We start from the raw sequence: 72089 nt of genomic DNA, 5'->3' as shown, positions 1-72089 counted from the left end.
AAGATGTAACCTGGTAGACAGAATATATAGGTCTTGCTTTCTAATTCTAAAACTTCCAACACAATGTTGAATAAATCTGATGATAAGGAACATCTTCGTCTAGCTCCTGTTATCAGGAAGAATGTTTTCAGTTTTCGTCCATTGAGCATGAGGTTGGCCATTATTTTTTGTATATGGCCTTTATTACATTGAGAAGTTTCCTTTCTATTCCTATTTTGTTGAGTGTTTCTTTTTTTAATTTAATAAATCATTTCATTGGAGGATCTTATAATAATCCATAAATCCATTGTGTCAAGCACATTTGTGCATATGTTTCCATCATACTTTTCAAAACATTTTCTTTCTACTTGAGGCCTTGGTATCAGCTCCTCATTTTTTTCCTCACTACCCCACACCCCTACTCTCATGAACCCTTGAAAAATTATAAATTATTAATATTTTCATTTCTTACACCATCCACTCTCCCTTCATCCAGGTTTCTGTTGTTCGTTACCCTGGGGATAAGGCTTGGTGTGTTGGTGGTAGTTATATGTCAATCTTTGTGATCAGTTCTTCCCCCCATGTCCCCTCACCTTCCACCTACCCTCCTGGTATCACTACTCCCACTATTGTTCCACAGGGTTTTTTCTGTCCTGGATTTTATGTGTCGAGAATTAATCTCTGTACCAGTGTACATGCTCTGGTCTATTCAGATTTGGAAGGTAGAAATGGGATCATGATAGGTGGGGGTGGGGAAAGCATTAAAGAACAGAAGAATGTATGTTTCATCAGTACTATACTGCACTCTGGATGACTTATCCCTTCCTTGAGACCCTTCTGTGAGGGGATGTCCAATTTTCTGTAGATGGGCTTTGGGTCTCCAATCTGACCCCACTCTTTTGCATCTATATGATTGTTTGTTTTGGGTCTTCTACTGCCTGATACCTGTTCTTCTTGACACCTCGTGATCACACAGGCTGGTGTGCTTCTTCCATGTGGGGTTTGATACTTCCCAGCTAGATGATCGATTGTTTATCTTCAAGCCTTTAAGACCCTAGATGCTATATCTTTTGATAGCGGGGCTCCATCAGCATTCTTCACCACATTTGCTTATACATCCATTTTGTCTTCAGTGATCATATCAGGAAGGCGAGCATCACAAAATGCCAGGTTATTAGAACAAAGTGTTTTGTGTTGAGGAAGGACTTGATTGGAGGCCCAATATCCATCTACTACCATAATACTTAACGCATAATTATATGTACATAGACCTATATCCCTTTCATTATGTATTCATATATTTACATATGTATGTGCCTGTACTTATACCTCTATGAATGTGTTCTGCTTCCTACTTCTTTCCTCTATTTCCTTTTACTCTCCTCCTATCCCACAATCATGTTCTAGCTTCCTTTGGCTCTCAGTAATTCCTCTCAGCTACATTGCACTTGATCTAATCTCACCAGCCATTCTACCCCCACTTTGCCATCGATTTGGGATCACTTATTTTTCCTTTGTCCCTGGGTTTGTTGTCTCCTCCCTTCCTTTCCGCCACCTCCCCCTCTCCCATGTCCTCTCAGAACCATCAGTCCCATGGTTTCCTCCTCAGGATTGATTATCCTGGCTATCTTATATAGAGAGATATGAAAAAGAAAAAAAGCGCATAAATAGTTCCAGGTCTGTCTGTTGACCTTTATGAATGTTTTCTGATTGAGTCTTATGAGGTGCCAAGCCCTACCCCTGAAGTCTATTTTTGGTATTTCTCTGGGACTTCATTGCTTTGCTCCCCATGCTGCTCTGTTGCGCTCCCTTCGTGTTTCACCCAGGTGGGTGGGGGTGAGGGTGTGTCAGACCGGGTGCAATTCCCGCACTGTCTCCAGTGTTGTCACCATAGGACTTTGGGTCAGTGAGGGGACGCCAAATCTTGCAGTGGGACCCTATGGTCCTCTCTGTGCATTGGTTGCTCTGAGCAGGAATATTGTCCTCCAGATTTGGGTCAGAATGTGGTTCTCTCTCTCCTTCTGTCTTTGTTTGCACCGGTGTGTTCTGAGAAAACCTTTCTCTCTCCCCAGGCTGTATCATCATTGCTGTCCTCTGTAAGGTATTCTTCTGGGGAGGGGGTCAACATGGCTGGGATTGGGGCTGGCCCCACAAAACCTCTTTGTTAGTTCACTGCTTCATGCCAGTATGTTGCCTTCAAGTCTTGGCACACCAGGTTGAGATCTGGTCCCTCTCTCCCTTTCCTGTGGAGATATAAGTTTTATCAGGAATGGGTGTTGGATATTGTCAAGTGCCTTTTCTGCATCTATTGATATAAATAAGTGGTTCTTGTTGTTTGTCTTGTTTATGTGGTGGTTTACACTTACTGTTCTTCTTATGTTGAACTATTCCTGCATCCCTGACATGAATCCCACTTGGGCATGGCATATTGTTGTGTTTATATGCCATTTTATAGACCAGAAGAATCTTGTTGAGAATTTTTGAGTCTATGTTAATGAGGGATATTAGTTTGTAGTTTTCTGTCCTTGTGGTGCCTTTTCCTGGTTTGGATATCAGGTATATGGTTACTTCATAAAATGAGTTTTGGAGTTTGTTGTCAATTTCTATGTTTTGGAATAATTTGTGTTGGTGTTTGTTCCTCGCTAAAGGTTCAATAGAATTCCCTGAGAAGCTCTCTGATTCTGGACTTTTCTTGGTTAGAAATTTCTCAATGACCATTTCTATTTCATCTTTTGTTAAGGGTCTATTGAAGTTTTCTACTTCTGTCTTTGTTAGTTTGGGTAAATGGTGTCTGTCTAGGAACTTTTCCATTTATTCTTGGTTATCAAACTTGCTGGAATATGGCTTTTATTATTCTTTTTATTTCATTTGGGTCTGTTGTGATGTCAGTTTTCATGCCTCATTCTAGGTAGGTTCATCTTCTCTCTCACTCTTTTTTTCTTTAAGGAAAGGAATATTTATTTCTCAGGTAAACAAGATTCAATGTATAGTGGGGCCCTTATAATTCTGTGTCTATAATCATGTGAAGAAAACCTGCTAATAGAAGGGCAGATTATAGCATTTGTTCAATGGGAGATGCAATTTATGTAGTACCCCAGGCAACATAATAATCTCCTAATCTTGCCATCTTTACAGATCCCAAACTTTTCCATTATGGAGACAGCCCATAAAATGTGTAAATTAAGAAACCTTGACCTTGACAGAGGAATCTTACTACCATCACTGCTGCCAGCACCACCACAGGAGGATATGACCTACAGACACTTGCCCAGAAGGATCCGTTAACCCCACAAATGAATCTTGAAATTATGCTAAGCAAAACAAATCGGTTACAAAAGTACAGACATATCGATATGTCCTTTATATGAAATAAGTAAACACATAGAAGCCAAATATGTCTGGTGTCATAGTGAGTTATGAATTGGACTGGTGTTGTAGTGAGTTATGAATTGGACTGCTAACTGCAAGGTCAGCAATTTGAAACCACCTATGTACTCCAAAGGAGAAAGATGAGGCTTTCTACTCCCTTAAAATATTACAGTATTGAAAACCCACAGAGGTGGTTCTACTCTGTCATTTATAAAGTAGCTATGAGTTGGAATCAACTGGATGACAAGTGAGCTTGTTTGTAGGGTTGTTCCTTTTTAGGGATGGGAGAGAAGGAGCCTGGTGGAACTGTGGGATAGATGTTGGCTTGCTATCCACAGAAATGTGGGGAGGATGTTGGCCTGCTATCCATAAGACCAGTGTTCAAGAGAAGCCTGTCTGCTCCCATGAAGGTTGAGAATCTTAAAAAACTCTGTATAAGGCTGCTATGAATCAGTGATACGGTGGCTGGAACAATGTGATAAACATAATGATTGTGAGGATGATACGAAACCAGGCAATCTTTTCCTCTGCTGGACATAGGATCACTGTGAATCAGAAGTGACTCCACAGCATCTAACAACAACATGAATCAGAAGTGACTCCATGACAGTGGGTTTTCACTTTTGTTTTATTATGGATGAGAGAGATTAAATAGGAGATTTTGCTTGGGAGACATTAGTTTATGTGAGTGGTAGTGGAATGTTTTGAAGATAGCAATTATGTTGGCACAACAACAACAAAAAATTAATCAGTGCCACTAAGTTGTTGAGATTTGCCACTAAGTTGTTGAGATTTCTTGGAAAGCCCTTGTTGATCTTCCCTGAAAACACATGTTGACTTGGGTCACTGGATTGCCCACACTTTAATTCTCACTCTTAACACAGACCAGTATTTCATCTCCCTTTCTACTAAATTGATAGCTGAGCCTAGACAGCCCTCACTTCTATTTGACTCTAAATCCTGAGTGTCAACATCTTCAGTCCACTCTTCACTTCATTTTGCCTTGATACTTTTCTTTAGTTTTTTCAACTCAGTGACTAATAAACACTTTGCCTTACTATATAGCTTGGAAAGGAGTGCATATAAATAAATTCCTATGAGATTTAGAAAATCCCCTGGGAATGCAGTCAGTGATCAAAGAATATTTTATATACCCTTCTATATGAAATAGTATTTTGCTGAGAACACGTTAGTGTGTATTAAAAATATATTTGAAATCCCAAATATTGCACATGGTTTGTTGACCTAACGCCTTATTATACTTAATGCAGGTCACTGTGAATGTATAAATACTTGTGATTTGTTTTTCTATTATTAAATCACTTAAAAACAATTCAAGGCAGGAACCATGGGGGACTTCATTAATATAACTTGTTTTTATATTTGTCCATTACTACAAATGTATGGACCTCATACAGGATTGCCCAATTGTATTTAGCACAGAAAAACATATCCTCCCCCTGGAAAGTGAAACTGTCTTTTCTGTGATATTACTCTTTCTTCCCTTCCTCCCACTTTTAAAAGGCCTTCTCTGTCTCCTTTGATAGTATTTTTCTTCACTTGATCTTCCCTTAAATATTAATGTTTTTAAAGAATTTTGTCTATGATTTTCAAATGTCCATACAATTCTATCACTTTGCATGATTTAGTTTATACCATAGATTTAACTATCATTAACATGTAATTGATTACTATATATAGCCAAGAGCTTACCCATGAACAGACTCATAAACTACAATTTATTTGATATGCACATTTGATTGTCACACAAAATATATCCAAGTTAGTATGCCCAAAGTTATATTAAACTGTCCTGCATTCCTGTCCCAAACTTGTCTTCTTTCAGATTTTTTTAAATTAGGTAACATCAACCATCCATAACTAATGTAAGTGTGTAGCTATTGATTATTCCCAACCATTCAGTATGTATTTTTATTGTTCTTTTATTTTGTTTAGTTTTTTCCCCCCAGCATTTTTTCCTGAGATAAAATTGACATGCTCTACATATTGAGGTAAATGTTGAAATAAAATTCAGTTGTGAAACCATTATTATAATTGCTATAATAAAAACATATTATAATAAACTTAATAAATATAATTATCACTCCCAAAATTTTCTTTAATGTGGCTTTATAATTCCTCATTCTCTACCTTCCTTGCATGTGAACATCTATAGACATAACTGATGTTTTTTCTATATATATTAATTTTATTTTCCTACAATTTTATAAAAATAGAATTAAACAGCATGTACTTTTCTTTTCTGGTTCCATTGACTCAGAATTATTTTCACATTAAAAATTTATTTTATTGGGGGCTCTGACTGCTCTTATCACAATCCATACATATATCCATTGTGTCAAACATTTTCTTTCTACTTGAGCCCTTGGTATCAGCTCCTTGGTTTTTTCCCCTCCCTCCACCACCTTCCCTCCCCCATGCCCTCTTGATAATTTTTTTTCATGTCTTGCACCAACTGCTATCCCCATTCACCCACTTTTCTGCTGTCCATCCCCCTCAGAGTGGGGCCCTGTGTCAATTATTGTGATCATTTCCCCATTTCTCTCCCCCACTCTTTACCCTTCGAGTGTCGCTGCTCCCCTTATTGATCCTGGGGTGGGTTATCTGTTCTGGATTTCCTGTGTTGGGAGCTCTTATCTGTACTAGTATACATGTTCTGGTCTAGCCAGATTTTCACATTTTTAAGGTATTAGTAACTCCAAAATCAAAACCACTGCCACTCAATCAATTTTGAATCATAGTGAGCCTATATGGGGTTTACAAGTCTTTAAATGTTTATGAGATGGAGTAGAATGCCTCATCTTTCTCCCATGGAAAAGCTGGTGGTTTTGAACATTCCAATTCTATATTATTGCCAAGTAGTTATCCACTGTTTGAAGAAAATACAATTTGGTTACTCATTCAACTGTTTATGGACTTTTGTATTCTTTTCAGTTTAAGGATATTAAAATAATAATGCTATGAACATTTATATACAACTCTAATGATGCTATGAACATTTATGTACAAGTCTTTGTAGGAACTTATTGAATGTATTTCCTGGATAAGTATAAAATATATAGATTAACTGAATCATGTAGTAGGAATCTGTGAGTTATAGTCAAGTAATATGACCCTTATAGCAATAACTCATTTTGTGATATATTATAATCCTGGACTTTATACTTCTGATCCTATAGTCCCATTTTGGAGAGCATTCTTTACTAAAGAGCAGAAATAATGTGGAATTAAGACCTGATCGTATAACAGGAGTAACGATTCCCTGAAGGTATGAGAAGAGAGGGGAGAAGGCGGGTGAAGATGGAACTGATAGTAATGATGACTGTATAATCCTACTTCAGGGGAACAAATAGTAGAATTGCAGATGAGCGTATACTTTGGATGGTATAAGATATGGAAAAATACTACTACTAATATATAATAATAAGGGCTCCTGGGAGGTGGGCTGTTGGTTGGAGGGGTTAAAGGGGAGCTGATAGCAAAGAGTTCAAGAAGAAACTTTTGAAAGTGATCATGCTAACAATTGTAAAACTATGTTTGATCTAACTGAATTATGTATTGTTAAAATATCTGTAATAACTTCCAATAAAATGATTTATATTACTACTAATGATAAAAATGCAACCGCATGATAAATGAAGAAAGTGTTTTTTGAAAAAAGGACCTGACCTTAGTAGGGTGTGGTCCACATTGTTTGTTGCCTTCATGACATTGTTAAGATTCCACCTTATAAAAGGAAACAGCGTAAATATCTAGGAAGAAAAACTATGGATATAGGTACAAACCAAGGTGTGTACATATGTAAATATATTAATTCATAAAAATAGAAGTATTGGCTTATGGTACATATATTTATATGGCAATAGATTGAGGTAGTGGACAGATTTTGGGCCTCTACTCAAGCCCTCCCTCAATGCAAGAACACTTTGTTCTAAAAATCTGGCTCACCCTTTGTGATGCTCATGCTCCTGGCACAATCACTGAAGACAAAATGGGTGCACAAGGAAATGTGGTGAAGAAGTTGATGGTGCCTGGCTATCAAAAGATATAGTGTCTGGTTTCTTAAAGGCTTCAAGTTAAACAAGCAGCCATCTAGCAGAGAAGAAACAAGCACACATGGAAGAAGCCTGTGGGATCATGGGGTGTCAAAGGAATTAAGTAACAGACATCAGACTACCCAAAACAAACAAACAAAAAACATATTGCAGACAATAAGGGAATTTGGAACAGAGACCTAAAACCAATCTGTAGACAATTGGACAACTCCTCATAGAAGGGTCACAAGGAAGGGATGAGTCAGCCAGGGTGCATTATAGCACCCATGAAACACACAATATTCCTCAGGTTCCTTGAGGTTTCCTCATCCCCGCTATCATGACTCTTGTCCTGCCTTTCACTCAGGCTAGACCGGAGCATATACAGATAAGAGTTCAGAACACACAGAATCCAGGTCAGATAACCCCCTCAGGAACAGAAATGGGAGCAGCCATACCAGGAGGGTAGGGGGAAGGTGGGGAGAGGAGGTGAGGAAGGGGCAACAGATCACAATGAACGACACATAATCACCAACACCCCTCAGGGGGACAAACAACAAAAAACTTGGGGGAAGGGATAGAGCTGTCGGTGTAAGATATGAAAATAGTAATGATAGTTTATAATTTATCAAGGGGTCACAAGGGGGAGGGGAAGAGGAATTGAGAACAAAGACTCAAATAGAAAGTAATTGCTTATAAAATAATGTTGGGAACATATGTATAAGATTTTTTAAAGATTCCACCTTAGAACTTGATGTGAACTGGACCACATTTGTTATTTTCTTTGATACACAATCCCACACAATCACCTCACCTTAAAGCCAGACCTCTATTTGCCTGACTGAGCTTTGGTAAGAAACAAAAAGACCCACTGTGGCTTTTGGACCTTTGTGGCTTCTGGCTCTGGACACTGCAATTTGCTCATTTCTGGCTCTACACTTGGTTTTCCTGTGGCTCTGGACCCTGAATTTGACTAGCTTCCATTTGACCCTCAGATTATATTGAACTGCACTCACTACCACATGAGACATTTCCTCACAGTTTCATCAGTTTCTGTGGGCGTTGCTATAAATTGCAGAACCCAGGATTAGGAGGAAATATGTTCAAAGGAGAAGCAGAGGAAAAATGGAGCTGAGTAGCATTGTGGAAGAGCTGGAGATCTGGGAACATAATCGATTAACTCCTAGAGACTAGTCTGCTAGTCACACTTCTAAAAGAGCTTATTACCAAAACCTGAGTAATTTTTAACAAAAACTTGGTGTATGTGTTTGTTCACCTGTATTTTGTGGTGAAAATGTACACAACAAAATATCCACCTACAAAACAATTCATTTACAACTGAATTGATTTTTTTCATGTTGTCCTAATGTTATCACTATCCTCATCCAAAACATCCAACACAGTCGTTCTCAACCTGTGGATCGCGACCCCTTTGGGGGTCAAATGACCCTTTCACAGGGGTCGCTTAAGACCATCGGAAAACACATAAATATTTCACAGTATATAATTACATATTGTTTTGTAATCACTATGGTTTAATTATGTTTAATTTGTAACAATGAAAATACATTCTGCAATCATATATTTACATTATGATTCATAACAGGAGCGAAATTACAATTATGAAGTAGCAACGGAAATGTTATTTATGGTTGGGGTCACCACAACATGAGAAACTATATTAAAGGGTCACGGCATTAGGAAGGTTGAGCACCCTGTCCTAACACATTAACTTAAATTCAATGTCTCCCATTGGTCAATATGCAACTATTTCAAGATCAAGACCTGATGGTATTGAAGGAAGAAATTAAAACCACACTGCGACATCTTTGATCTTTCACATTTATCTAAAGAGATCCTCTGCAACAGATTTTCCTAATGCAATGTTTGATTTCTTCACTGCTGCCTCCATGAGCTTTGATTTCAGATCCAAATAAAATTAAATCCCTGACAATGTCAATATTTTCATCAGTTCATTATGATTGGTTATTGAACCAGTTGTGATGGTACCATATTTATTTTCTTTATACTGAGATGTAATCAATGCATATTGAAAGCTGTATTCACTGATTTTCATCAGTAAGTGCTACAAGTTCTCTTCTCTTTCATCAAGCAAGGTTTTGTCATCTGCATATCAGACATTGTCAATGCCGATGCTCTGTTATTCTTCATATAGTCCAGCTTCATGGCATATTTGCTCAACAGACAGCTTGAATAAGTATGATTAAAGCTGATAAACATCTTCTCTGATTTTAAGCCATGAATTATCTCCTGTTTCTATTCGAATGGCTCCCTCTGGCTAGATGTACAGTTTCCTGATGAGTCAAATTATGTGTCCTGGAATTCCCATAGTTTGTAATGTCATCCATTGTTTAATATGATTCACACAACCTAAAGCTTTTGCACAGTCAATAAAACACAAATAAACCCCTTTCTTATATCCACTGCTTTCAGTGAAGATCCTGTTCATTTCAACAAAAAATATCCCTCACACCATGATCTCTTTGGGTAAATCTGATGTAGAATATGTTTTAAAATATTGAGAAGCACAGAGGTTACTTTGAGGACTAAGATGCACCTGGCTTAAGCCATCATATTTTCCATTGCCTCGTACACATGTGAAAAGTGGGCACTGAATAAGGAAGACCAAAGAATTGATGGGTTTGAATGACGGTGCTTATGAAGCCTATTGAAAGTGTCATGGGCTGCTAAAAGAACAAACAAAGCTGTCTTGGAAGAAGTTTACAGAATAAATTTTTACCTTGGTTCAATTCAGAGCTAAACTCAACCACAAAATCTTTGTATGTATACAAAAGTGGGAATTTGTTTGTATTCATGTAACATAATTATCCTTTAAATGAGTGTTTCCAATGGATCAGGTTAGCAGAAACACGTTCTGTGACAATTCCTTTCCAGAGTTTACTCTGAAAAAGTCAGTTCCATGAACTGTGACTACATATTTATAATCTAAATTTAATAAATGCTACTAATCCCATCAGAGCTGTGATGACCTAAACAAAATCACAGCAATATCAATGTGTTAGCCAGGGTTCTCTAGAGAAACAAACCAGAATGCTAATACTTTTATATATTTTTACAGATAGATAGATATATAACATAAGACATAAACAGTTAACTAAATTATAAAGCAGTACAAATGACTCAGTGCAACTCACTCCCGTGAGACAGTTGTGAGACACTGGGAGTCCTTCAAGTCTTGAAAGCCACCAGGTATTCCTCTGTAGAGCAATTCAGGTTATCTGGGTACAGGCAGCAAACCGCAAGGCAGGTCACCAACAGTCAGCCATATGACAGGGTTGGACAGTCCCCAGCTCAAGAGATGTAAATTCCAATGGTGTGGTGAAGCAAGTCTTGAAGGAACTTCAAATTACAGTGACACAGTCCACAATTTAGGCGTCCCACAGGTAGTGTAGCTTGCAAATTGAGGCACAGAACAAGCAAGGCAGCCATACACTTATACGATGATCAAAGAGCAAGAGACAAGAAAGGTGAGGCTCACTGAGCCATTTATCTCTCCGCCCTGCAATTAATCCCACCTGTGTTTATCGGCCAGGTTGGCACAATAAACTAGCTATCTCACTCAATTATGGGGTGCTACACTGAATTTCACTGAGAACCTTTACTATAACAGTCATGCATCAAACATAATAAATCTTTGCATTACCATAGTTATCAGGTATAGAAGCAGAAGAATCAGTTTTTATGGATTTATACAAAGAATTTTGGTAAAATGAGAGTTGAACAGTGATAGGTCTCCTGAATCAAAATTCTTCCCACCTACCTCAAAACCACCACCACATCCCACCCCAGAGCATACACTTATACCCTTTCTCCATGACACTGAAATGTCTATTTTGTAAGAGTGCTGGTATGAAAACCTTTGTAAGTTGATATCTCTGAAAATTCCTCAGACATCCTTCCTCATTCTTTGAGAGTTACATCTGTAGTTGATGTTTTCAAATTTACTTAACTTGATCATGGTTTCTAAATATATAGTCTCCATAAAATCAGGAGAAGAGACAGAGAAACAGAACCAGGTGTGTTTGTATGATTTTAATAACTTGGCTTCCATAATTGTGGGAGGCTGTCAAATCCAAAATATGTAGATTTTGTATCAGCCTAGAGAGCCCTTTGATCTCACCACCACCACCACCCCAAATCTGTAGGTTAAGTTCAAGAAGAGTGAAGAGAGGAAGAGATATCTATGTATAATCTGTGATGGTGGCAATGTTGGAAAAGCTAGGTAGAATCTGTTCTAGGAAAAACTACATTTTTATCCTTAAGGTCGTCACCTGTTTAGATGAAGACCACTCATATTATGGAGGGAGATTTGCTTTACTTATGGTCATCTAATCTAATTGTGTAACTACTTCATGAGGCAGCTTGTGATTCAATGGTAGAATTTTCACTTTCAATTTGGAAGGCCCAAATTCTATTTGCCAGTGTACCTCAAGGGTAAGCACCAACCATGTTACTATAATCCTGAACAGATTTCAGTGAAACAGCTTTACTAAGATGAACTATAAAGATAAACCTGGTTCTCTACTTTTAAAATGAGTCAAATTAAATCTTCTGGACCATAATGGTCAAAGCTAGGCTTGATTGTGAAGATGGTACAGGACTCGGAACATTTCATATTAACAATATCTGAGCTAGTAATTTATCAAGCTACTGATTACCATAGTGTAGCCAAACTGGCAAAACTACTCATTATAGTCCATCCTGGGTCAACTTAAAGCTTCTAGATATCTCCTCAAACCATACTTAATGACCTAATGACTTTGCTGTTCTCTTTATTGGGGGATTACCATGGTTTATTATCATGGAGAATAAAAATCAGCCTGACACATTACAGCCTCTCTGGGATATGGGTTGGTGAGTTTAAGTAATATACAGGATGGTTGTATCATTGGTTGCAGTGGGTTATGTGTTGTACTGCTAACCACAAGGTCTGCAGTTTGAAACTACCAGCTGCTCTTCAAGAGAAAGATAAGGCTGTAAAGATTTAGTCTTGTAAGCACAAAAGGACAATTCTACTCTGTCCAATAGGGTTGTTATGACACAGAATAAATTCAATGGCAGTGAAGGGGTTTTTTGTGATGTAAAGGTAGTGCACCTTATGTTTCATGATGAGTAATATGAAAGAAAAGAAAAAGCAAAGAATATATATGTATATATATTTTATATATAGGTATGTATCTATAAACACGCAATGATTTTAATAATAAAACAATGAAGAAATATTTATAGCAATTACTATCTTGATTTTTGTAGCTGTTCAAATGGTCATGGTTAGTATTTATAACGATCTTCTTCAGTATATATTCTCTATTCCTGCTGTCCTCAGCAAGTACCTCAGCTAGTAGTGGTTGTTTGCCTAGTGGGATAATTCAAATCCTCATCCCTGAAAGGTCTGAGCCATTATAGCCTTAATTGGATTGTTGAAATTTTCCATTCATTGATTCAATCACAGAGTATGGTAATACTAAGAGATACTCCAAGTAATTGCTTGTATTCTAGACATAACTTTTATTATTTCTACTGTGTTACGACAGCTCTTGTTCCCTTGGTATTCAAGATCACAACACATCAGCCAGTAGAGTAATTCTTTTCTTTGTGTGTGGAATAAGAGGCATGAAGAATCCCAAATTAGATCTTAAATTTCAATTCAAAGGAAAATTTTTGATGTCTCTCTTGTTGGGAACAATCCTCCCTTTGGTACTAAGACCTCCAGACCAGCACATCATAAGGTGACACAGGTATTAAGTAAAATGTGTCTTAGTAGATTACTAGGATCAATGTTATTGTTATTTTTATATCAAATGCAGTAGAGTTTGTTTCAACTGAGCAACTCTGTGTACAACAGAACAGAAAACTGCTCAGTCTCAAAAATTGTTCTTATATTTGAGCCCATCGTTGCAGTCAACACTGAGTTATTCCATCTTGTTGAAAGCCTTCCCCTTTTTTTGCTGCCCTCTATGTTATCATTCATGATGCTCACCTCCAGGGATTTGTCTCTCCTAACATGTCCAAAGTAAATGAGATGAAGTTTTGTCATCCTTGCCTTTAAGGGGCTTTCTAACTATACTTCTTCCAAGATAGATTTGCTTGCTATTTTTTGAGCAGTGTATAATTTTTTCAATAGTCTTCACTAGCACCATAATTCAAACATATAGCTTCATCTTTGGTCTTCCTTATTCAATGTCCAATTTTCATATGCATATGAGATCATTGAAAATACCATGGTTTGAGTCAGACACACCTTAGTCTTTAAAGTGACACCCTTGCTTTTCAATGCTCTTAAGAAGGTCTTCTTTAGCAAATTTGCTTAATGCAGTGGTTCTCAACCTTCCTAATTCTGTGACCCTTTAATATAGTTCCTCATGTTGTGGTGACCTCCCAACCACAAAATTATTTTTGTTGCTACTTCATAACTGTAATTTTCCTACTGTTATCAATCAGGCAATCCTTGTGAAAGGGTCTTTCGACCCCCAAAGAGGTCATGACCCACAGGTTGAGAAAACCACTGGCTTAATGCAACTTGTCTTTTTAACTCTTGATTGCTGCTTCCATGAGCATTGATTGTGGATCCAGACAAGACGAAATCCTTGACAACTTCAATCTCTTCTCCCTTTATCATGATGTAACTGATTGGCCCAGTTGTGAGGATTTTTGTTTTCTTTACATTGAGATGTATTCCATATTGAAAGCTGAAATCCTCGATCCCAATCAGCAAGTACTTCTCACTTTCGCAATCAAAGTTGTTAATAAGACTTCCTTCAATCCTAATGTCACATTCTTCTTCCTACAATCCAAGTTCTCTGATTATTCGCTCATCATACAGATTGAATAAGTATGGTCAGAGGACCAATTGTGAAGCAGTTTTCATGATTTTTTTAAAACTCATTTTATTGGGGGCTCATACAATTCTTATCATAATCCATATGTGCATCCATTGTGCGTCAAGCACATTTGTATATTTGTTGCCCTCATCATTCTCAAAATATTTGATTTCTACTTAAGTACTTGGTATCAGCTCCTCATTTTTCTCCTCCCTCCCCACTCCCCCTTCTTTCATGAACCCTTGATAATTTATAAATTGTTATTAGTTTGTCATATCTTACACTGTCCAATGTCTCCCTTAACTCACTTCCCTGTTTTCCATGCCTCAGGGAGGAGGTTATATATAGATCCTTATAATCAGTTCCCAATTTCTACCCCACCTTCCTTCCACCCTCCAGTATCGCCAATCTCACCACTGGTCCTGAAGGGATCATCTGTCCTGGATTCCCTGTAGTTTTCATGATTTTAAACTATGCAATATTCCCTTATTCTGTTTGCATAACTTCCTCTTGTTCCATGTAAGAGGGTGACACCCCTACACACACACACACACACACATACCCAAAACAGAAAAAAGCACCATTAGGTGGAACTTTCATAGTCTATTGTTTTTCCTGCTAGCTGAGCACCTAGCAACCCACTCTGAGCTAGAGCACCCAGTGGCGTCACCTGGAAAGGTTCTCTCGGGTCACAGTGAATTTTTTTTTCATAAAAGTAGTTTCACTCAAATCTCATTTTTTGTGATGGCCAATTTAAGAGAAAAGAGTGCAGCTGTGGAATTTTGTTTTCTGCTTGGGGAAAATGCAGCAGAAACATGTGATGTTGAACACAGCTCACAAGGATGGGGCTGTGGGAAAAAATGCAAGTGTATGAGTGGTTTTCTCCTTTCAAATAAGGTGAAATGTCAATTAATAACAAACCGCCTTCTGGACATCTGTCAGCTTACCGAAAGGACAAAAATGTGCCACAAAATTGGTGCACTAGTCCTCAAACACTGAAGATGGAAAATTTAAGAGATGGGGAAATTATCTGGATTATTTTGGAGCTCTGTTCAGTAAATTTTAACAGAAGATTTGGGAATGAGAAGGGTCTCTGTGAAATTTGAGCCTCAGGTCCTCACTGACCAGTAAAAAGAGAATGTAGTGGATGCATGCCAAGCTTTGAAAGAATAACTCTGAAGTGACCCAGACTTTTTCCCCAGGGTCATTACTGGTGAAGAGACATGGTGCTGTTGTTATGACCCTGAAATCAAACATCAATCAAGTCAGTCAGTGGAAGATGCCATTGTCACCTCACCCAAAAAAAACGCTCGTCAAGTGAAATCAAAGATCAAGGAGGTACTCATTTTGTTTTTGTTTTATGTGAGGAAGATAGTATATTTGGAGTTCATTCCACCTGGACAGACTATTAATTAAGCTTTCTATTTAGAGGTTTTGAAAAGATTGCATAACAGTGTATGACCAAAAAAAGGCCTGATTTGTAAGGACTGGTTTTGCCACCACAACAATGCACCTGCTCACACAACCATCTCAGTGAGCCAGTTTGGGGCAAAAAACAGCATGCCTCTCTTGCCTCATGTACTTTAATCATCTAGCTTCTTTCTGTGCACCTTGTTTTTGTTTCCATGAATGAAGAGGGACATGGAAAGGCAGTGATTTGACAATGTAGAACAGTTGAAGGAAAAAACCGAGGGAGGTGCTGCCACCCATCCAAACAAAGGAGTTTGAAAAATGTTTCCAAATTTGGAATTACAGATTTTACAAATGTATAGGTGTAATGGAGAGTACTTTGAAGGTGATAAGATAGTTTTGTAAAAAAAAAAATTAAATACATAGCTTTGAAAAAAATTCCATTTTTTTCTGAGGGGTACCCCTTGTATAAGTTCCACATCTGCACAATGAAATGCTCTGGAATTCATATTCATCTCAAGATTATCTATAACTGTTGTGATATACACAGCCTTAGCATAATCAATAAAACACACGTAAACATCTTGGAGGGATTCTCTGCTACAATCCAAGATCTATCTGACATCATCAATGATATCACTTGTTCCACATCCTTTTCTGAATCCACCCTGGTCCTCTAGGAATTTCCTGGCAATGTACTTATACACACATTGTTGGATCATCTTCAGCAAAAGTTACTTGCATGTGATATTAATAATATAGTTCAATAATTTGAGTATTCTGTTGGGTATGTGTACAAATATGGATGTCATCCAGTCAGTTGGCCAAGTAGTTGTCATTCAAATTTTCTGGCATAGACAATTGAGTGATTCCCGTCTTTCATCAACTTATTGAAACATTTCAATTCCTGGTGCCTTATTTTTGGCTAATGCTTTCAGTACAGCTTGAGCTGCTTCCTTCAGTACCATTTATTTTTGTTTGGTTTCTATCCCAAACAGAGATTGTATTTATTAAATACCAAGTGTCAAACAATGCCGTACAATGAGGAAAGCTGCAAATGAATACACATGACTTAACACACACACATATGTGGCTAAAAGAAAATAATTTCCATTTTGCCAACACCATAAAGAAGAGGCGCAGTAAATGTTGTATCAGACACTTCCTAGGACAATGATTATAAGCACAGAGGAAAGAACAGTGTCGCTGATCACAGTCCCCAGGTAGTGTCCATGCCCTTCTCAACCCCACCACCGACACTTACTTCTATCGTAAGCTCATTCCCGTGAGTCAGTTCTGATCTCTCAGAGAAAAATGTAGAGATCATTCAAAACACAAGTAAAAGTGAATGCCTGAGAGTTAAACAGGTGTCATGAAGAAAGACTTGTGCTGAATGAATCTGCTAAGAGTCAGCATTGAAAAACTGTTATTAACTTTTTGTACTCGGTTATGTTTCAAACAGCAAATATACTATTAAAATACCTTTGCTCCACTAGTAATGCTGTACATTATTGACATTTTAACACCTTAAAGCCACATAAAATTTTATACTCTACACAAGCACTTCTCAAGTATCTACAAACACTTCCATACTAATTTTTTTAAGTTATTCAGTCCACTTCCTGGAAAAACTGACAAGCAGCAGTCATTTCCCATAAAAGTAGAAACCACAAGAGGATATTTATTTTTTGTGAAAGCTAGATTAATCATAGAGGCATTTTATTGGACGTTTTGTGCAAAGCAACTCAGTTTTTCAGTGGGGAAAATTAGGTCAATATTTCATATAAATTATATACACAAAACAAAACAAAATACTGAATTAAGATGAAAAAGTTAGAAATGTATTGTCCAAACAAAAACAAACAAAATACTCATGAATATTAAAATACAGAATTTTATTCTTCCTATGGCCAAAATTTTTATTTACAGCGAACTTATAGGTAAATTGGTAATTTAAAAGGTCAACAAATTTAAAATGCTTTATTTCTTTCTTCCATTAGTATTAATTTGTAGGATCTTTTCAGGTTTTATCTGAAAGAATATAAAAACTTGAAATCAGGGGGAGAGGGAGACAAGTGCAAGTTCAAGAATAAATTATTGAGGACAAACTCTATAAAGCTTGACTTCACTTATGACACATGGGTAGAAAGGGCAAACTGTCTTCATTTTGTTCCTCAATATTTGCTCTTGGATTAAGAGGTAAAGACCACTCTCTTCCTGAAGGAGTATCTAATAGAAAAGGTGAATTACTAGCAGCTCCTGAAGATCTTCTTGTGTTTATCTCACTGGTAAGGTGAGACAGTACTTCATTTCGAGCTTTCTGAAATAGATGCCTCAATGGTTCTCTTCCCTCCTTCAGGCCATGTTTGGAGATACAGGCGATACTGTCAAAGAAGTAGAATTCACACAGACAAGTTTCGGGTGTTCTACCAACTACAGCAGTTTTCCATGAGCCGCCATACTCGTTGATTCAGTTCTGCAATCCGTTCCTCCATACTACTTGCTAAAGGTTGTGCCACTAGAAAAGTCATGTTGCTCACGCTTTCCTGTTTGCTTAACTTCTGAGGTCCGTTCTCCTTGTTCTTCCCCTGAGCCAATAATATTATTCCAATGTGCCTTGATAGTGGAATTCTGCAGGGTCAATTCAGCAATCCATGTCATTTTGTCCTTTCTTTGTACCAGGGTCTCATTTGTTCTATGCTGTTGCCCATCTCCCAACACAGGAGGCTCTTCTGAGGAGAGGAGAGTTCTAGACTTCTGAGGGTTTCTGGGCGAACCAAGAGGGTCTGTGATAAGTTGACAAAAGGAACCTAGTTTTTGTTCTCCAAATCTTCTCCTATGTGAGAAGCCCTCCACATCTGAGTGAGGAGACAATTCTCTTCATTTGAATTCTGGAAGTCTGTAGCAGCAGATAAGATATTCTTTTCCAGATTTTATTCCTTCTCAATGATTTCCACCTTTGGAGCAGGGAAAGTTTGAACAGTCCTCCTGGATTTATCCTGCAGAGGAGAGAATTCCAAGTTGTTCTTTTGCCTGGTTGGTGTTAGCAGTAAAGCTGGCTCAAATATATGTGCTGGGAAACTAGGGGCCAGACCCACACTATCTGGCGGCTTTGGCACCTGAGGCAGTTTACCAGGCTGCTCCTCCTGTGGGTATTCAATGCTTCTTCCCCTCTGAACATCATTGCCATGGAAACAATAGCATTTACTGGATTGTCCATAATTCTTCTACATATGACTTCCATTTCTGATGCTTGACTTTCTTCTGTTGTGATTTATCACAGGGTAATTTTTAAATAATTTTATTAGGGGTTCTTACAGATATAACAATCCATAAATCAATTAAGTCAAGCGAACTTGTATATATGTTTCCATTGTCATTGACAAAATATTACCTTTCTACTTGAGCCCTTATTATCAGCTCCTCTTTTTCCCTCCCTCCCCACCTTCCCACATTTGTGAACCCTTGATAAATTATATATAAGTATTTTCCTATCTTACACCACCTGTTGTATCCTTTCACCCACATTTCTGTTATTCATCCCCCTTGGGGGACACTACACATCCAACATTGCTATACATTCCCTTTTCTCTACCTCCCCCACTACCCCTAACCTCTTGGTATCGCTATTCCCATTACTGTTTCTGAGGGGTTGGTTATCTGTCTTGACTTCCGTGTATCGAAAGCTCTTATCTGTACCAATGTGCATACTCCAGTATAGCAGGATTTGTGAGGTAACACTGGGGTCATGATAGTAGTGGTGGTGGGAGCGGTGGGGGTCGGGGGGCAGAGAACCAGAGAAATGCTGTGTGTTTCGTTGGTGCTATACTGCACCCAGCTGAATAGTCCCTTTGGTGTGACCCTTCTGTGAGGGATGTCCAGCTTCGGGTCTCCACTCTGACCGCTCTCCTTCACATCAATATAATTGTTTGTTTTTGATCTTCTAATACCTGATCCTGTTGACACCTCGTGATCTCACAGGCTGGTGTGATTCTTATATGTAGGCTTTGTTTCTTTCCTGCTAGATGACCATTTGTTTAATTTCAAGTCTTTAAGAACCCAGGTGTTATATCTTTTAATATCCTGGCACCATCAGCTTTCTTCACCACATTTGCATATGCACCCCTTTTTGTCTTCAGCAATTGTGTAGGGAAGGTGAGCATCACAGAGTGCCAGGTTTTTAGAACAAACTTTTCTTGTGTTGAAGAAAGATTTAAGTAGAGGCTCAAAGTCTGTCTGCTAATTTAACATATAAATATATGTACGTAAATCTATACTTGTATTCTTATATATTAATATATTTACATATGTACATGCCTATATGTTTTCCTCTATGTATGGATTTTGCCTCCTAGTTCTTTCCTCTATTTCCTTTTACTTTCCTCCTGCCCCGCTATCATGCTCACTCTTAAGTTGGTGCTCCATAATTCCTCTCAGCTACATTACAATTGATCAAACCCCATCAGGCATTCTATACCCTCTTCACCATCAATTTTAGATCCCTTGTTGTTTCCTTGTCCCTGAGTTTGTTGGCTCCTCACTCCCTTTCCCCTGTCTCCTCTTCCATGCCCCCATCCCCACCCCCTGGAACCATCAGTCCTGTTACTTTCCCCTCAGGATTGTTTACCCTGCTTATCTTATGTAGATAGACATATTGAAAGAAAGTAAAAAAGAAAAGAAAAGAAAGCCTATAAATATGTCCAGGACTATCTGCTGACTTTTATGAATGTCTTCCAACCAGATCTGATGAGGTGGCAAGTACTACCTTCCAAGTCAGAGGTCTATTTTCGGGATTCCTCTAGGACTTCGTGACTTTTCTCTCCTTGCTGTCCTGTTGTGCTCCCATCGTGATTCACTCCACTGTGAAGGGGTTAAACTGGACTCACTTCCTGCACTGTCTCCAGTGTTGTCTCCCTGTTATTCTGTGGACCAATGAGGAGATGTCGTATTTTTTGTTGGGGCCGGCCCTATGGTCCTCTCTGTGCACAGATTAGGAATGGTATCATCAAAGCTTGGTGGACCAAGATGAGGTCCACTCTCTCTCTTTCCCTCTTAGTTTGTTCCCATGTGGTCATGACAGACTGGCCAATCTCCCCAGACTATATCTTCAGTGCTGTCCTCTGTATTATATTCTTCTAGTGAGGGTTCAATATGGCTCAGACTGGGGCTGGCCCCGCAGTCCTCTCTGTTAATGTGCTGCTCCGTGCCGGTATGTTGCTCTCAAAGCTTGGTGCATCCGTATGAAGCCTGGTTTCTCTCTCCCTTTCCTGTGGAGGTATAAACAATACCCTATCCGTGGGTGGATTGGTGCTCACAGGACTATTCTTAATGGCATGTGTGAGTGATATAATTTGCTCATCTGTTGTAACCATGTACTTCTGAAGTCTTGACTGTATATTAGTATTTTCTTCTCTAACAAAGAAGAATTTCAATTTCCAGTGCACCGATATGATCAGCCAATATTTGTTCCAGTTCGTGCCTTGTCTCGACTTCTTTAAGAAGTTGCATTTCACTCTCTCGAAGGTAACCTTCGCTTGAAGGTACTGGATCAGGTGACAGAGGGAGCTCACCAAAGATAAAGTAAAGCCCGTGAGACCCTGACTGTCCTGTAGTCCCTTGAGTTCACATTGTGTCCACCACTGATATTCTTCCATTTCATGCTCCACTTCCTCTATCATGTGAGGATGTTCAAGCTGCAATTATTTTTATTTAGTAAGTCTGCAGCGGTTGTACTTGTTGATTACATGTTCTTCTGCTGCTTGTAAGAAGCACACAAATCTGGTTTTCTTTTCAATTTATTTAACAGCTCCTTTGACTTCCTGGCACGCAGCACTTGTCCCGCAATATAGCTTGAGTCTAGAGTCTTGGAAGATTCTTCAGGCGGAAGCCTCATGTGGATTATCTTAACAGCATTGGTAGCATTTAGACCAGCTAATGGAGTGGCAGGTAGTGAAATTCCCAGACGGGGCATTCTCTGTGACTGTTGCTATTTTCTGCTGCATATCAATTCATAGTTGATTAACTAGCTCAAAATTGTCTTCCTTTAGTTGAAGAAACCTATCTGTAATCATGTCAGACTCAGAGTTTAGAGTGCTATCCAGCTCATTCTTGCTTTCTTCCGACTGGCTATTAACAGCTCCTTCTCTTCCTTCATCGGCCACTTCATTAACAGTTTGAGGATCTATTCATTCGGAATAAACTGGGTAACAAGGTCTCGATTTACTCTGATGGGCTTTTGAAAGTAATCAGGAAACTCTGTGTGCCTATGAGGAAAATCAACAAACAGATCGTTTGCTGTAGCCATCAAATGATCACATCTTCCCAACCCATCCTCCATCTCCTTCATGATAGCCTATCTGCAAAGTTTATTTTAATATTTTACCTTGTCTTCTCAAACTTCCCTTTGACATATTCTGTCCAATTATTTGACTTCCTCATATCTTCCATTTGCCTTAGCTATTTTATGATAAAGAGCAAGTTTCAGAGTCTCTTTGGATATCCATGCTTATCCTTTCTTTTTTCCCTGTCTTTTAAAATACCTTTTGCTTTCTTCATGACTACTGAACTTATATATGAGCAAGTGATGGTCTGTTACACAATCAGCTCCTAGCCTAAGTTTATCTGCTGATATTGAGATTTTCCATTTTCTCTTCCCACAGGTGTAGTCCATTGATTTCTGTGTTTTCCATTTGGAGAGGTCCATGTGTAAGACCTTTCATGTTTTTGTATAAAGGTCTTTGCTATGAAGAAGCCATTGGTCATGAAAAATTCTATCATGTCATCTACAGCTTAAATTCTGTCACCAAGATCATATTTTCCAAATGCTGCTTCTTCCTCCTTGTTTGCAACTTTGCATTCCAATTGTCAATAATTATCAATGCATCTCGATTACATTTTTTATCAATTTTTGACTGAAGACATTGGTAGAATTTTTCAACGTCTTCATCTTTAGCTTTAGCAGTTGGTACCTACATTTTAAAGATAGTTCTATTTAGTGGGTTTCCTTGAATGCAGATAGATATAGTCCTATCACAGACAGCATTGTACTTAAAAATGGATTGTAAAATGTCCTTTCGACTGTGAATGCAACATTTTACTCTTGATTCTGTCATTCCCAGCATAGTAGACTTCATTACTCTGATAGAGCTTGATCTCATGTATACATATCACTTCTACTTGCTGATGGAGTACTTCTGTGCACCTTCAGTGTATAGTTTTGTTGGTCAGACAATACCCAGTTCATGATACACATCTCAGTTTGCATGATAACTTGGTGGGCCATGGTCAATCAGTCTCTACTTAGACCCAAGAGTAAGTCAAAACATGTTTCTAAAAGGGGGAATGGTTGTTTACAGGGAATTGCAAGGTTTTTGTGGTAATCTGGGTTGACTAGAGAAACAAATCTAGAGACACTCTTGCGTGTATAAGAAAGAACGTTATATAAAAGAGTAATTGTGTATTAAGAAAACATCCTACCCAGTCCAGAAGTCTGATATTAGCCCAATTGTCCGATACCAGTCTGTAAATTCCTCGTCAGACTCTCGCAACACATGCAATGACACTAAGTGCAGGAAGATCACAGGACAATGGGTGGAGTCTTGTGGATCCAGTGGTGGTAGAAACATCTTACCATGGCTCCTCCAGCTACAGGGCTCTGGCTGACATCAGCATAGCTCCAAGTGGCTTATCAACAGGAATCAGAAGCAGAGAGAGTTTATGTGCCCTCCATGAACTATTTATCTCCGTTGCACCTCCAAATGAGGTAATCAAGATGCGACCTGATTGACAAGCTAGACTCCAACCCTTCCTCAAGTTGGCAGTATATTATGTAACTGCCACAGTTGTCCACCCAAATTCCAAGGGTCTACATTGTGATTCACTTATAGAGGATTGCCAAAGGCTCCAAACAGCATCTCTATCTGCCACTGATGAGTCAGTCAGGCATCATTGACTATGGCTGGATAATATGGCCCAACTTTCAAACCAGCTTTCATAGCTGCCAGTTCCTGCTTCCGATTCTTTTCTTGTTCTAGGTGCCACTCAACCGCAGCAGCTCTTCGAGTGACTGAGTAAATTAGCTGGAGCGGTACACCCAAACGAGATCAAATAACCCCCCAAATCCAAAGATGGTCTCTAGGCATTGTGCTTCCTTTTTGTATTTCAGAAGGAGCCAGATAAGAAAACATCCTGCACCTTAGAAGGGATATATTCCCATGCACAGAAACTGGATTCTAAGAAATTCCATTAAGGTTGAAGTCCCCTGAATGTTTGGGGGGCATGCAAGTGTCTTAAAAATAAGTCCGTAGTAATGACTACTTCTTGCTCCCTAAGTCCATTCAGCATGATGTCATCAATGTGATAGACCAATGTGATATCTTGTAGAAAGGAAAGCCAATCATGTTTGCTACAGACTAAATTGTCACATAGAGCTGAAGAGTTTATATACTCCTTAGTTAAGACAGTGCAAATGTATTGCTGGATTTTCCATGTGAAGAAAAGTAGGTTTCTGTAATTGATAAAAAGTCTTTTTCAGTTCAATAGCTGCAAATCCGGAGTAGGACACGTATTAACTTATTCAAGCAACAAAACTGCATCTGGAAGAGCAGCTGCAATTGTAGCTACCAACTGACTACGTTTACAGTAATCTGGTGTTATTTTCTAAGAGGCATCTTTTTATCTGAACAAGCCAATTGTTGTGAGGTGCCATTGAGTTGGTTCTGGCCCATGGAGATGCTGTGCACAACAAAAAGAAACACTGCCTGGTCCTGCACCATCCTCCTAAGTGTCCCTGTGTTTGAGCCCCTTGTGGCAGCAATGATACCAATCTCCCTAAGAACTTTTCTCTTTTTGTTGCATTTCGACTTCACCAAACATGATGTCCTTCTCCTGAGACTGCTTTCCCCTCACAATATGTCCAAAGTATGTAAGCTGAGGTCTCACAATACTTGCTTCTAAGGAGCATTCTGGCCATATGTCTTTCAAGACACATTGTTTGTCCTTTTCGCAGTCCATGGTACTTTCAAGATTCATCTCCAGCACAATGATTCAAATGCATTGTCTCCGGTCTTCTTTTTTCAAGGTTCAGCTTTAACAAGCATTTGAGGCAATTGACAATACTATGGCTTGGGACAAGTGCATCTCAGTCCTCAAAGTAACACCCATGCTTTTCAATACGCTACAGAGGTCTCATGGGGTAGATTTGACTAATGCAACTCATCTTTTTATTTCTTGACTGCTGTTTCCATGAGTATCGATGGTAGATACAAGTAAAATGAAAACTTTATGCACACCTTTGAACAGGCCAATTAAACAAGTTGAATAGGTATGTGGTGGGAATCATCACTACAACCTTCTTTTAAGTCTTTGAGTGTGTCACTATGCTCTGCAATCTTTCCAGGAACATAATATCAATTTTGTTTTATCATTTATCTAGATACAGATAGTTCTACTGGTTTCCATTAGTTCATTCTTCCCAGAAGGTCCTTCATTCACGTGTCAGGAAACTAATGTAGGGATTTTGCCTCTCGTTGAGATTTTTTTTTATCCCTAGTATAAAATCTAAAATTATAGAAAGCAATATAGGATGTCTTTTGACCCCAATGGACCAAATTAGATAAACTTGACCTCTGATTGTCGCTACTTTGACTAGTGAATAACAGTGATAGTTGGGTCTACTGAGACTAGTGCTAGTTTAGAGACAACTTACAGTAATTCCTAGAACTTCTGATTATTTCCCTTTATCTAATGTACAGTAACTCTGGTAAAGGCATTAGCTTTATTTATTTTTATTATGATAAAACGTATTTAAAACATGTGATACTCCAACTATTCACCATAAAGTGCAATCACCACCATTATCCAATGTCAAATTTTCCATCATCCTTAACAGAAAATTGCTAAACTTTAAAATACTTCCATATGTCTTCCTCCCTAATCATCCTTATAAACACTAATATATTTTGATATTTTTGCATTGGCCTAATCTGGATATTTCCTAATTGAGAATGCCCAATATGTGTCCTTTATTTTCTAACTAATTTTTCTCAGCATAAGGTTTTTATTGTTCATCCATGCTGTACCTGTATCAACACTTCTCTTCTCTTTGTGGCTGAATATTATTCTCTCATATGTATGTGCAACATTCTATGTATCCACTTTTCTGCTGTTGAATATTTGGGGTATTTCCATCTTTTTCATTTTAGTATCTCTACTTTCAACTCTTTTCAGTATATAACTAGGAGTGAAATACAGGATAATATTGTAATTAAATGCTTATATAGTTATTTATTTTTAAACTTTCATACTATTTTCCACACAGCTGCACCACTTTACAATACCACCAGCAGTAGATCGGGTTCCTATCTTGAAAATTCAAAAATGGTTTCAGTAGTACATCAAACTGAGTCTCCAGAATTCAAGGCAGGTTCAGAAGATGATGTGGAAAGAGGGATATCATTGCTGATGTCAGATAGATCTAGGTTGAAAGCTGAGAATACCAGAAAAATGTTTACTTGTGGTTTATTGATTAAGAAAAACACCTTACCGTGCGGATTATAACAAACTCAGGATAGCATGGAGAAGAAAGAAAATACCAGAAGATTTCATTTTGTTGATATGGAACCAGAATGTGAAAACACTGTGTAGTTTACAATCAGGAAAGGAGTAGATCAGGGTTGTATCCTTTCACAAAATTTAGTAAATCTGTATTCGGACCTATGAATCCAAGAAGGTGCATTAAATAAAGAAGAATGCAGCACCAAGATTGGACGGAAATTTATTAATAACCTGTGATATGTAAATGACACAACCTTACTTACTGAAAGTGAGGAAGGCTTGAAATACGTTCTGATGAAAATCAAATACTATGCTATTCACTATGGGGGCTCAATATAAAGAAAACTAAAATCCTCACAACTGAACCAATAAACAAAACCATGATAAATAGGGGGGGAGGGGGAATTGGAATTGTCTAGCATTTAATTTTACTTGAATCCATGACAAATTCTCATGAAAATGTCAGTCAAAAAATCAAATGATTAGTTTCAATGACCAAATCTGACTGTACAAGTGCTGAAGAATAAGGATGTTATTCCCTGCCCCCACCCCACACACACCTTTTTTGCTAGGGTCCCAATTACTCAGGATCAACTTGATGATAGTGAATTCGGTTTTGGTTTGGCCATCTCTCTCTTTGATGTTTTCTAAACCATTTTAATAGGTGTTCATCCAGATAGCATGCCATTCCATAGCAGTTCAATCATATCAAACAGTGTTATAAAATCACTGCCACAATCAGTTTCAAAATATTTTTTTCCTTCTTGAACTCCTTGATATAAGCTCCCTCTTACCCACCGACTTCCCTTGCCATAGCCTCCAGGAACATTTAGTCTAGTTATTGTCACTGTAGATTCACCTATTCTGGGTTTCATATACCAAAAAACATGGAAAGATACATAACAGAAAGCCAAGAAGTCTACCAACAATGACAAAATTCAAATTGAATGTGAAGAAAAAACTCACAAAAACACTAAAAATCAGATCAAGAACAATGTATACCCAAAAGGAGAACAAGTGACAAATTTTAGCTATTCCAGTCAGATTTATCATTTTAATCTACTTTAGAATGTCACTTTTAGGACCGAGATAAACCTAATCCAAGCCATAGTATTTTCCATCACTTCATATGGGAGATAGTTTATTGTGCCAACCTGGCTGATAAACACATGCGGGGTTAATTGATGGGTGGAGAGATAAATGGCTTGGTAAGCCTCGTCTTTCTAGTTCTCAGGTCTCTTGCTTTGTAATCATCAGACCAGAGCACAGCTGCCTTTGCCAGTTCCCTGCTTCAGATGGCAAGGTTCACTTCCTGCGAGACATCCCTGAGAAGCCGCATGGACCTACCCTGATGCAGCCCTGGGTGCTGGAGAAGCCATGTAGAGACCCCTGCCAGCGACAAGATGTTTACACGTTCACTGATTAGGCTTTCCTCCTGCAGTTGGCATCCTTGCATGTGTTTTGTGAGAAGGAGGAGAACTTTGTGGATTGGTGTCAGACATATGGGCTACTGTTGGATTTGTGGGCTTGGGCAGCACTGAATTGGGATGTTTTCTTGATTTGCACTTATCCTTTATAAGAAACTCTCTCTTTTACATATGAGTTTCTGTGGATTTGCTCCTCTTATGTACCCAGAATAACACAATATGCATGGGAAAAGGTGGGCATTGAATATGGAAACCCACAGAAGAATTGTTGTATTTCAATTGTGATGTTAGCAAAGAATATTGAAAACACTGTGGATTGCCAGAACAAACAAATTTATTTTGAAAGCAGTACAGCCAGAATTCTCCTTAGCCTCCAGGATGGTGAAACTTCATCTCATGTACTTTACACATGTTATCAGAAGAAAACAGTCACTGGAAAAAGACATCATACTTGATAAAGCAGAAAGCCATCAAAAAAGAGGAAGATCTGTACCTTGCAGCTAGCAGCCCAACACATAAACACTACATTGACACAGCTGCAATAAAACTGTTTAAATGAAAACAAACAGTGAGACTGCACGCTGCCAAAAGTGGATCCAGTAAACTAAGATAATCCAGTCAAGTCTCATTTCTCAAAGGTTTCCTTGTATAGTATTCTTAAAAGTACTGTTGGACCAGAGCAAGATGGTGACCATATAGCACACATAGGAGAGACTCCACAGAAACTAGCCACGAGGGAACTTGGCGAGGGAAATCCTACACTTCCAGACCATAAGATTCTCAGCATGAACATAAGTAGACATAAATTTATTAAAATAAAAGAGCAAAAAATGTTTTAATTAATTTTTTTTAAATTTGAAACAATAAAATAAAAGAGCAGCAACGTCTGCCAATAGACTTCCTTTGCCATCAGCCCATTGCACACGCAGGCTGAGAGCATATCCCCCAACTCTCCTGTCTGACTGCTCCCCGTCCAGGAGCTAGCTAGTGTGGTTGACCAATTGAACTGCAGGGACATAGCTTTATGTGACCAGCCTGAGGTGGATATAAGCACAAATAGGCTTGGCTCTCAGCTCAAGCCAACCTCTGCTCTGATACTCTTTTAGCCCTACTTCCCCAATAGCAAGGATAGCACAGCCTATGGGCCCACCTGGGGATAACTCTACAGGGCATCCTGGAGCAGGCATAAATAGTGAATAAACTAACTGGCCACACAAGCTCGGGAAGCTCCTATCCTCTCAGCAAAATCAATTCCCTGTCCCTAAGCTACAACTCTAAACAACCCACCCCATGTTAATGCCCAGTCATTCATGGGCTTTAAAATTTTTTCATTTCTTTGATTAGCAGATAACACACACCTAGCCTATTAGCAATGCATCAGCATAAAATACAAGTAGAACCTGTAACAGTGATTTTACAAACCACGGACAGGGAGTTTGGGTTTAAGAAAAGGATTTTAAAGCCTCAGGGCCCAGAAGCCCCTCTCTGCTGGCATACCGCATAATTATCAAGGGTACATGAGGGAGAGGGGAGCGGGGAGGAAGGGGAAAATGAGGAGCTGATACCAAGGGCTGAAGTAGAAAGCAAATATTTTGAGAATGATGAGGGCAACAAATGTACAAATGTGCTTGACATGCAATGGATGCATGTATGGATTGTGATGAGAGTCTTACGAACCCTTAATAAAATGATTCTTTAAAAAACACCTAGCTATTAACTAGCAAGACACTAGACCTTAGCCAGCACCCCAAGGTGTTCAGATAAACAGCTGACCCTCTGAGTAGGCGATTGCTTCATTCTTCCTTCCTAGATCATCTAGGCAGATGACAGGTATAGACAGCCCTTCCCCCACCCCCACCCCACACACGCAACTTGGTCTCCTATATCCTGCCAAAAGAGCGACCCTTCTTCCCTCTTACCCAATTGATTAGAAGTCTATACCTTCAAAATAATAAAACTAAATCATAAGAACACTGGGCTCTCAGCCATGGCAGACACCAAAAATCATTCCTCTAGTCTTAATCTCAATCCTACCCTGGCATCCTAAAAGACCTGAAGGTAGTAAAACAACATAATACCAGACACTGTCCCCCAAAGCTCAAAAGACCTCTGCTCCACACAGTAGTGGTTTCCCCCTGAACAAGGTCTAGATGCTAGCTGTTCTTTTGTTGGCATTATTGTTGCGCTGTGCTCTATCGTTCCTATGACCTACCTTCTTTGGAACAAAGTCATGCACTATAATTATAATGCATCCTTATTCAGGACTTCTCCATCTATTGGTATATGTAAGGATGGGGCGGGGGTGTGATTAGTTTACTTTTTTGCTTCAATTGCTTTTGTTTGCTTTCTAGTCCCTCAACACATCATCAATCCAAAAGTTAACACTCACATCAGAGATGAAGCTCCTGGGAAAAGCTTAGAGCCCAAACAAACATACACTAACTCCTGCTTCTTCCTGGAGAATTCTATTTTCTATTTCTTTTTTTGAGGTGTTTGTCTCTTGCCCTTTTGTCTTTAATTTGAATATCTACACTTATTTTCCAGCCCTTTTTACCTAACTTTATTCTTAGTTATTTTCTTCTCATTAATCTTTCTCTTTCCTTTTCATCCTCAAAAAACCAAAAGCTGACACTACTTTTACAATTTTTTTCTATTTCGTTCAAATATTAATATCCTTATTTGAAAAGGCATTTTTGTCATTTTCCATTATTTTAACCCTTCAATAAACACAATTTGATCTCTAATTTTTTCTTGCTTTTTCCTTTATTTCTCCACTGTAACACTTCCTCTTCCATTTTTTGATCTCTGCAAACCTTTATTCCAACACTATCCCCGGGATACCACCCCATTTACTGCATTATCTAACAGAGGTAACTGCTCCTACATAATGCCACCCCTTCTAAAACCCGTAAGAGCTGCACTAAGGTGTCATGCAAACAACAGAAGATATCAGTTCATACTTTAAAAAGAAAGACTGACAAAAATAACCCCAAACTAGTCAGAACTAAATGAAATGCCTGAAATTGCATGTGCTATGGAATTACAAAAAAAGAATATGAAAGAATAATGATTGCACTCATACAATCTATGAAGGAAGGGTCTGAGGGGTAAAGTGAAAAAATAGAAAAGCTAGAAACCTCACTACATGACTTCCAAGGAACACTTCAAACAGAAGCACAAAAGGCAAACACTACAATAGCAGAATTACACAAAACTATAAAAGAACACTAGAAACAGAATTGAAGAGATGTAAACCTGGATTAGGAAGCTTGAAGAAAAATCTAGACACCTATCTAGAAGAAGAACAAATAACAAAAAAATTCAGAAAAGACTGAGAAAACTTTGAGAACAATGTGGAGCACAATCAAGAGGAGTAATCTATGTCATATAGGGATTCCAGAAAAGCAAAAAATCCACACAGAATAGCACAAAAATTCTTGCAAGTAAATATTCCTTAATACCTAACAGAGGAAGCTGAAAGAACCTCAATCAGGAGATATCTCAAAAGGAAAACTCCCTGGCATATTGTAGTTAACAGCAAGGGAAATATTCTAGAAACAGCCAGAGAAAAAGGAGCAATTACATACAAAGGATCAGCAATGACACTAACTTCATATTTTTCAGCAAAAACCATGCAAGAAAGAAGACAATGGAGTGTTGCATACAGAGCCCTAAAGGAAAAATAAAACAAAAACAAAACTGTCAATGTAGAATCTTGTATCCTTTGAAAATATTACTCAAATATAATGGAGAAATAAAAGTATTCCAAGAGAAGGAGAAACTAAAGAAATTCACAAAAATAATACCAGCTCTACAAAAAATACTCAATAAAGTACTATGGCCAAAAAAATTCAACAAGAACCACACAAACCTGAAAGAAACATACAATTCTTCACAAAACCAACAAACAGCAAAATCCAGAGCAATGAAACAATACAGGGAGATCAAAGAAACTAAACACAACCCAGAAATATACTCACACATGACATGTAGAAATATAAAGATGTAACAATGTTTCTGACAGTCCTTTGACTAGTCAGATACTTTTTTAAAAGATTTTTTGTTGTGAATTGGATTGTGTTAGGCATGGTTCTCAAGAGAAACAAAACCAGGACATTTATGATAAGATATAGTGAGATGGAGAGTGATAGAAATAGGTTTATACAGCACAAAAGAATATAACTGCTAATTAGCCCACACAGGGTTCAGTTCAACTCACTTCCTTGGAACAATTAATACACTGGAAGTCCTTCAAATCACCAGGTCTGCCAGGTCCAAGGTCAACGAAACAGACAGCCGAGTCTTCCCTAGGGAAATGCAGGGAAAGTCCTGGGGAAAGTTTTTAATAATGACACATCAGAAAAAGGTCTAATTACCAAAATATACAGAACTCTACAACTGCTCAATAAGAAAATAACAAATGTCCCAATTACGAAGTGACAAAAAGACATGAACAGACAATTCTACAAAAATGAAGTACAAATAACTAACAAACACACGAAAATGCTCACAATCCCAAGCCATCAGGGAGATGCAAATTAAAACCACAATGAGATACCACATTACGCCCACAATGCTAGCTTAATTTTAAAAAAAGAAAAAGAAAACAACCAATTCCAGAGAGGATGCGGAGAGATTGGAATTCATATACACCATTGGTGGACTTGTAAAAAATGATCTGGTGATATTTAAAGCAACTGGGAATTGAAATCCCATATGATCCAGCAATACCATTATTAAGTAATAAGAGACACAACACGAGTGGATGTATACTCTCCCGTGTTTGTTACAGAACAGTTCATAATAGCAAGAAAGTTGAAGCAGCCCAAATGCCCAACAGTGGAAAAATGGTCTTTGGACCTTAGATGAGACCCCTGGATTAGTGGGTATCCAATGAAAGGGGAGCCAGAACCACCCCATATTTATTATCTCAACGCTCCCCCTGCGTAAATATGATAGGTTTTAACCCAAGAGGCAAAGATCTGCGCTTGTAATATATTATACAGAAAATTTTCTGCTAGCAACAACTCCCGTGCTCAATGCAAACAGCTCAATCAACTAAGAAATCAGTCTGTAAAATTCACGGATTGCAATTGGGCTTCGAGGGGGTACCAATACCCCCCAGGCTCATTTGTTGTTTTGTTTCTCTGTGTGTGTGATAGTGCATTTAGAGTTCATACCACCAGTTTATACTGTTAATCAAGCTTTCTCTTTAGAGGTTCTGAAAGATAACATAATAATGTGCGAACAAAAATGGCCTGAATTGTGGCAGACGGGGTACTGGTTTTGCCACCATGACAATGCACCTGCTCACGTAGCCATATCGGTACACCAGTTTTGGGCCACCACCACCACCCCCCAAAAAAAACCCCAGCATGCCTCTTACCCCACACACCTTACTCACCTAACTTCACTTGGTTTGACTTCTTTTGTCTCTGCAAATGAAGAGGGACATGAAAGGACAGCGATTTGACAACATAGAAGAGGTGACGCAAAAAATAAGGTGCTCTCAGCCATCCAAACGGATTAATTTGAAAAATGTTTCCAAGAATGGGATTGAAGATTTGACAAATGTATTAAGTGTAATGGAGAGTACTTTGAAGGTGATAAGGTTGTTTTGCAAAGAAAAATAATGTAAATATATAGCGTTGAAAAAAATTCTGGGTTTTTTGTATATCCCCTTGTGTATTTCTTGAATAACTCACTCTTAACCATAAAAGAATTTACAAATACTTCACGCAATTATCAGTTCTCTCAATCTAGCTCTATTACAACAAATGTTGTCATTTACTGAGTATCTCTTATGTGCCAAGAAATACACTGGGTATTAAATTAATCTCCCCACTGTATCTTCAGAGCAATCCCACAAAGTGGATAACTACATTTATAGATAAAGAAAATGGAGTCCAGAGAGATGAAATCTCTTGTTCAAGGCCACATAACTACCTACATAGCAGCACTGGGTGTTAGGTCCAGACATATCTGACTAGAAAGTGTATGCTCAGTTTGAGCTCTGGTTAATAAAATCCAGTTCTGGAGGATATAGACTCTAGAGAAAATAAAGAGCCCTCTAAACTACTTCCTTCTCACACTTAGTTGCCAGACGTCTTAAATCAATTTAGAAGAAGCAAACCCAATGGTTCTTGCCAGCAGGAGATACTTTTCTTTAGAAAGTGTCATTGGATTGTTTTCCTATTGTTTGCTTTTCCAGTCCAGGACTTACTTGACTACTTCCCAAGGAGTTAATTTGAAAAGCATTTGGAAGAATGAAAGAAGAAAAATCTTGTCCTTTCCAAGGTACAAAATCACAGCATTTCCTTCTTTTGCTCTTTCTAGCTTCAGCTGATGATGGTGGGTGTAAATTATTTAACACTGCCATAGGCCTAAGAACCATAAGCCACAAGAAGTGGGAAGCACACCTAGCCTCCCTTGTATCGCCAAGAAACCTGCCCCTGAAACTCCACTAATTTGGTGCTGGACGGGATCTGGGCAATTGCTGAGACCAGTTTCTTCCTTTTACCCAAAAGAAAATCTGAATTCAAAATAGGGAAAGAACTTGTGCAGCATCATGCAACTATTTAGTGCCAATGTCTACACAAAAATCCACTTTTATGACTACCAAGTTTGAAGATATTGCTAACATATCTCTGATCCTTAAAATGGTATCCTTAGAATGGTATCCTTAATGATAAATATTATCAAATATTTTCATTTTTAAAGAGTAAACTGTACTTCATAAGAGTCCATTAATTATGCAAACATTAGATAAGTACTAAATGAAAAATATGAAGGTAGAATTCACTATGTCTGATTTGCCCTTACCACTATGATTGACTGCCTCCTGCCTGGTTGTAAATTAGCGAGCGTAACCTTCTGGGAAAAAAAACAATAATTAGTGAAACCAAGTAATCTATTCTCACTGGTTGTTCCACCTAGAAGCAAAGTGATTATCCCCTTCTCCTACCCAACAGAAATACCTTTGCCAACTCAACAAAGTCGCTTTCCTATAAGTCAAGAGAGCCTGATATTTCAATGGTAAGAATGCTCAGTCGTTAACCAAAAGGTTTGGGCCCAAGAGATGCTGTGTGGGAGAAAGATCTGGCACTTTGCTTCCTTAAGGATTTACAGCCTTGGAAACTATATGGGCCAATTCTACTCCATCCTGCAGGGGTACTATGAATCAACTGGACAAGAGTGCAATCAACTGGAATCAAGTTGGAATCAACTGGACAACAGTGGGGTTGTTTTTTGTTTGTTTGTTTGTTTCTTTTTCCCATAATTCATTGTCTTGGCCTTAGCTATGCTTTTCTGGAGTGAATTTTCCATAATAGAGGCATTCCTTGTGGAGGGATTTGATGTATAGGCAAAGTACCTCTATAACTCATCCTGCAAGAAAATGTATATCTTATTGACAGTTTATGACACAAATGCCACAGGTGAAAAACAATTTTGCAGGAGATTAAAACAAAACATTTTTATTGCTGGATCTTAAGGATGTTCTGTGTATAAGTTCACATCACCTGCAAATACAGAGAATTTTACTTATCCTTTAACAATTTGCATTCTTTTATTTTCCTTTTAATTCTTATTGTTTGCCATAGTATATTAACATTTGTCTTCTTTAACATTCCATGTCTGTATTTACTATATGATGAGGCTTCAAAAATTTGTGGGAAAATTCCATTTTTTAAATTCTATTTTTCAGTTAACTCTTTGAAACCCTCATATAAGATAGGGGAGGGAAATGGGCAAGTGTGTGAATAAGAGAATAAAGGGAATATTCAAGCTTTCTATTTTTATTTTTACATTTCTATGCTTTGTTGGTGTGTATATGTGTGACTATACTTTCTCCTTGAACCACTCAAATGGAGAAAAGATCATGTTTACATAATCAGAACTATACAGACACTTGCTTCTCATGAAGCATCCACTTGAAGCTATATGATGAGCATTTCACTTCTCCTGGAGGGGTAAACAGTGGACAAACAGTAGAAAATCATGGATTATTAATATAAGGGAAAGGAATCCAATAACAGATTTTGGATAGACGGTAACTACTGCTTTTTAGAATTCTTGCCCATTTATAAAAGTCATATCATTTATAAATGCCTTCTACAGAGAAAAATAGCAGTAGCTGATTTTTAGTGGTCCAGCTCTCCATCTTTCTGTACTCCGCTATCTTGGTATTCCCTGATTCACAGTAACATTTAGAAGCAAGCAAATGCTGGCTACAAGACACATACTAACATTTTAGACTATTTGATATGGTAGCAGTGCAATATTGAGCTACAGAGTCCAGGAGTGCTCTGCTTCTTTTGAGATCTCCTTTGATGTTCGCTACAAGGATAGAGCAAGGTGCAGTTCATATTTTATGGTACTGAAATCTGAATGACAGTACTTGCTGACAATATGTCATTTGAAGCCGTAATAATGGGTATCATCTTGAGCACTGCTGAGAACCTTCTGAGCTCTAGACTCAAAAAGGGGGATGTCTGTTGTGGAAAAGGCAAACATAACTCCCTTCAAAGTGGGCAGAGGAGAGAAAACTGTGAGTGCAGTCTTTTTTTTATTTTAATCAGGAGCACTGGTGATAACAGTGGGTTAAACACTATGATGACACAGCATTGGAAATCCTATGAAGAAGTTCTACACTGCCTTAGAAGGTCTACTAGGAGTTGGAATTGCCTAATTTGCTATAGGTTTGGTTTTGGGGTGGGTTTATATCAATAATTATTGGAGTCACAATCTGACATTTTCTATTTTACTCATCAAAAAAGCATTTTTAATAGGCTTTGTGCTAGGATATGGGTCAACAGAAGTAAATATGAGAGAGCTTCAAAGGGTTCACTGAAAAATAGAATTTAAAAATGGAATTTTCCAGGAACCTTTTGAAGCCCATCATATAGTAAATGCAGACATGGAACATGGAAGAAGACAAATGATAACATATTATGGTAAACATTGAAATAGAATTAACAGAAAATAAAGGAATACAAATTGGCAAAGGGGAAGTAAAATTCTCTCTGCAGGTGATATGAATTTATACGCAGAAAATATCTAAGATTCAGCAATAAAATTACTGGATCTAATTGAAAAATTGCTGGCACAGTACAAGATCAACATATAAAAATCAATAGAATTTCTTTACTTTAACAAAACTATCTTTGAAAAGGAAAAAAATACCATTTACAATACCTATCCAAAAGATGAAATACTTAGGAATAAATATAGCCAGAAAAACAGAAGACTGAAACAGAAAAAAAAACACTGCAAAGCACTGCTGCAAGTTACCTACAAAAATGGAAGAATATACATGCTTATGAATAAATAGGAAGACTTAACTGTGTTAGGCTGGGTTGACCAGAGAAGCAAATTTACAGACACTCATGTGTATAAGAAAGAGCTTTATATAAATGAGAATTCGTATATTGAGAAAACATCTCAGCTCTGTCTAGATCAAGTCCATAAATCCAATATTAGCCCATATGTCCTATACTAATCCATAAATTCTTCTTTAGACTCACACAGCACATAAAATGATGCTGAATGCAAGAAGATCACAGGCCTGTTGGTAGAAAGTCTTGTGGATCCAGTGGCAATGGAAGTATCTCAACTCTGGCAAGGGTCTCCACATGTCTCCTCCAGCTCTCTAAGTGTCTCAAGAGCATGAAAGGGAAGGCAGAAATCCTGGGTCTGGCCTCCAGCTATTTATCTCCCTTGCACCTCCAAATGAGTTCATCCAGCTGTGACCTGATTGACAGGCTAAACCCCGCCCTTCACTCAAATTGACAGGAGGTTATGTAACCACCACATTAGCGTTGTGAACATTTGAATTCTACTCAAAGCAATCTACAGATATAATGTAATCCCAAACCAAATTTCCACATTATTCTTTTAAAAGATGGGAAAACTATTCACCAATTATATATGGAAAGGAAGGAGACCGTAGATAACAAAGCACTACTAAATAAGGAAAAAGTAGAAGGTACCTTGCTTTTCAATCTCTAAACTTACTACACAGTCACAATAGTTAAAACAGCCTGGTATTGATACAATGACAAGCACATAGTACAATGGAACAGAAATGAAAATCCAGTAAATCCACCCACCTATGGACCGCTGATCTTTGACAAAAGGTTTAAATATATTAAAAGGGAATAATCTCGTCAATAAATAGTTCTGGGAAAACTTGATACCATTTTCATAAAAAATAAGTTGGGCTCATATTTCATACCACACAAGAAAAATGAACTCAAGATAGATCCTTTCCTATCAGTGGGAGAATGGATAAATAAACTTTGGTACGTACACATAATAAATAAAACATGAAATATTAAAGTATAGCAATGAATCTGAACTTACCTCATGACATTAATGGACCTGGAGGGCATTAGGCTGAGACGATTCAATCAATAAAGAAATGAGACAGCAGACCTTGGCCCTAGCCAGGTGCTCTCGCTGTACCTCACCAGCAAGGAGGCACTGGCACTGGCTCAGTACTCTCTTCATGCCCCAACTACAAGCAGGCCCCTATCTGGTACTTTCTTTACCTGGCCAGATCACAAATACCCTAAACACATACCTGGTGCCATCATGATCTTGAATGCTCACACTGACTGCAGCTCAAAGTTCCTGGGCCAAGGAAATAACGCACTCAGAGACTCTTTGTGTTTTATTGGTAAATCCCTTTTCTATACATTTTTTTCTTTTTCTGACTAGTAATTTTCTTTTGTTCTTTCTCTTTTCCTTTCCTTTAAAAATATTTTAATATCCCTATTAAATTTATACCTCTTCTGAATTGCATTTTATTATTTCTATAAAAATTTTAGTAGTTTTTCTCCTGTTCTTTCTTTCTTTTTTTAAAGTGGGAATTAATACACATATCATATCATTACATAGTTCAGTCTCAACAAGCAATATTGTACAATTGCTACCACAATGGTTCTTTTTTAAAACTCTCTCTTTTTCTTCTCCCTCTTCCTTACTCCCCTTTCATCTTCTTTAAGTTTTGTGTAGCCTCTTAAGCCCTTCCTGCACCACTTGACAAAGTCAACTCCCCCCATATGACAGATCTGACCTACAACCCCACAAACTGCATCATAATGATGCAGAGACAGGAGAAAATTTGATGCACACTGAAAAACAAATACACACAAGTGAACAATACCCCAAATCAAAGGAATATTGTGAAGAATGAAAAGCTCTACAATTATCGGAAAAGTAATTAAGTAGAATGATGCTCAGATACTTAAAGAGACCCAAGGGGCTAAGGAAGAAAATAAGAAAACTACAAGCCCTACAACAAAAAGACTAAGTAGAAATCCAGATGATTAATACTAAGATAACCGAATAAGATGACACTAAAAATGGAGTGGAATAGAATTGAAGAAATAGAAGGCTGAATTAGGGAGTTTGAAGACAAATTCTACACCAGCCAATGAGAAACAACCAACAAAAAGAGACATGTCCAAAAAAAAAGCCACAGAATTATGTGAGACACTAGCAAGAGGAAAAATTGATATCTAATCAGGATTACAGAACAGGAGGAAAATATACAGAGAAAACAGTACAAGAAATCATGCAAGAAAACTGACCTAACAGCAGAGAGAAGAAAACTATTCAAAAAGCTGAGTGGTATATCTCAAAAGAAAACCATTGTGACATATGATAGTCTAACTACAGTATCAAAGGCAAGCAGAGAATATTGAGAGCAGCTAGAGAAAAAAATAACAGTTACTTATAAAGTAAAATCAAAACAAATAAGCACTTTCTCAGCAGATACCATGTAGGCAAGAAGTCAATGGTTTCAAATATATAAAACCATAAAAAAATTCCCTGTCGATCAAGAATTTTTTAATCATTTTACTGACATATGATTTACTTATCACATACTTCCACTGTTCAGTCACACTAAAAAGAGTTGCACAATCATCACTATAATCAGTTCCAGAACATTTTCTTCCCTCTTGTATTCATTGGTAGCTTCCATTTCCATCCGGCCTCTCTTTAGCCTGCATGCCATGCCCACAATAAGCCTCTACTCCAGTACTGTTTTTATAACTTCACTCATCCTGGAATTCTCATTGTGTCAAGGAATGAATTTTTTTAAAGTTCTGGAAAGGATGAAAAGACAATATACTAAGGCTTTACGACACAGCCAGTGTGAGACTCAAAGTGCATTTTATAGCAATAAATGCACACATGAAAAAGAACCCAAATCAGCACCTTAACTCAGCATCTTCAACAACTAGAACAAGAGCAGCAAAATAAACCCTCAACTACCATCATAAATCACAAATATTAGAGCATAAATAAATGAATCAGAAAATAGAATCAATAGAAAAAATAATCAGCAAGTCAAGGAATAGATTCTCTCAAAAGTTTGAGAAAGTTGACAAATCAATGACAAATTTAACAAAAGAAAAGAAAGAGAAGATCCATATATCAAGAATAAGAAATAAAAGGGTGACATCACAACAGAACCAAAAGGAACTTTAAAATAACAATAGCACATTACTATGAAAGACTGTAAAAATGTTTAAAAGATTGAACCAAATTAGAAAAACCTAGATAAGATGGATCTATTTCTAAAAAATACTATCTACCCAAAATAACACAGACTGACATACAAAACTTCAACAGTACCCTAAGAAAAGAATAAAATAGACCAAGTCATTAAAAACTTACAATAAAAAAGAAATTCAGGTCCAGATGGCTTCACCAGGGAATTCTGCCAGGCATTCATAGAAGGTATCAAGGAAACAATACCATTTACAATAGTCACACAAAAGATGAAATACTTAGGAATAAACCTATCCAGAGAAACAAAAGATATGTACCAAGAAGACTACAGAATACTACTAAAAGAAACCAAAAGAGACTTACATAAATCTCTTTTATGGGAGATTATTCCATATTGATAGACAGGAAGGCTTAACACTGTGAAAATGTCAATAAAACCAAAATAATCTCTAAGCACAACAAAACTCCAATCCAGATCCCAACTGCAGTCTTTAAAGAAGTGGAAAAATTAATTACTAATTTTATATGGCAAGGGAAGATATCCAGAATAAGCAAAGCATTTCTATTTTTCATTATTACTTTTTATTTTTATAAATCATTTTATTGGGGCTCATACGACTCTTTTTTTTAGGTACAGTGTACTTTATTGATGGTGCATAACAAGGTCGGGCTCTCTAAGCCCCTCCCCTTCCTTCAGGGGGTTCCGATGTTATATTCTCAGTATGTTGAGGGATTGAATTAGGGGCAAAGACTCCCCAGCAACCGAGAGCCTCTCTTCCTCCAGTGCTGTTGCTGGGGCTGCTGGTCCAGGGGGGCTCTTACTCCTTGGAGGCCATGTGGACCATGAGCTCCACCACCCTGTTGCTGTAGCCAAATTCATTGTCATACCAGGAAATGAGCTTGACAAAGTGGTCGTTGAGGGCAATGCCAGCCCCAGCATCAAAGGTAGAAGAGTGGGTGTCACTGTTGAAATCACAGGAGACAACCTGGTCCTCGGTGTAGCCCAGGATGCCCTTTAGGGGACCATTGGACGCCTGCTTCACCACCTTCTTGATGTTATCGTACTTGGCAGCTTTCTCCAGATGGCAGGTGAGATCCACGACGGACACATTGGGGGTGGGGACACGGAAGGCCATGCCAGTCAGTTTCCCATTCAGCTCCGGGATAACCTTGCCCACAGCCTTGGCAGAGCTAGTAGATACAGGGATGATGTTCTAGGCAGCCCCACGGTCATCGCGCCTGAGTTTCCCAGAGGGGCCATCCACGGTCTTTTGGGCGGCAGTGATGGCGTGGACTGTGGTCATGAGTCCTTCCATGATGCCAAAATTGTCATGGATGACCTTGGCCAGGGGGCTAAGCAGTTGGTGCAGGAGGCATTGCTGACAATCTTGAGGGAGTTGTCGTACTTCTCGTGGTTCACACCCATCACAAACATGGGGCATCGGCAGAAGGGGCAGAGATGCTCACCCTTTTGGCACCGCCCTTCAAGTGAGCCCCAGCCTTCTCCATGGTGGTGAAGACACCCGTGGACTCCACGACATACTCGGCACCGGCCTCGCCCCACTTGATGTTGGCGGGATCTCGCTCCTGGAAGATGGAGATGGACTTCCCATTGACAATAAGCTTCCCACCCTCAGCCTTGACAGTGCCATTGAACTTGCCGTGGGTGGAATCATACTGGAACACGTAGACCATGAAGTTCAGATCAGTGAAGGGGTCATTGATGGCAACAATCTCTACTTTGCCAGAAGTGAAAGCAGCCCTGGAGACCAGGCGCCCAATGCGGCCGAATCCGTTCACTCCGACCTTCACCATCGTTGTCTCGGGGATGCAGCTGGGACTGCACGGGAACGGGAGAGGCGGCTGTCTGTCGCACGAGGAGGAGCAGAGAGCTCATACAACTCTTATCACAATCCATACACACATCAATTGAGCAAAGCATTTCTTTAAAAGAACAAAACAGTAGGAGCCCTGTAACTTCCCAACCTCAAAACACAAGCACAGTAAACAAAACAGCCAGGCACAATGATATATATTGGGATCTTCAAGGGTATATACAATGGTATATAGATCAGTGGAGAAGACTAGATAACCCAGAAATGAATTCTTCCACCTGCAGACAACTGATCTTTTTTACACAGGACTGAAACACATTAGATGGGGAAGAGACAGTCTCTTCAACAAATGGTGCTGGCAAGATTGGATTTCTATCTACAGAAGATTGATAAAGGATCCAAACCTCATCCTGTGTCCAAAAATGAACTCAAGATAAATCAAGACTGAAATGTAAATCCTAGAGCTATAAGGATCATCAATGAGAAAGCAAACTGAAGGGTCACATATATTATGGAGGAAGTACATATAGTAGAAGACAAAATATATGGGACCTACTAAAATAGACTGGGATGTACTGAAAATAAGAAACTTGTGCTCATCAAAAGGCTTCATGAACAAAAGAGTAAAATGAGAACCCACAGACTAGGGAAAATGTTTTGCGTAATGACACAATGGATTGATGTCTAAAATCTACAGAAATTTGCAATGTTTAAATATAAGAATAATCCAATTAAAATGGGCAGAGAACACCAAGGATAACATCCAATTGGCTAATAAATATTTGAAAAATGCTCACAACCATTAGCCTTCTGGGAGATGTGAATGAAAACATTGATAAAATGTCACTTTGCATGGACCATTACAGCCAAATTTTTTAAAAGGTAACAGAAAGCAAGGAATATTGGAGAGTATATAGAGATATTGGAATTCTCATACACTTCTAGTGGGTCTGTAAATATGTACAACCATTGTGAAAAGCTATATGGCCCTACCTCAAACAACTCAGAATTGAAATGTCATATAATACAGCAATATCTCTGATGTACATAAACTAAAAGGTAAGAGTCATAGCATGAACAGACATGGCACATCCATTTTCATTGCAGTATGATTCACAATAGCAAGAAAAGGAAACAACCCAAATGCCCATCAGTAGATAATAGATCAAGAAACTTTGGTATGTACACATAATGAAATGCAGTACATTGCTAAAAAATGATAAAACCATAAAGCACCTCATAATATGAATGGATCTGGCAAACATTATACTGAATGAAATTAGTCCACCACAAAGGGAAAAAATATTTTATGATACCACTACTACAAAGAAGGAATACAACTCAAAAACTTGAATATCAATGGGAATAGATTTTGAACGCTACCAAGTGATGAGGGAGATCAAAGGAGGGAAAATGAAGCAATAGGCTAGGTGTTGACTTGGATGAAAGCGAGAATGGAGGCCCACAAGAGGGAAAGGGGGAATCAGGGGATAGGAAGTGGAATAGGCTGCTAAATGTAGAGTTAGTGATCAGAAATGAACCCCCCACCTAATTCCAAATAATAATAATATTTTTAAAAATCGTATGGCTAGGAAAATGGAATAATAGCCCAAACCATGGTTCCTAAGAAACTGAGCATACCAGGCAGCTGAGCCATGAATGCTAAGGATCTAAGGGGAGTGGGGGTCGCAAAGCAGACCAGGGCACAAAGTACAAGCTATGAAAAGGGCGTGAAGGAGAAACCGAAGGGAGAAAAGGGCTGCTGTGAAAGGAGGCTCGGGATTAAGCTGCAGTCTGACATCATCTCCCTCCCCAATATGCCCATTCTGTGCACTGGCCTTCTGCAGCCTGAGCAGGACAGGAGCACTATTCCAATCTGGTGCATGACTGTAGAAGTAGAATGTGCCTTGTTCTGTGGGCTCTAGGTACATGACTTGCTGACGAACAGGGCTAGAGAGTGGTGTAGGAAAAGGCTAGGAGGTGTTCTGGGCAAGAAAAATGAGATGACGTCAGTGAGGAGACTCCAAAACCTCAAAAGAGGCTCTTCCTGCTGCTCAGAGAGCGGTTATACAGAGGTCCAGTGCCCTGGACTGGAGTGAGAACTAAGACCCTTAACACGACTAAGATGTCTAACTAGATTCTGGGCCGTTTCTCCGCCTCATTAAAAATTGTCATTGTATCTTTGATCTAGAAACAAGTAGTTCTTTTGCAAAATGAAGATTTACTTACCTTACTCACATAGGTGTTAAAGAAAACAAGTTGTGATTAAATGCTGGCGTAATGCACAGAGAGGTAAAATAAACTAATGTTAAATGGATGCATGTTAAATGAGCATAAATATACTTAACATTTTTACTTGTGACCATTTTATTCTTTCAACAAACTCTTTGCTTTTTTATATTTTTCTCCTCCAACAGATTTATACAATATAGATCTAACTCCATTATGATTCCCGTGACCTTTTTAAAAAAAATCATTTCAGCTTTGTTAACTTTAGAAGTTGGTGTACAGGTATCTAGATGATCAAATGTGCGAGGAAATATGTGGTTTTAGTGATTGGCTGAGTCTCAGAAAATGCTCCTAGACCCCTTTTTACCTTTAAATCTATGTTTCAAATGATTCCATAGAGCCCATAGTCAACCAAAATCCTGTTACCTAGAGCCATCCTCACAAAGGAAATCAACTACTGCAAAAGGAGGTCAACCGGAATCCTGCCACCTTCAGCTTGTAACTCTTATCTAATCGAGTATACTTCAATGTACCCCCCACTCAATCAAGGTTTTCGTCTTTATTAACTTCTGTAACACGTAGCTATTTGGATAGAGCACTTTGTCAAAAACTAGTTTAATGGCAAATATTTTATGAGATCACTATTGTAAAAGGTCCAGAATGCATTTCCACACTGGTAGTTACATAATTTCATGTCAACTTTTAGATGCATAAACGTGTAGAGGTGGTATTCAACCTGTCAATCAGATTACAGCCAGATGGTGCCTCCTTGTGGGTGTGGCCTTCTCATAAGGAGGTTCCTGGGAAACTTCCCCTCTCTCTTTGCCTTCCTCTTCCTGCTGCCTGACCCTGATTGCTGCCAGAGCCCTGTGTTGTGGCCACCACCATTCAATCCACATGACATTGCACCCACTGGCCTGTGAATATTTCTGCATTCTGCATTATTGCATATGGCTGTGTGAATCTGAAAAGGGACATAAGGACTACTATCTGACTTACGGATTTGGGTAGGATGTTTTCTTGATATACAACTACTTCTTGATATAAAGTTATTACATCTATGGGTGTAACTGGATTTGTTTTAATAGTCAACCCGCCCTACCACACACACTAAAGGAAACATTCTTTGTTGGTTACCAGGAGTGGAAGCGGAATTCACTGGCAAGAGGGTAAAACCAAACAAACCTCTATTATCAAGTTGATTATAACCCACAGGGACCCTCTGGAGCAAAACAGAACAAGCACTGTGGGTTTCTGTGGCTATAATATTATATAGATAGATAGATATGATATATAATATATATATAAAGGTTTAGCTTTTATTTGTTTCTCAGCCATCCTCCAACCACCCACTGTCTCATCCTGGTCCTTTTCCCAGTTCCTTTTCCCAGTCTAATAATACATGTAGCAATTAGACAAAGGGATTGGGCTGGGGGTGGGGATGTGGCATTTTAATCAAGTAAGATGTAGAATTGCAGCTTCTGGAAGAACCACCTGTTTTTACCTGTCTTGTACCTCTCCTCTAATTTGACCTTGGCCTCTCACAGGTCTTGAGTTTAAGAGCAGAATCTCTGCAAACATCTTTGTTGATGACAATTTTGTCCAAGGGGATGTTCACGGAGCACCCTGTGGTCATGAGGTGATTGCAGTTATAAGCCTTCACAAAAGACTGGATCTTTGACCTCTTGGCTATTTGCTTCTTGCCCATGGCACCTGTCACTTTGCAGGACTGTAGTCAATTCCAGCCCCCAGAACATGGCTTTAGGGGTAGTCGGAGGTGCCGTCATCAATGTTCTTCATGATAACTGCTTTGCATCCAAACTACTGTCTGGTCACGACCAGCACCACCTTCCTGGATTTCATGAACTTTCCATTTTGATGGCAACCTCCCATGCCGACAGCAGAAAGTGAGCCTATAAATATGAGAACAGAAAGCCTCATCTGTCACCCAAAAAGTGGTTAGAGGGTTCAAACTGTTGTAGACATGTATTAACTTGGGCGAAGGGGAAGTCAGCAAAAAATGATGGATACAGGGAAGAGCATTAAAAGCAATAGCAGTAAAGATTGTTATGTGCACAATCCTGCAGCAACATTGATATACATGTAGATGCATGGATAGAAATGTAGGTTGGATGGGTATGAGATAATATATGTAGTCTTGATGGAGAATATTTGTACATGTGCATTTATCATTGATGACAATATAGCCATAAATGTGATGTAGCACACATGAGCAGAGTTATGAAAATTTAGACATACTCAAATACCTTGAGGGAATGAGTTACTGGACCTGGTAGGGGACTCCAAGTTCAATTTGACACCAAGGTCAGATATAGACTGGTATAACCCCTGACAGTATACCCTTTTTTTTCCCTTCAGGTCTGGAAATGAACTTATACTTTTGGTTCAATTTTCAGTCAAACAAAAGTTAGGTTTATTAAAGGAAAAATAACACTAGGGAGGTGATTATAATTCAGAATCAAAACAGCAGCATTTACTCAAGTACAAAGTTAAGAAGGGTAAGAAATAAGGAGGAATAGAAACAGGGAAGAAAGGGGAAAAGTGAAATAAATTATATTATATTCTGGGGATTGAAGTTAGTGGCATGAAAGGAAGTGTATATAAATTACTGAATGGAAAACTGATCTGCTTTCTAACCTTTCACTCAATTAATAAAAAGTTTTTAAAATATATTTACATATTAAATATTGATAGAGACCGTTTTCCTCTTTTTCTGACAGAACAAGTGTGTGGCGACTTCTATGTAAACACAGAAGTGAGCATATGAATATATTTATGTATCTAAAATGTTATGTTTAATAATAAAAATTGAACACATTTCTTAAAAATAAAAAATAGAGTTATATTTAATGAGACATGAATACAGAACAATCAGATAGCTGTGTACCAATGGCAAGGAAGTGTCTGCCTGCAAAATTAGAGGGAGTGTCACTTGAACTTTGACTTAAATGAAAAATTACAAATACTAAATTAATGACAAATAACTATAGTTTTTCTAAATAGCTATTTTTAGTTTAGTTAGGAACTACTTAATCTATTATTGTCTTCTATTTGGATATCTCATATAATTTTTATATATCTTTTCAAATATCAACATCATTCTTTTAAGAGTCTTATAATATACCACATCATAAATAGAAATACACACATACAGCTATATGATATGGGTACATATGAATACATCTATATATTACACAGACATTACACATATAAACATTCACACTCATGTTCACAGTAAGATCCTTGTACAGAAACAAAATTGGCAACCAATTCTGCTTGAGTACAGTGCTTAGAAAACAAAGAAATTGACCATTAAATGTTTGTTAGAGTTATAAAATATCAGTTTAAAACAATCAAGTTCATCAGATAGTCCTAATGGTTTTAAAAAATGCGTGACTTTATAAACTGTCTTAATTCCTTTAAAAACATGAGCCCTGGTGGTGCTGTGGTCTAGGTGTTGGGATAGTAGCAGCGTGAGTCGGACTTGACTATGGAAGTGGGTTCTTTAATTCTGTAATGATGACCATTTCAACCCTAATAATTGCACTTTTTAAAAACAAACCAGTGAAAGGTTTTTTGTATTGTTTTTTCTTTACCCCGTTTCTTACTTGCTGACTATTTGTCAGAGGTGACCAGACAAGACAAAGGAAACCGTTCATCTCAGCTTGTGGTAACAGCAAATTCCCACATTAAGGCCTGCCCATGAAGTCAAAATTGGCCCAGAATAAGTCTAATTATGCACTTAACATAACTGCATGCATTTTAACAAGGAATAAGAGAGATTCATAGTGGAATATAAACGTCTTTATGCCCGATCAGATGCCATCATTGGTCTTACAATTTTTATTTATTTCTTCTCAACAAATGTTTGGGAACAAATCAGACATTTCAGTCAGAAACTCTATAGCTCCTTGTCAGTGTCTGAAAGCTCGATACCTTCTCCAGTCTGTAGAGATCACCAATATATGGAAGGTGAGAAAAGGCTCAAAAACCAAATCCACTTCTGCTTACCGAGATGGGATTTCTCTGTTCTTCCAGCATTGGTCAACTCACAATTCATCTTGGCTATGGAACAGGCAGCTGTACATTTTCCATACAAATTCCAACTGACCATTGCTAATTTGCATCCTTTCCTTCTAACCTAGCTACCCCTGTGCCTCTATGGTTAGCTGAAGAGCAACTGAGAGCAGCTTCCCTATGAATGCATAATTGGTCATTGATGGACAAACAGGCTTTCACTCTTTCTACCTGACCTAAGAGAGGGGAAAAAATCCCTGACCATCCTCTCAGATATGCATGTTGGTCAAGGTAATCTACATATAATTTATAAGGTATTAAATATAAAAATAATGAGGCCTTCAGTTAGCATCCTGGCAGATAATACTACTACAACATTTTACTGGAGGAGCCAGTACAAACTTCTCCCAATAAAAGTGCAAACAGAAACTGTGAACATTGGCCCCAGATTCTCTTACGAAAAGGCTCTCATTATGCTCCATTACAGTTAAAGCTATGTACTCACCTCCTGGATGGCATCCAATCACATAACACTTTCCCTCCTTCTTGCTCCCTTTTACTTTTTTTTTCTTTCTGTGAAAACATGTCCTTTCGATGACTAGACAGTGGTTTATAGTAAAGAAAAAGACTGCAAATAAGCCAGGGCTATGTGTGCTGGAAGGAATGGAGTTTGTTGTTGTTGTTTGCTTGCTTGTTTTTTTTCAGAATCACCAATAACAAGAAACTTCTTTGTAATCAACTTTATGTATAATGTGGCATGCCATATTGGTAAGGGCACTCGTTTAATGTGTAACTCAGAGGTTCCAGAACGTACCAAAGAGTACAAATTAAATGAGGGGTGAGTGCAATAGGAAATGTGGAGTTATTTATCTAGTGCAAGAACATAGCTTAAGAGTGTCAAATATGCTCCAGATATGTCTCCTTTATTTGGGCTTTTGTTTCAATATAAGGAACCCTTGTGGTACAATAATTAGGCACTGGTAACCAAAAATCAGAGGTTTGAACTCATCCAAGTGCTCTGCAAGAAAAAAGATCTGGCAATTCACTCACGTAATGATTTTCGATCTAAAAAGTCATATGGGGCACTTCTACCCTATCCTATAAGCCATTTTCTGCCTCTTCCTTTTATTGGTGCTTTTAATCCATTTATACTCAGTGTTATTGACAGTTATGAATTGAGTGCTGCAATTTTATTGTGCTTTGTGTGGTGTCAGCATTTTGTTGCTCCTCTTCATTTTTGTACGGAATTTTTGGGGTAGTTTTCTGACGGATTTTCATTTCCTGTTGTTTTTTGTTTATGTGCTTAATGTGTCCTTTTAATTTTCTTCATTATTTCGTGAAAAGATTTATACATTGTCTTTGTGATTACTCAAAGAAATTCACCTCTATCTTCCAAAGTTTAAAATAGTCCATTATATTTTAAAAGTGCCTTGACATCACTTGACAAATCTGCTGCAAAATACATCGTTAGAGTGTTTAAAAGTAAACATGGCATTCTGAGACTCCAGTACAGCTGACTGAAACCACGGTACGTTCGATATCTCCGTATCCATGTGAAAGCTGGACAATGAATATGGAAACCCAAAGAAGAACCTTTGTGTCGCGCGCCAGGTCTCGCCAGCAAGAAAAGACGCGTAACAACAGGATTCTTCCACAGGCGTTTTATTGCTGGGTTCGATTGCTGTAGCGGATAGAAGACCCCGAAGCCCCAAACTACTGCTGCTTATATACGCTCTACGGGGACGTGCCATGCATTGATTGGCGCGTTCGCCAGAACCCTCGTTTGCATACTCCAAGGTGGAGTTGTGACTACGTCATCTAAGCAGTGCGCATGCCTCAAGTGGTTGTTTACCACTTAATGGGCGAGCGCCCTGACTGCCCGGCGCCATCTTGTAATGGCGGCAAGAGCTGCGGCTTCCCACATCTCCCCCTTTCTTATATATTTTAGGCCTAATCCATCGATCCATCCCGGAGCCTCCAGCAGCCCCAGGAGATCAAGATGGATATAAAAACCCAAATCTGGTCACCCTGATGCGTGCAATGAGCAGAGCTCCACATGGTGCAAGGGCTGACCAAGATCCAATTTCTGTCACTCTTCCCAGTGCAATGGGACAATTCCCTTGGAGTGCAAGAGCTGACAACTTATGGGGGTTAATTTTCTCTTAACAAAGAAAGCCAAAGATCATGGGAACCACCGCGCTCAATCGCTAATAACGCCTGCGTAATGACTTTGTCATGTTTTTGCTGGGCCTTAAGCTTGCAGAGCAACCATAGCAACAACACTCCTCCACAGCATATAATTGCAGCAAATGTAAATACTCCCACCCACTCTTTAAAGTAGGAAAAAGCAGTAGAAAGCCAAGAAGTAAAATCTCCAACAGTTATAGATTTCATTCATCGTGATTTGCATCCGAAGTTGTTCTTGAAGTTCTTCCAGTTCAGCTGTCCATTGTCCAGTAAGGTACTGGGATATGTTCTTGCTGCTAAAAGAAGACTCATTCAAGAATTTTAAAGGTGTTATGCACAAATTAGGTGTTGAGGAAATACAACTTAATTGCACCATGCTAGTAAGAGTATCCACTTGTTGTTGTAGTAAATCAACTCTCTGATTCACTAGCAGTATTCCAGACATCAATCGAGCTATTCAATATTCAATGTTAAAGTTGGGCGTTGATCTAACTGTACCGAAAAGAAAGCCCCAGCTTCTCCTGAGGATCCAAAGCTCATTTTTTTCCCTACTAATTTTGGTACTTGGGAACAGTGCATGCCCGCTAGGCAATATCAAGAGCTGCGCTATACGGTCTCCAGGTGAGATGGCATATATTCCCCGTGGGGCGGAGCACATTGTTTTAACTTGTCCTGTAAAATCCTGATCAATGACTCCTGGGTGCACAATTAAACCTTTTAGGGTGGTGGAGGACCTGCCAAGCAGCAAGCCCACAGTGCCTTCTGGAAGGGGACCATAAAAATCCGTAGGGATGGGTTGGCATCCCTGCTGTGGCGTTAGTACTGCTCTGGTGGTGGCACTGAGGTCCACCCCTGCGGATCCCGCAGTGGCCCTTTGGGGAATGGCCTCCCTAGTGGGAAGAGGCCATCCTCCTGGATTGCCCCATACATTTGCGGGCCCTGGGGACGAGGGCCCCGCTTCCCGTTTTTTGGCTCCTGGTCATTTTGCTCTAGGGGGCGCCCCTTGCTATCTTTTACAGATCTGCACTCATTGGCCCAATGTCTACCCTTTCCACACCGAGGACAAACACCCGGGGTCCTTTTGGGCCCTGTCCCAGTTTGGCTTGCGGTGCCAGTAGGGCAATGTTTTTTAATATGTCCTTCCTTACCACACTGAAAGCATCTTAATGGGCCTCTTTTTTGGGCCGCCAATACTGCAGCAGCCAGTCCTGCATTTGTCAAAGGACCGCCAACTTCCCTGCAAGCCTTCATCCATGCCTGAAGTCCTTTGGACTTCCATGGCATTATAACTGTTCTACATTCTTTAGTACACTGCTCAAAAACTAGCTGCTCAATGAGAGGCATGACTGTGTCTTGATCTCCAAAAATTTTTCCTGCTGCTTCCAACATTCGTGCCACAAAATCTGAAAAAGGTTCGGTAGGTTCCTGTACAATTTTTGTTAAGTTGCCCCTAACCTCTCCTTTATTAGGCAAAGTTCTCCATGCTTTGCTTGCAGCAGAATTTATTTGCTGATATACTTGCAATGGATATGCTGTTTGATTATTGACCCATCTTCCTTGGCCTGTAAGTATTTCAAAATCCCATGCTGGCTGCCCTGCCACAGCATTTTCTCTAGCCTGAGCTGTTAATAAATCCTGCCATAAAGATTTCCATTCCAAGTATTGTCCTGTAGTCAATACTGCTTTTGTTACAAATGTCCAATCGGCAGGAGTCATAGCATGGCCTGTAAGCCTTTCAATTAGAGATTGAGTATAATTTGCGCTTACCCCGTAAGCTCTCACAGCTTCAGCTAAGTCCTTCACCTGTTTGTGTTCTACGGGTGTATGATAACGAGCATTATTCTGGTCCTCAAAGACTGGATACATTTGTTGAATTGCTCTACGGGTATTGGGTGGGCAGAAAGAGTAGCCACACCCTTTCTGCCTGTTTTCCTTATAAGGAGGCGGTGCTGATGGGCTCACAGCTGTCTTCCGTAGAGCACTATACTGCCCTCCTTCGGCTGCTTGTAATGCGTCATATCGACCCTCCTCATAACGAGCAGCTGCCTCCTCTAACTGCTCCTCCTCCTCCTCAGATAGCTCCAATAGTTCTAATTCTCGCCATGGATATAAAGGCTCTGAATGGCGGGTACGGTTTTTCTTTTGCTGATCAGCTTCCTCCCCTAATTCTACCTGCGCAGTTTCTTCTTTTTTGACAGCTCTGTGCTGCCTTTTCCGAGTCTCTTTAGACTCGTCCCATTCTGTTTCTGACATGCTTTCCTGAACGTCCTCCAACGCCTGCTGTCCCTGTTGTAATGGCTGTCTACACTCTTTATCCTCAATACATGCTTTTATTAGCGTCCTTAATAAAGCATCAAGCGCTGTAACCATGGTCTTTATTGCTGCGTTCCCCATATTAAGCGGTAGGCTGTCCGCCGTTGAAACCAAAAGCGGAAGTATTAGAGCGCATACACCAGTTCGCGGCTTTAGCAGTCATTCAGGCTCATGTCTCTCAGAACTTACCTTTGCGGCCCACGCCGTGTGGTTCTGAATCCTCCCTGGTAACAGGGGGTCTCCGCTCGTGCCTTAGGTGGTTGTGAGTTCCCGGGTTTTCGGCACCATTATTGTCGCACGCCAGGTCTCGCCAGCAAGAAAAGACGCGTAACAACAGGATTCTTCCACAGGCGTTTTATTGCTGGGTTCGATTGCTGTAGCGGATAGAAGACCCCGAAGCCCCAAACTACTGCTGCTTATATACGCTCTACGGGGACGTGCTATGCATTGATTGGTGCGTTCGCCAGAACCCTCGTTTGCATACTCCAAGGTGGAGTTGTGACTACATCATCTAAGCAGTGCGCATGCCTCAAGTGGTTGTTTACCACTTAATGGGCGAGCGCCCTGACTGCCCGGCGCCATCTTGTAATGGCGGCGAGAGCTGCGGTTTCCCACACCTTTGGATTATGGTGTTGGAAAAGAATATTGATTATACCATGGTGTGTTAGTTACATAATCTGTTGTCAATTTGAGAGGATTAAGAATGAAGAGGTGGAATCTAGCCTGTCAATCAGGTCATAGCTTGATGACCTCATTTCGAGGAGCTGAGGAGATAAATAACTTGCTGCAGGTGGGGCACATGTTCACTCCCTGTGAGGCATGCTTGCTGACAAGATACATGGAGGAACATGAGTGCCCTGAGCTGCAGGAACCATATGGAGACCCCTACCAGTGTTGAGATGCCTCTGCCGCTAATGGATCCACAAAACTTACCACTCACTGGCCTGTGATCGCCGTGCATTTGGCATCATTGCATGTGTTTCCTGAGTCTGAATAGGACTTTATTGATTGGTATAGGACATAAGGGCTAATATCAGACTTATGGACTTGATCCGGACTGGATTGGAATGTTTTCTCAAGATTCAATTGGTCTTATATATAAAGTTCTTTCTTAGACACATATGGTTGTCTATGTATTTGTTTCTCTAGTTAACCGGGACTAACACATTATGGTACTTGTGGGCAGCCTGAAATGCTTGCTAGGTGACCACCTGGATGCACTTGCTGTGCAGAAGTGGGAGAAATGCAGCAATAAAGAGATGGGTTGAGTCTGGCCACTGACACCCATGGAACTGGTTTACAGGAGCTAGAGGAGAAGACGAGAACAGGTTGACTGATCTGAAGTTCGTGACCTAGCACAAGGGGGCTAGAGTTGTTGGGAATTTGTGACAGGTCCATCATCTAAAGGCAAGGTAATCAATGGGCACCCTGGTGAGGCTGAGGCAGCTCATATTGAGTTGACCAGAAGAAGAGAAGATATTTGAGTGAACTGGAGCATATTGCTGCAGACTTAATGGATGGCCTGCCATGATTTGACTTTGCTTATCACTGCAGATTTCACAGGGTTCCAACTGGAACCTTCATTTGCTCAAAGATTGTTCATGTCAAAGTATATGATTGTCTCCTCAGAGCACTGGGTTGATGTAAGTGGGCAGTATAGAAACTGGATACCCCAAAATGGGGAGGATAAAGGCATGAAGTGGCTAGCTTACAAGCTTTCATAGGTGCTGAAATATAGTCATAGGAGTTTAGGATTAAGGTGTAGGTGTTGCTTAACTGCAATTATGAGGCATAGGATATTTTTCTTTTGTTTACTTATAGAATGCTATGTTTAAATGAGAGTGGCACATTTTTGAATTACCACTGGATAAAACATTTTAGTTTTATCCTATTAGGTACAGATATGGTTTTATTATTGTTCGTTTGAAAATTGTATATGGCTAAAGAGTTGTATGAAAGTGTCAAATTGACAAGGGGTGGTCTGTGGTGGTTATATAATCTGTTGTCAAGTTGACAAGCTTAAGAGTGAAGGGCTGGAGTTTACCCTGTCAAATCAGGTCATAGCTTGATGACCTCATTTGGTGGCACTAAAGAGATAAATAGCTCGTTGGAGGTGGGACACATGCTCACTGTCTTAGAGACTCTTTACTGATTGGCTCAATCCCTGCAAGACATTCTTGTTGACAAGCCACATGGAGATAGGCTGATCACAGCCAGAGCCTTAGAGATGGAGAAGCTATGTGGAGAACACTGCCAGTGCTGAGATGCTTACAATGCCACTGGATCCACAAGACTTCCCACTCACTGGCCTGTGATCGTTCCGCATCCAGCATTATTGTGTGTGAGTCATGAGTCTGGGCTGGGATGGCTTCTCAATATTCAATTGTTCTTTTATATAAAGCTCTTTCCTATACACATATGAATGTCTCTGGATTTGTTTCTGTAGCCTACCCAGACTAGCACACATGGGATGCTAGAAGAACAAAGTGTCTTGGAACAAGTATAGGCAGAATTTGCCTTAGAAGTGAAGATGATATGATTTCAACTTACTTGTTTTGGATAGGTTTTCAAGAGGAACCAATCCCAGGAGAAGAATATTATGCTTAGTAAAATAGAGGCTTGGATAATAATAATAAGAATCCTAATTAGATTAAATGACATAGGGGTTGTACCAATGGGTTCAAACATGGCAGTGATTTTGATGATTACATAGCACAGATAAGTGTTTCATTCTGTCATACAGAGTTACCATAAGACAGAAATGGCAGCACTGAATTCGTACATATAAATAACCACAGTGAACATAAATGGAAATGCACCAGTAAAGAGGCAGATGTCAAGAGTGAGAGTTGGTAGAATAGCTACACCCAAACACACACAAAACAAACAAACAAAAATCTTGTGACCTATCAATATGTTGCCTACAGGAGGCACACTTTAGACATGAAGACATAAATAAGTTAGAAGGACTGCCAGTGTATTAGCTGTCTCATGGAAGTGAGTTGCACTGAGCCATTTGTACTTCACTATAAACTAATTAACTGTTTATTTCTTATGTTATATTTATCTATCTATATAAATATACATAAAATCATAACTGTCCTGTTTTTTTATCTCTAGAGAACCCTGTCTAACATACAGAACAAACTCTGAAAATTGCTCTTATTCATAGAGTAGCTAAAGCAAATATAAGAGATGATGAAACCAAATAGTTGAATAAATACTTTCAAAGGGCAGCTAGAGAGTACAAAGCCAAATATTATCATGAAACCAAAAGGGAAGAATACACTAAGCATATCTGAAACTGAAATAACTGAAGAAAAATTCAAGCTTCAAAATGTAATTTTGAAGTATTCTATAGGAAAAGTATTGAAGGATGCAGGAAGCATCAAGAAAAATGGAAAGATTACACAGAGTCATTGTAGCAAAAAGAACTCGTCAACAGTCCACCATTTCAGAAGATAGCACATGAGCAAGAACCAATGGTTCTGAAGGAAGAAGTTCAAGTGTCACTGAAAGCATTAGCCAAAACAAGGCTCCAGGAATTGAAGGCATACCAATTAAAATATTTCAGCAAGCTCATAAAGCACTGGAAACACTCACTTTTTTATGGCAAGAATCTTGGAACACAGCCATTTGGCCAACTGACTGGAAGAGATCCATATTTGTACTCATTCCAAAGAAAGGTAGCCCAACAGAATGTTCAAACTGCAAAACAGTATCATCGATATTGCATGCAAGCAAATTTTGCTGACGACCATGCAACAGCAGTTGTAGCAGTACATTGGCAGGAAACTGCCGGGTTCAGAAGTGGATAAGGAACAAGAGATAGCATTGCTGATGTCAGATGGATCTTAGCTCAAAGAAGAGAATACAATAAAGATGTTTACTTGTGTTTCATTGACTATGCAAAACTTTGCGATAACCTTGAGAAGAATGGGAATTCCAGATCACTTCATTGTGCCCATGAGGAACTTGTACAAGGATCAAGCGGCAATTGTGGGAGCAGAACAGAGGAATGCTGCAGGGTTTAAAATCAGGAAAGGTGTGCTTCAGTGTTGTATCCTCCCACCATACTTGTTCAATCTGTATATTAAGAGAAGCTGGATTTTATGAAGAAGAATGTGGCATCAGGATCGGAGAAAGCCTTACTAACAACCTGTGATATGCTGATGATACAACCTTGCTTGCTGAGCGTAATGAGGACTTCACACACCTGTTGAAGATCAAGAGTTGCAGCCTTCAGTATGGATTACTATGTAATACAAAGAAGACCAAAAGCCTCCCAACCAGACCAATAAGTAACATCGTGATAAAGGTGGAATGGTTGATGTTGTCATGGATTTTGTCTTGCTTGGATGCACAATCAATGCTCATGGAAGCAGTAGTGAAGAGATCAAGGGATGTGTTGTGTTAGGTAAATCTGCTGCACAAGACCTCGCTAGAGTATTGAAAAGCTATTGCTGTTACTGATATTAGTGATATTACTTTGAGGACAAATATGTGCCTGATCTAAGGCTTTTACATTGTCTCATAGGTATGTGAAAGTTGGACATTGACTAAGGAAGACTGAAGAAGAATAGATGCATTTGAATTAGGATCTTGGAGAATAATATTAGAAGTACCATGGGTTGCTAAAAGGACAAACTGATATTTCTTAGAAGAAGTAGAGCCAGAGTGCTCCTTCTTCAAGATGCCAAGACTTTGTCTCCCGTACATTGAACATATTATCAGGAGAAGTGCATCATGCTTGGTAAAGTGAAAGGACAGTGACCAAGAGGATAGTCCTCAACAAGATGGGTTGTCACTGTGGCTGCAACAATAGGCTCAGGCATAGGAACAATCGCAAGGACGGTGCAGGGCCGGGCAGTGTTTTGTTCTGCTGTACATAGCATCAATATGGTTCAAAACCTCCTAGATGGCACCTAACAACACCTGGATTGAGAGAAAAATACAGGGAAAATGCTTTCAAAGAATTCAGGGAAACACCACAAAAACAAACTAACAAAATTAAAAGGTCATATAACTAAAATCCAAAATATTAATACTAAGGTTTCAGAAATAGATGATGCATTGAAAAAGAAAACGAATAGGATTGAATCAATGGAAAGCCAATGTGAGCTTGAATACAAATCTCTCATTATGATTCCGGTAGATGAAAAAATCTAAGAATTATGTGGGACACCATGAGAAATAATTTATATGTAATCAGAATTTCAGACCAGGAAGAGACCCTGCCCCCCCCAAAAAAAAATAAACAGAAAAAATTGTTGAAGAGGTATAGAAATGAGTTTTCTGAACTATTATATGACTGAAAGAGAAATATTTGCCAACTGAGAATCTATCCAATTAAATTGTACCTCAAATATTATGATGAAATTAGAACATTTCCAGATAAAGACGGAATAAAGGAATTTCTTAAAAACCTGGATTAGCCTTACAAGGAATATTAAAGGGAATTCTGCAAACAGAAAACCAACAACAGACAACAGCCTGAGATGAACATACATGACAACATCATCCAGAAGTCCATCTAGATATAGAAGTACTCCAAGGAAAAACCTACAAAGCTGAAAGCAGGAAATCAGAGATAACTATTTGTTAAGATGATAATTACATAGGAAGAAGAGGGAAGAATGTAGTTACAGATCTTCTAAATGGAAAGGAGGCCAAACACACTAACAAGGCAAAGGCAATATATAAGTGTGGTCAAAAAAGAAGAAAAAATGATAGAGGTAGAGGAAGAAACCGAGGAAAATGCAAGAGTTAACGGCAAAAAAATTAATGCATTACATACGTGTATATGTATAATCCTATAATAACACTGTTCCACATGTATTTTGGAGGTATTGATTAGTAATTTTAAAAGTCCCTCATACACAAAACAAAGTAACAACTGAAAAGAAAAACAAGCAAATCTATAATAATAGTTGGAGACTTTAACACACTTTCTGTTTCCCAAACTGAAAAGGATTTTTTAAACTGTAAATTAGGAGGGAATTACATTTTTGGATCATTAACTTTGTATTTAATAGTTAAATTACTAATCAACACCTCCAAAATTTGCTCTTTAACTTGCTCCTTGATTACACTTTGCCTCTTGTGTGTTACTACCACCCATGAAGCCAAAGTTGACCAGCATCCCGTCTAGTTCATTACCTTCTCTCCCCGTCTTTGCTCTCTCGCCCTTAGAACTCCCCAAAGTCTGTTTCCTTTAGTATAAAATAAAGGTCCTTCTCTTGTTTTTTTGGTGGTGGTTGTTTTTGGGTTTTTTTAAAATATTTTTCCACTTATAATAGTGTTCACATATAATATTTGTCCCTTTATAATTAAGAAATTTCACTCTGCATCATGTTCTCTAGGCCCATCCATGTCATAATAGGTTCTATGGTTTCCTTTTTATTTTTCAGCAATGCATGGTATTACAGTGTGTGTATATGCACTAGAGTTTCTTTATTCATTCTTTCGCTGTTGGACATTTAGGGTATTTTCTATCTTCTTGCTATTGTGAATAATGCTGCACTGACCTTGGGTGTGTATATGTGTGTTCAAATTATTATTCTTACTTTTTTAGACTACATATCCAGCAGAGGGATGCTGGATAGTATAGAATTTCTATTCCCTGTTTACAGACCACTTTTGATGTAGCCTAAAGAACTACGAAAAAAAATTACAATGGCAAATCAGATCTAAATAACAACATAAACCAACTAGACTCAATAGGTGTAAACAGAATACATCACCAAACAGCAACTGGGTACACATTTTTTCCAATGTACATGAATCATTCTCCAGAACAGACTATGGTTTGATCCATGAGGGAAGCTTCAATAAATGTTTTTAAATATTGAAATAATACAAAGCATCTTCTTCTCAGAACATAATGTTATAAATGTAGGAATCAATAGCAGGAAAAGGAAGGAAAAATGAAATGCATGAAAACTGATAACACCTTACTTAAATGCTATTAGATAGCAGAAGAAATAGAAAATAAATTTAAAAAATTTTTGAACCAATGAGAATAAAAGCACAATGCAGCATAACCTTGGGGACACAGCAGAAGTGGTACTCAGTGGAAATGTTATAGCAGGAAATGCACCCCTCAAAGGAGAAATGTCCAAAATCAATCATTGAATCTGGCAATTTGAACAAATAAAATACACAAACCCACAGTTTGCTAAACCATTTTAAAATATATTAGAAACTTATAGCACTTCACTTCCAAATACTTCAGGACATAAATTAAGACAAGAAATTATCTAATAAAGGGCAATGTCCTTATCACAGTTCCTAAAACTGAGCAAAAATTACCAATATAATTTTAATTCAGTTCTTATTAAAATTTCCTCAATGGTCCTTTCCACCTATATTTTTGTAATATTTGAAAGCAGCGTGAGTCCAACCATGGCACCACACTGCATATCTCTTTATTCTCTTTTAATCTAGTTCCCTTCTTGCCACCTCCCCCTTTAAAAAATTTTATGATACTGGTTTATTTTTTAAGAAATGAGGGCAATTATCTTCTATTCCACATTCTGGACTTGTTTGGTTATGTCTTTTATGTAATTTGTTCCTTTATCCTCAGTAGTTCCAGAAAATTGGAAATTAGAACTAAAGACTCAATTAAATTTCTACATATGGCCAGCAAATGCTTGGGGAGATGACATTTTGGCACTCTGAACATCCTTGTGAGAGTCAGATTCAAGTTGTCATCTGTGAGTTTTGGTACCTAAGATCTTTAATATTATCAGATTAAATCTTCAATTTTCAAATATTTCCATTTTTAATTATTTTTCCCATAAACCACAAAGCTTGTACCCCCTCCAAAAAACAAGATTTACTTGTTTGATCATAGCAGGCTTACTCCTTAATTGAAATGCCAACATTTTTTCTTCTTTTCTATTTTGTCCAACACCCACATAATAGTATGACAGTCACTGATGTATGGAGAGATTAACATACTTCCCAGAGCATCAGCATCATCAAGAGAATATGGACATATGGGAGGTGATTGGGGAGTGACTGGTGACCCAGCAGGATGTGGAGGTACTCAACATCATAGGAAATGTGGGGGTGGTAGTGTTCCACTGAATTTTAGACTTGGATTTTGTAGCCCCACCTTGACTCTAGATTGGGTATTGTGAAGGTAGAAATGAGTTCCATGGAATAGATTTAGAATTGATATTATTTGGTTTATTTCCAGGTGACCTGGAAGAGTTCTGTCTTTCATTTTGAAACATGACTTGCATTTCCATTCTCTTGAGCATTCTGACCTAAATTATTAACTCTCTCAAAGGTTATAAAATGTAGATCAGACAGATTTTGCTCCTCTTTGTTTCCATAGCCAGTTTAAACCACAAGTTTCTGTCTTATAAAAATTGAAGCAATGCTAACTGGGTAAATGCAGCCATCTTCTGACCAAATGGCAAACTGTTTACCACCAACTTGCCACTGTTTCCATGGAGTTGTGGCATTCTATTTTTAGCTCCTTTTCTTTTTAGTAGGCTTTGTTTTAGGTGTGGTACTTTCCCTCAAAGCTTCACAATGTCATCATTCTTCAGCACATGCTTAAATGAAGCCACAGCTTTATTTGAGGCTTTGATCAATGCTGTATCATCCTAAATGTTAGTCATCACCTTGGCCTTTTGCAACCCAGAACTAACACTGTGCCTCTGCTCTTAGGGAAACCACACTGCCACCTACTGCCATGGCAAACCTACTTGCTCAATAAACTTCTGAAGGCAGAATTTCAATCACTCTAACTCACCCTTGGAGAATGATGGGGTCTTTGTGATAGTTACATAATTTCATGTCAATTTGAAAATATATAAACATGTAGGGGTGGTATTCAGCCTGTCAATTACATCACAGCATGATAGCGCCTCCTTGTAGGCATAGCCTTTTCATAAGGAGGGCCCTGGGAACCTCCCCCTCTCTCTGTGCCTTCACCTGCCTGCTTGCTGACCTTGACTATTGCCACAGCCACCTCCATTGGATCCACATGACTTTATAACCACCAGCCTGTGGTCGTCCTGCATTCTGATCATTACATGTAGCTGCGTGAGTCTGAGGAGAGACTTGGACTAGTATCAGACATATGGACTTGAGTTGAATTAGGCTGGTATGTTTTCTTGATATCAAGCTCTTTCTTACACATCTATGATCATCAGTGGATTTGTTTCTCTAGTCAACCCAGCCTAACACATTATGGTACTTTGGGAGAGGGGTATCAGAGAAATAAATCATGAAGATGGAGCACAGATGCTTGACTGACCTCTGCCTTAGAGTAGTTTTTCTTCTTTGGGTAGCCAGAAGTCAGATAGGGCCACACTGTTTACTCAATTGCTTTCTGGAAAGGACATGGGAAGTGAAGGTTTTCATTCCTAGGAATTAACTTTGGTTATGCCTGTCTGGAATGGTGAAAATGAATGTGATAAATATAAATTTTCAGTTCAGGGGGTGAAATCACCACTTTAACTTCTCTGAGGCCATGCTGCTTCGTAAAAATGGCTGACAGGCCATGCCCTGACCTGATTCGGCCAGAGGCCTAAGGCCATATTGCATATGAATAGGCTAGTTTAGTTAAGAAAGGATTGAATTTGATTGTTTTCAGAATTATTCACAGGACCTGGCTATTCTGGGATTACACTGATTTCTTCTCCCTGTTGTTATTGATATGTGTGATATGAATGATTTGTGGAAAGTATCAATAAAGAGTTTGTACTGCCTTCACCAGTAAATTGGGTTTGTTAAATAGGTACAGGAAATGCCTGCAAAAACTTGGAAAAGATAAGCCCTAAATGGTGCTTTGGGTGCTCAGGACATTTGCATTTGAAAAGACTTGCTGAGAGTGCTGTTGACAGACTGAAGAAAAAAAGGAGCCATTTGGCCTTTGTGAACGTTGAACTTGAGGTTTATGCCTGAAGCTATAAAACTTTGGGGGAAAGGAAATGGGAGCAAGTGACTGAAAATTGATGGCGAGGAGGGGGTTGGAGGTCTGGTAGGACTTGATCAAGGGCAATGTAACCGAGAGGAATTACTAAAACCCAAATGAAGGCTAAACATGATAGTGGGGCAAGAGGAAAGTATGTGTATATGTATGTATGTGTGTGTGTGTGTGTGTATGTGTGTGTATATATATATACCATATTGAATGAAGGGGGAAGTGCAGAGTGAAGACCCAAGGCCCAAGTGTCGGCCAATGGAGATCCCCTCATAGAGGGGTTTAGGAGAGGAGATGGGTTAATTAGGGTGCGAGGTAGTACCGATGAAGAACACAGCTTTCCCCCAGATCCTGGATGCTTCCTCCCCCCAACTACCATGATCCGAATTCTACCTTGCAGGGCTGGATAGGGCAGAGGCTGTACACTGGTACATATGAGGGCTGGAGGCACAGGGAATCCAGGGTGGATGATACTTTCAGGACCAAGGGTGTGAGGGGCGAAGCGGGGAGAGTGGAGGGTGAGTGGGTTGGAAAGGGGGAACTGATTACAAGGATCCACATGTGACCTCTTCCCTGGGAGAGGGACAGCAGAGAAGGGGGTGAAGGGAGACTCCGGATAGGGCAAGATATGACAAAATAACGATGTATAAATTACCAAGGGCACATGAGGGAGGGGGGAGCGGGGAGGGAGGGGAAAAAAAGAGGACCTGATGCAAAGGGCTTAAGTGGAGAGCAAATGCTTTGAGAATGATTGGGGCAGGGAATGTATGGATGTGCTTTATACAATTGATGTATGTATATGTATGTATTGTGATAAGAGTTGTATGAGTCCCTAATAAAATGTAAAAAAAGAAAAGAGGAGGGATAAAAGAAAATGATTAGGGCAAAGAATGTACAGATGTGCTTTATACAATTGATGTATGTATATGTATGGACTGTGATAAGAGTTGTATGAGCCCCTAATAAATTGTTTAAAGAAAAAGGAAATAGAGGAAAGAACTAGGAGGTAAAGGGCATATAGAGAGGCCTAAAGACAGGCATGTGCACATGTAAATATATTTATATATGATGGTGGGGAAATAGATCTATGTGCATATATTTATAGGTTTAGTATTAAAGTAGCAGATGGACATTGGGCCTCCACTCAAGTACTCCCTCAATACAAGATGTGCACCTTCCCGACATGATTGCTGAAGACAAATGTGTGCATAAGCAAATGTAGTGAAGAAAGCTGATTGTGCCCAGCTATCAAAAGATATAGCGCCTGGGATCTTAAAGGCTTGAAGGTAAACAAGCAGTCATCTAGCTGAGAAGCACCAAAGCCCACATGGAAGAAACAGACAAGCCTGTGTGATCACGAGGTGTTGAAGGGATCAGGTGGCAGACAAGAAAGAACAAAAATATCATCATTGTGTGCTCACCCATACGAATGCTGAAGACAAATGTGTGCATAAGCAGGTGTGGTGAAGAAGGCTGGTAGTGCCCAGCTATCGAGAGATATAGTGTCTGGGGTCTTAAAGACTTGCCCAGATGCCACAAAGCCCACATGGAAGAAGCACACCTGCCTGTGTGATCACGAGGTGTCGTAGGGATCAGGTATCAAGCACCCAAGAACAAAAAATCATATCATCATGAATGAGGAGTGTGAGGTGGGGACCCATCTGTAGACAACTGGAAATCCCTTTGCAGAGGGGTCACAGGAAGGAGACAAGTCAGTTGGGGTAGTGTAGCATCGATAAAACATACAACTTTCCTCTAGTTCTTAAATGCTTCATTCCCCCCTCCCCTCCACTATCATGACCCCAATTCTACCTTACAAACCTGGCTAGACCAGAGGATGTACACTGGTGCAGATAGGAACTGGAAACACAGGGAATCCAGGACAGATGAACTTCTCAGGACCAGTGGTGAGAGTGGTGATACCAGGAGGGTGGAGGGAAGGTGGGGTAAAATGGGGAAACTGATTACAAGGATCTACATATAATCTCCTCCCTGGGGGCTGGACAACAGAAAAATGGATGAAGGGAAATGCCGGGCAGTGTAAGATATGATAAAATAATAATAATTTATAAATTATCAAGGGTGCATGAGGAAGGGGGAAATGGGGAGGGAGGTGGGAAAATGAGGAGCTGAGACCAAGGGCTGAAGTAGAAAGCAAATGTTTTGAGAATGATGAGGGCAACAAATGTACAAATGTGCTTGACACAATGGATGTATGTATGGTTTGTGATAAGAGTTATACAAAGCCCCAATAAAATGATTTAAATTTAAAAATTAGAATTATTAAGAAACATGGGAAAACATTAAGGTTTGTATCACAAAAGGTGTAATGATCAGTAAGAAAAAAATGTGGAGTCATGAAGGAACTCTACTCTCTAGGACTGAATGTTGAAAGAAGCCTGTGAACAGCCTGAAATGCTCGCTGGATGATCACCTGAATCCACTTGTTGAGTGGAAGTGAGAAAAATGCAGCAAGAGAGAGATGGGTTGAGTCTGGCCACTGACAGCCACTGACCTGGTTCACAAGGGCTAGAGGAGACATGAGAGGGGGTTGGCTTGTCTGAAGTTTAGAGTTGTGTGGAACCTGAGCCTATGGCATGACCTACCCTAAGGGGGCTAGGGTCCTTGAGAATTTCTGAAGGTACCCAGGGTGGAAAAGCAAGGCAGCTAATAGGCACCCTGGGGAGGCTAAGTGAGGCAGCCCACATTGAATTAACCAGAACCTGACCAGATGAAGAGAAGATTTTTGAGTCTGTGAATTGATGCATATTGCTGCTGACTTTATGGGTGGCCTGTCCTAATTTGACTTTGCTTATGGATGCAGACTTCACAAGGTTCCAATGGGAATAAAGATTCTTCATATCAAAGAGAATGCTTGTCTCTTCAGAGTATTGGGTTGATAAGAAAGGGTAGTATAGAAATTAGGTAACCAAAATTGGGGGTATGGAGACTTGAAGTGTCTGGCTTCCAAACTTTCATGGGTGGGGAATACGTTGATAGAATTATAGGATTAAAATGTAGGTGTTCGCAAGGTTGCTTTTGTTACACATAGAATATTTTGGGGGTGTTTTTTTTCCGCTTATAGAACATTATGCTTAAATGAAGCTGGCACATTTTGAGTTGTATCTAATTTTGTTTTATCCTGTTAGGCACAATATGATTTTACTAATGTCATTGTTTTAAAAATTATATAGGGCTAAAGAGTTGTATAAAAGTTTTGAGTAGACATGGGGTAGTCTGTGGTAGTTATATAATCTCATGTGAACTTGAAGATATATAAAAGTGTATGGGCTGTTATTCAGTCTGTCAAGCAGGTCATAGCCCGATGGTGCCTCTTTGTGAATGTGACCTTCTCTTAAAGAGGGCCTTGTGAACCTCCCCCTGTTTACCTTCACCTTCCTGCTTGCTGACCCTGATTGTTGCCACAACCACCTCCATTGGATCCACATAACTTTATAACCACCGGCCTGTGATCTTCCTGCATTCTGATCATTACACGTAGCTGCGTGAGTCTGAAGAGGGACTTATGGGCTAGCATCAGATACATCAACTTGAGTTGAACTAGGCTGGTATGTTTTCTTGATAGAAAGCTCTTTCTTACACATCTATGATCATCACTGGATTTGTCAACTCAGCCTAACATACTCTTCTATTGATCTTATACCCTCCCATTTTGTTGAGTACAACCATTAGTTCCAGTAACTTTCTTGTGGAATCTCTGGATTTTTCTGTATTTAAGATCATGTCATCTGAGAATAGGTAAAGTTTTACTTCCTCCTTTCCAATATGAATATTCTTTCTTTCCCTTTGTTGCCATATTGCTCTTGCTAGGGATTTCAAGATAACTTTGAATAAATATGATAATGAGCATTCTTGTCTCAGGCCTATTCTCAAATGGAATGTTTTCAAACCATCTCCATTGAGAATAATGTTGGTTGCTGGTTTTTCATATACACTCTTATTTGTGTTGAAGAGTTTTTCTTCTATTTTACTGAGTTTTTATTAGGAATATGTGGTGGATTTTTCCAACTGTTTTTCTGCATCATTTGAGGGGATCATATGGCTCTTTTGTTTTATTGATGTGGTAGATTACATTGATTGATTTTTCTAATGTTGAATCACCCTTGCATCCACACTATGAATCCTAGTTGATATTCTTGATATGCTGTTGAATTCTGTTGACTAGAAGTAAGTTAAGAATGTTTGCATCTATATTACTTTGTAAACTTCTTTCTTTTCTGTAGTTTTGTTTTTGGCCTGGCTTTGGTTTGTGTGTGTGTACCATATGTGGCAAAATGTTAATTACTGAACCCAAGTGTCATGTATGTGGACATTATTTCTCTTTTCCTATTTTCTGTTACTAGTTCAACTCTTAACTAACTGCCCCACTAGAACAATGACATGCTATTTCTAGTGGTGGGAAAGGCACTCTTTCAATTAGTAGTCTAATCCTTAACTCCCAGTGCCAACAGGGATCATTAGGGTGTACTACATGAAATTATGCATATTCATATGTTATAAATCACACAGATGGAACAATTATAAAGTCCTCCTGAACATATTCAAATACCTACAGGATTTGTTTACTAGGTTACAGGATTGGGACCATAATATTATGAGACAATTCAGTCAATTGGTTTGACATAATCCATAAAGAGAATGTTCTATATTGTGGCTTGGTGAATAGCAGCTATGGTCCTAAAAACTTGTTAGTGGTCATCTAAGATAAAACTATTGGTGCCTTCCTATGTGGACTCAAGAAAATGAAGGAAAGAAACTATTAAAATAATAAATTAATCCTCAGGACTAATACCCCACATGGACCTTGGTCTCTTGTAGTCTGAGGCTAGAACTAGATGGTGCCCAACTACTACTACCAATGAGTCTAATTAAACAGTCCCTAACAGAATGGGGTGAAGAGGAAATATGGGGGGGGGGAACCTCTAATCGCTAAAAAAAAGAGCCAAGCAAATCAGATTGATAAAGACTAGAGGAACCCTCAACACTAAGAAGCCCTTTTTAAATTAGAACTTAAAGTACTCCTGGATTGGCTTATAAAATAAACAAAATCACCATGAAGAATATGCTCCTTTAAAAAACAACTATACAGAATCAAATGACCATTATTTACCCAAAAGAAAAGATGTGAAATTGAAGAAGGGCTGGATAATTAAAAAAATAAAAACAGACCAAACAGAATGAAAATACTGACAATGCTGACAAACCGTGACAATTGTAACCAAAGTCACAAAACAATTTATATAAATAATTGTAAAATTGCAGCATATTGCTGCTGACTTTATGTACAAGTGTATTAAGTCCTATGAAGAAAAATAAAATACAGCAATATAATCAGATTAGCTGGATATCTACAGTAGATTCCCAGCTCCTTTGTAAATTTTTCTACTTTGGTGACTTGTATGTTCATGGGGCTCGGGAAGCTATGGGACCGAGATTAACTCGTGCTCCACCGTGGCCCTGGAAGCAGGTTCCATTGGAAAGGAGTGCAAGACAAAGGTGTGCCTACTGTAGGACTTGCTAGTGGAGACATGGGGTGACAGCATCAAGCTGTGAGTACACTCAAGAGCAGGCCAGACTCAAATACCAGTAGAGTTACCCATGGTGAAAGGATATCAGAGAAACTTCCAGATTAAAAACAGACTTGGAAGAAGGAATAGACAAACTACTTCTGAAGATTTAGCCACTGAAAACCTTATGACTAGCACTGGAACACTGTCTAATAAACTACAGGAAAATAAACCCATCAGGTTGGAAAGCACACAAAATATGACTGGAAAAGAACTGTCTCCTCAAAATTGAGTCAGCATTTATGATGTGGATATAATAAAGCTTTCAATACCTTAATTTGATGATGGGGCATGAATCAAAATAAGAAAAAATATCTGCATGTAGCAATGTATGAAGTGAGAATGTAGGAAAATTAGATATCATCAGAAGTGAAATAGAAGGCATCAAGATTGGTACCCTAGGCATTTATTAGAAGTGGTATTGGTAATTTTGAATTGGACCAATTATGGTTTACTATGTAAGGAATAGCAAATTGAAGGGAAATGAAGTTTGCCATCTAAAAGAACACCTCAAGAGTTGTGAAACCTAGAATTAATGACCAACCAGGCAACTGGCTGATAAACAAGTGGGTGGAAGTGAAACCCCCACAGCCCCACCAGCAAACACTGCAGTGGGCGTTCCTCAGTTCTGCACTCCTTTCCCATGGAATCCCGTTCCAGAGTCATGGTGAAACATGAGCACATCCCGGTCATTGACCTGACCACAGACCTCAAACTTAAAGGATCCTTCACAGATGTAGTCACTACAAATCTTAAATTGAGAAATCCGTCAGATACAAAAGTGTGTTTTAAAGTGAAGACTACAGCTCCTCCTCGGGTCTATGTGAGGCTCAACGGGAGAATTATTGACCCGGGATCATCTATTACTATTTCAGTTATGGCTTTAACTATGATCCAAGTAACAGTAGACATAAGTTTATGGCACAGGCAATTTCTTCTTCAACAACCACTTCAGTTATGGAAGCTTTGTGTAAAGAGGCAAAGACTGATAAATTAATAGATCTAAATTGAGATGTGTATTTGAAATACCCAATGAAAATGATAAATCTAATTATTTGGAATCTAGAACAGCTGCGCCACTGAATACGTCTAAACAAGATGGACCCATGCCAAAACCACATGTTTCCTCAATGACACTGAAACAAGAAAACTAAGAGTGTAAAAGACCTATGTACAAGTGTGTTCGAAACAATTGATGTATGGATTATTATAAGAGCTTTCAGAGCCCCCAATAAAATGATTTATTAATCAAAAAAAAAGAAAATTGACACCTGACATGAAGGATTAAGGCTCAGAAACGTAGCACATTTGGATAAACCTGGATCAACTTCAGTTTCATCCTTCAAAGGTAATGTCACTAGCCTTATTCCTTCACTTCTTGTAATTGCAATTTTCATGAGCTTCTGTCCTGGCCCGCAGGACATCAACAACGTGGACCTGAAAGAGGGACTCGGAATAAAGGTGGGCAAGGGCGCGAGAAATGGAGGCAAGACAGGAATCTAATCAAGCTTCATTTTATTGAGTTGAGAGCAGAGGTTTAAATAGCCAGCGAGGGGCTGGCACCATTACATCACATGTAAAATAAGGTACAGCTGAGGTAGCCAATAGTCGTGAATCTCCAAACAAGGAAGGAATGGCGGGCAACTGTTCAAACAGGTAAGTATGCTAATGAAGCATTCCTGGTGAGCCTGGGGGGAGATGCCATCAGACATGTATTGACCAATGAACATAGCAGCTGCTAGTGAAAGATCACCAATCCTAGCAAGGGTCAGGGCAGCCACCCTCTGACGGGAAAGGAACAAAGAGCAGAAAAACCTCTGGGCAGTTTGTATGGCGAGAGTAAATTCAAGGCTAAAATCCAGGGTAGGGAGACACGCAGTTCCCTACAAGCTTCTTTGTAGGAAAATTCATGTTTCAGAGTGAAGCACACAGAGAGCGATTTCTTTTTCTATTTTTCTAGATGTGTTTACCTACTATTTTACTGGTAGTATGGCCTATGGTAACATTTTTTTGCTGTGTGTGTTACATTAAAGGCTTTTCCTTTAATGATCTCTTATGGAAAGAAAACACAAACTGTTCAGCTATTGGATAAATCACCAAGAGCAGATGTCAATTTCACAATCAGTCCTTTATGAAATTCATAAATAAATATTTGTTTTTCATTTGTGATTTTAATAAGAGTTCAAGAATTGTTTGGAATCTTATAAATACTATTTTAATAATCCCTTTAAATTTTGCTGTTACTATTATGTCTTTAAATATGATTTATTTAGATTGCCCATCCACCTCATTCAAGAAATGCCAAGGGACATTTTGTCGGGAAATGATGCCTCCTATAGTGTAACTACTCTCTTTTTACCTTTTCTAATATCATGGTTGAACTTCTCTCATCCCATGAGAACAAATTGTTGACTGAGCTTTTCATCCTTATAATCCTATCTCGTGGTATTTAACATTTTGAAATAATAATGAAACTATTCACAGAAAATAAATAAAAGAACATTTAAGGTCTACCTTGAAGCAAAATGTGAAAGGATAGTCTCTGCATACCTATGAGAAAGAACAGTTAGTATAATTACTATGCTCTGCTAAATACTATATTTACACACAAAATACTAATGCCAAGTATGAAGTTGAAAATTCTACTTGCTTCTTCAGGTGGAAATTTATCATAGTGCTATGCTGTCTGAGATAGGATGATACCTATATGCTCACAAGAAAGTGCAATTAATACAGCTATTATTCAAATTTGTGTACCAAGCACTAAAGCTGGTGATGAAGAAATTGTAGAATTATACTAAGTTCTTCAGTCTAAAAGTGATCAAACATGCAATGAAGATGCACTGAAAATTACTGCTGATTGGAATGTGAAAGAGGGAAACAAGCGGGAAGGATCAATAATTGAAAAATATGGCCTTGGTGATAGAAATAAAAAGATAGAATTTTTCAAGATCAATGACTTCTTCATTGCAAATAGTTTTTTCAACAACATCAACAGTGACTATACATGTGTACCTTGCCAGATGGAATCAAATCCACTATATCTGTAAAAGATATGATGGAGTTCAGTAACACCAGCCAAAACAAGGCCAGGAGCTGACTGTGGAACACACCATCAATTGCTCATGGTGAAGTTCAGGTTGTAGATGAATAAGATAAAAACAAGACCACAGGAGCCAAAATAAAGCCTTGAATATATCACACCTGAATTTAGGCACTATCTGAAAAATGGATTTGAAGCATTGAACAAAGGCCCTATTAGTTGTGAGATTACAGAACATCATATTCAAAAAAACCAAATGATTATTGTGGTGAAGTGAAATTAATTACTTGTAGCCCTTCTATCCATTTTTCTGTAACTCTGAAAAAATTATTGGGTGGGACTATGCAAACGGGTGTGTGAAACACTAATAGAGGGAGATGGTCAGTTTGGGTTACCATTTCAATGTGTGTAAAAGAACTGTCTCAGGAGCAAAGAGAGAGAATCCAGAAACCATCATGGAAAAAGAGCCACTAGCAGAGCACAGGCCTGAGGTGGCAGAGGCACCAGAGGTCATGATACACGAAGACCAGAGGTATCAGAACAAATGAGCTGCAGTGCTGAGACCAGAGACTATGAAACTGTGAGGCAGAGCTGGATACAGCTTCTTAACCCACAAAATAAGACAAAGCATCTGGTGGAAGCGGGGTAGGGGTACCATAATTCATAAAAATAGAGGTATTGGCCTATACACTGAGGTGGTGGACAGACTTTGGGCCTCTGCTCAAGCCCTGGCT

The 72089-nt window shown here is 38.9% G+C and overlaps 5 pseudogenes; 1 reads left to right on the top strand and 4 right to left on the bottom strand.

The window, feature by feature from the left end:
* Positions 1-17805: 17805 nt before the first annotated feature.
* On the bottom strand, positions 17806-22022 carry LOC142433481 (spindle and centriole-associated protein 1 pseudogene; annotated as a pseudogene).
* An 18975-nt stretch (positions 22023-40997) lies between these two features.
* Positions 40998-41994, bottom strand: LOC142434415 (glyceraldehyde-3-phosphate dehydrogenase-like; annotated as a pseudogene).
* A 3700-nt stretch (positions 41995-45694) lies between these two features.
* LOC142433479 (large ribosomal subunit protein eL27-like) lies at positions 45695-46109 on the bottom strand (annotated as a pseudogene).
* Positions 46110-60648: 14539 nt separating this feature from the next.
* On the bottom strand, positions 60649-68978 carry LOC142433478 (survival motor neuron protein-like; annotated as a pseudogene).
* On the top strand, positions 68977-69815 carry LOC142433477 (vesicle-associated membrane protein-associated protein A pseudogene; annotated as a pseudogene).
* The last annotated feature ends 2274 nt before the right edge of the window (positions 69816-72089 follow it).

The sequence above is a fragment of the Tenrec ecaudatus genome, chromosome X, assembly GCF_050624435.1.
Source record: "Tenrec ecaudatus isolate mTenEca1 chromosome X, mTenEca1.hap1, whole genome shotgun sequence".
Classification (NCBI taxonomy): Eukaryota; Metazoa; Chordata; class Mammalia; order Afrosoricida; family Tenrecidae; genus Tenrec; species Tenrec ecaudatus.
Note: the sequence above shows the minus strand (reverse complement) of the source record. Positions and strands in the feature narration are given on the sequence as shown.